Source organism: Camellia sinensis, chromosome 3, assembly GCF_055761805.1.
Source record: "Camellia sinensis isolate YWXY chromosome 3, ASM5576180v1, whole genome shotgun sequence".
Classification (NCBI taxonomy): Eukaryota; Viridiplantae; Streptophyta; class Magnoliopsida; order Ericales; family Theaceae; genus Camellia; species Camellia sinensis.
Window position 1 is genome coordinate 212048082 of NC_138963.1, and position 71863 is coordinate 212119944.

The 71863-nt window shown below is 37.1% G+C and overlaps 4 protein-coding genes and 3 long non-coding RNA genes across 17 annotated transcripts in view; 2 read left to right on the forward strand and 5 right to left on the reverse strand.

The window, feature by feature from the left end:
- Window positions 1-5164, forward strand: part of LOC114296641 (lysophospholipid acyltransferase LPEAT1) — a 13017-nt gene extending 7853 nt beyond the window's left edge. For 3 of the 8 annotated variants that reach the window (XR_014365203.1, XM_028240953.2, XM_028240956.2), the window contains 2 exons: window positions 4129-4192; window positions 4572-5164. Coding sequence is in view for 6 of the 8 variants with exons in the window: in XM_028240953.2 (XP_028096754.2) it covers window positions 4129-4192; window positions 4572-4591 (84 nt within the window). In the remaining 2 variants the exon portion in view is untranslated. Of the gene's footprint in view, window positions 1-4128; window positions 4421-4571 lie in introns of those variants that run through there. The other 5 variants (XR_014365202.1, XM_028240952.2, XM_028240955.2 and 2 more) reach the window with 2 other exon arrangements.
- Window positions 5165-21441: 16277 nt separating this feature from the next.
- Window positions 21442-26471, reverse strand: LOC114296645 (deSI-like protein At4g17486). Its single transcript, XM_028240961.2, has 4 exons — window positions 26153-26471; window positions 23152-23392; window positions 22206-22493; window positions 21442-21989 (listed from the first exon to the last, which is right to left on the reverse strand). Exons 2-4 carry the CDS (start codon window positions 23360-23362, stop codon window positions 21730-21732), a joined length of 759 nt encoding a protein of 252 aa, XP_028096762.1. The 5' UTR covers window positions 23363-23392; window positions 26153-26471; the 3' UTR covers window positions 21442-21729.
- Window positions 26472-28100: 1629 nt separating this feature from the next.
- Window positions 28101-31181, forward strand: LOC145823082 (uncharacterized). The gene is made up of 2 exons (XM_082922169.1): window positions 28101-29451; window positions 30025-31181. Exons 1-2 carry the CDS (start codon window positions 28362-28364, stop codon window positions 31074-31076), a joined length of 2142 nt encoding a protein of 713 aa, XP_082778295.1. The 5' UTR covers window positions 28101-28361; the 3' UTR covers window positions 31077-31181.
- An 814-nt stretch (window positions 31182-31995) lies between these two features.
- Window positions 31996-33034, reverse strand: LOC145821268 (uncharacterized). The gene is made up of 3 exons (XR_014363293.1): window positions 32679-33034; window positions 32423-32562; window positions 31996-32342 (listed from the first exon to the last, which is right to left on the reverse strand). It is a non-coding gene; the product is annotated as an uncharacterized LOC145821268 (long non-coding RNA).
- A 632-nt stretch (window positions 33035-33666) lies between these two features.
- Window positions 33667-34245, reverse strand: LOC145821269 (uncharacterized). Its single transcript, XR_014363294.1, has 3 exons — window positions 34114-34245; window positions 33814-33900; window positions 33667-33715 (listed from the first exon to the last, which is right to left on the reverse strand). It is a non-coding gene; the product is annotated as an uncharacterized LOC145821269 (long non-coding RNA).
- A 1316-nt stretch (window positions 34246-35561) lies between these two features.
- Window positions 35562-38655, reverse strand: LOC145821270 (uncharacterized). The gene is made up of 3 exons (XR_014363295.1): window positions 38253-38655; window positions 35728-36686; window positions 35562-35638 (listed from the first exon to the last, which is right to left on the reverse strand). It is a non-coding gene; the product is annotated as an uncharacterized LOC145821270 (long non-coding RNA).
- A 1972-nt stretch (window positions 38656-40627) lies between these two features.
- Window positions 40628-46399, reverse strand: LOC114319598 (J domain-containing protein required for chloroplast accumulation response 1). 4 transcript variants are annotated; one of them, XM_028266619.2, is made up of 10 exons: window positions 46035-46282; window positions 45330-45760; window positions 43671-44551; window positions 43165-43595; window positions 42870-42981; window positions 42466-42533; window positions 42052-42117; window positions 41886-41963; window positions 41165-41341; window positions 40628-40960 (listed from the first exon to the last, which is right to left on the reverse strand). In XM_028266619.2, exons 2-10 carry the CDS (start codon window positions 45659-45661, stop codon window positions 40922-40924), a joined length of 2184 nt encoding a protein of 727 aa, XP_028122420.2. In that variant the 5' UTR covers window positions 45662-45760; window positions 46035-46282; the 3' UTR covers window positions 40628-40921. The 4 variants fall into 4 exon arrangements, 3 of the variants coding, with proteins under 3 accessions (XP_028122420.2, XP_028122419.2, XP_028122418.2); XM_028266618.2 differs by having other exon boundaries at window positions 43165-43592; window positions 45330-46399; XM_028266617.2 differs by having other exon boundaries at window positions 45330-46283.
- Window positions 46400-71863: the final 25464 nt, after the last annotated feature.

Consider the following 71863-nt stretch of genomic DNA (forward strand, 5'->3'; position numbering starts at 1 on the left):
TAGACATGCTTAGAATGTTGGTGGGTTTTAACCGGGCTCTTTTAGGGAAATGGTTGCGGCGTTTTGCTATGGAGAGGGAGCGGTTATGGAGGAGGATGGTGGTGGCGAAGTATGGGGTGGCCAGAGGGGGGTGGTGCTCGAAGAGGGTGGTCCATCCTCATGGTCGTGGGTTGTGGAAAGGGATTTGGCTAGGGTGGACGGAGTTTTGGGATAGGACTCGGATTAAGGTGGGGGTAGGGGACAGGACTCGTTTTTCGCAGGATCGGTGGTGTAGCGAGGTGCCTTTGGCGAGTATGTTTCCTGTAACGCCCTCAAAATAAACCCATAAATCATACATTCAAGACATCCATAAACTTAAGAGAATAAAGCATAATTTTATTTATCAGAATATTCTTACAAGAGATACTACATGTTGACAATAAAAGTAAATGCCCTATAGGCTTACAACTTTCTAAGTCAATACTTGAGTTCAACAAAAATAGAGTTTTAACTCTTTACACAAAATAAGCCATTGGCTTGATATACATGTAATACAAAAAGATAATCACAAAAAGATAAGCCTTCAACTTCTACAACCTCCCAAGCTAAGACCTTGGAGGCGGCATATCACCTGCACCTGAAAATAATGTCCCATATAGGGTGAGCCAACGCCCAGTAGAGATATGCTAAACATAATACGAGTAACAACTAAAACATGAGCATTCGACAAATGTTAACACTAGCCAACCAACTTACAGCACAATCCAATTTCATGACAAATATGTCCATGTTTCATTTTACTTTCCTTTACTTAACCAATTCTCAATTCATAAACATGGCTCAGAACCTAGTCAAACAATTAAATGAGATTACAACTCATATCAACAATACTTCCATTTCAAATGAGATAACAACTCATATCAACAATACTTCCATACTTCACAAATGATACACATATTTGCTGTATCAAAGTCATATTAAAACACTTCCATACTTCACAATAGATACACATATTTGTTGAATCAATGGAGTCCATCCCCTATCTCCCCCCAAATAATATCCGGTTTAGGAGTCCATCTCCTATCTCCTCCCAAACCGTAGAGTACATCTCCTATTTCCTCCCACACAATACAATGTATATAAACAATTATCATATGCATGATCAATCAATACACATATTCAATGTATTATTCCAACCGTCATATTCAATGACATATTCAATCGATTAGTTTTAATTCACCTAATCATCATGCAGTGTCTACAACAATCAAGATTATCTTCCATCGATAGCCCAAAGCAATTATTTCTAAACAGATAATAAATGCATCAACAGATAAATTATCAACATTTTCAGAAGTGAGCGATTAATAAATCCAACTCCACCATTTGATCTTATCTTAAGCCAATTTCATCATTTCACAATGAAAGTCATTAATTACACTAATGACCCAACAAAACCCAAATATGGCATTTTTCCTATTTTTTTCAATATTGACCCAATGGTCCAAATATCATTAATAAACATTCATAACTTCATTTTAAAACCCACATATACAAGTTTATTTCAAAGGAAACAAAACCCTCCTTTATATATTTCAAAACTCAAATCCTAACTTTCCAAATCAAATCATTTATACAAAATGCTCAACATCTATGTTAAAGATCATAAAAATGAGTAGTTATCCGTACCTCAAATGGAGAGACCCAAAGGTGATGATGAAGAAATTCGAAATGTTCCAAAACCAAAGATTTTCGGATTAAAATGTAGCCTAAGCCAAGCTCTACACTTTTTGCAAAGAAACTAAGGGAGAAGATCACTCAAGCTAGATGATTTCTTAGAGAGGAGTTGAAGTTTAGAGTGAGAAGCTCTCAAATGGAGGTTTTAAAAAGGTAGAGAGAGAGAATGTCGAAAAAGTGATCCAAAAAACTATTTTTCGGACTGATAAACAAACAGGTACGCTTGAGCGTGGAACGCTCCGCTCGAGCGTTAGACACAGACTTACGCTCGAGCGTCAAAAGCGCCACTCGAGCGCCAGATGCACACTTCCAAAAGTTTTGCAGTCGATGGTCCCTGCTCGAGCGTCCGATGACCTGCAGAATAAAATACTGGGAGATGAATAATCACGCTCGAGCGTCAAAATGCCCGCTCGAGCGGAGAAGCAAAAACAAAAGGGTCTGCTCGAGCGTCAAAAGCCCCACTTGAGGGTGGAGGCCAAAATCTGGACATCAACTCTTGGTTTCCAAACACAATCAACCTGTTTCAAACCTGCCCAACACAATCCAAAACTCAAATACGAAGAGTAAAGGATGGAAATGAGAATATGACAACAATACATCCACGGAACCAAGTTCGAAATGCAATAAACTAAGAAGGGAAAACTGGGATCGCTATATTTCCTATGGTTTATGCTATTGCTGCGGATGGGGAGGAGTTGGTGGAGTCTGTTAGAGTTAGGCAGGGGCAGTTATTTGTTTGGAATGTTCACCTTCGTCGTAATGTGCAAGACTGAGAGTTGGATCAACTGGTGGACTTGCTGGGCGTTTTGTATGGTGTCAAGGATGGGGGGAATGGAGCGGACTCTTTGGTGTGGGATTGTTCGAGATCTAAAGGGGTGTTTTCAGTGTCTTCTTTTTATGGTATGCTTGAGGGGGGGAGTAGGGTAGTGTTTCCTTGGAAGAGCATTTGGGCAATGGGTTCACCTTCCAAGGTGGCTTTGTTTGTTTGGACTGCTGCTTTGGGGAAGATTTTGACTATTGATAACTTGCGTCGGCGGGAACAGGTTCTGATTAATTGGTATTGCATGTGCTGTAGGGATGGGAAAACGGTGGATCACTTGCTTTTACATTGCCCAGTTGCGTCTCAACTTTGAAATTCTATTGTGGCTTTGTTTGGGATGGTTTGGGTGCAACCGGGGTCGATATTGGGTGTGGTTCAAAGTTGGGGTGGGGCTAGGGTGGGGAAGCGGCATTGGAAGGCTTGGGTTTTTGCTTCTCATTGTTTGACATGGTTGTTGTGGTTGGAGCAAAATAGGCGTGTTTTTCAGAATGAGTGCCGTTCTGTTTCCTGGCTTGAGAGTCGGTTGTTGCTGGTTTTGCATAGTTGGGTTTCGGGTTCAGCTGATCCAAGTGTTTTGGTTTTTGTAGATTTTATGGAGGATTTACTTAGATAGTTTGGTTTGGCCCTTTGTGGGTGATTTTTGTATTCCTTGCATCATCTCGATGCTTTTCTAATAAAGTCCATTTATTTATCAAAAAAAAAAAAACATCTTTAGTTTATTTCGTTCTACAACATTATAACACACTTCAAGGTTTCATTGGAACCTTCATGGAGCCATGTGTCAAGGTGGGCTGTATTTATAATCCCAGTCATTTTAAAGTGTGGTGCTGGAGTTGCAGAAAGACCAAGGAAAAATTACAAAAGAAATATTTGGTTTGTGAGTGAGGACTGATTGTAATGGGATTTATTGTTCAGGTTTTTAGCCTATGAAATAAGTTGGTTTTCTATTTTAAGGGTTGTGAATAATAGGATCTCGTGACACAGCTAGGTATTATTCTGGATTTTATTAAAATTTGAGCTCTCAAGGATTGAAGTCCTGTACTGAGGGTAAATAGCACCCAAACATTGATGGAAAATCATATAATAGGAAAGTAAGGGTGAAAAAAGGATTTTGTATTCTGTGATTAGGAATTTAGGATATTAACTTTCTTGGCAGTACTGTGGGGACCTCCTTATTTCGCTATATTAGGCAAAAACAATAGTTACCAAACCTAGGAAAAGTACATAAATTTATTCTTAGAACATGATATGGAAAACCGTGGTTAGATGGGGTTGGAGCTGCTTGCTTTGCTTCTTAGTTGAACAGGATAAATGATGAAGAAATGCATGGAATTGTAAAAGTTACTCGAACATTATGTGCTGTGATGGTAAATACTCACTTTCATGGGCTAGATAGCTCACATGTTTCTGCAAATGGTTGAACTTGCCCAAAAATGAACTGGTCTAACATGTGATCAATAATTGTCAATTTAACTAAGGCAGACGTCACAAACTACTGTTTTGAGTTCTGGGTTCTGTACTTTAAAACATGCTGTTAAATTTGCTTATATATCATGGCAACTGGTTTGATTTGCTGTTTCTTTTGTTTGCAGGGTAATTTGATACTGTCAGATATTGGTTTGGCAGAGAAACGAATATATCATGCTGCTCTCAACGGTAATAATAGCCTGCCTAGCGTTTTGCATCAGAAAGACGATTGATAATTTTATGGCCTCGCTCTCAAAAGATATCTAGGCCCCAGTTGGGTTTCTTAGTCTCCATGGTATTTGATTTTTTGAATATAGATGGTGGTTATCTCTGCATACTGAGACAAAAACAAACATTGGTGTGCTATAGCACTCTTGTAATGTTCTAATTCATAGTAACATATGACCATTAAATCAAGTGCTATGATGTGCTTGTTGATCTTTTCTCCCCAATTAAGCGTCCAGTTTAAGGACGAACTTGGTTTTAATGTTTTTTGCATGCTCAATATAACCCATTTGGCAGGAATGCGCATCTGTTAATCTGAAATATCTCTTTCGTGTTCCTGCAGGTTCCTTTTGCCAACAGTAAATTTGGATTCGCCATCTGTATAGTCATTGTATTAGTCTATTATTTACGAACAGTGAAGTAGAAATTTATATCTAGAAAATTGTGATTGAACAAACTTTATTATTACCTTGTCCGGATGCAAATGAATCTGTCTGGACTTTGGATTGCTTTCGAGTTTGGTGCCATTTTTCAAAGCTGGCCTTTTTCTGATGTTTCTGCATTTGATTTTAGGTTAATAGAGATCCAGAAAGTTGATTTGTTTTGGTTAAAGTGGATCGGGCAACTCCAATATAGCTGTTTTCTGCTGTTGAACCATTGTTGTATTGTTCCCAAGGATCACTGCTTTCAGTTGTGATCTTTTCTCCTTTACTTGTATCTCATTATTTTTTTCTATTTCTTTTTTTTTTTAAAGTTTCCTCCGTGGGGAGCTGTAATTGTGGTTTGAAAATGAGTTTCTTGTGGTTGTTTGGACCTAGTTGTATTTGCCAAATCAAAAGCTCCTTATGGCGGAGTTGGGTTGGGGGATCATTGTCGGATTCAGTGTCATTCTCTTGATAACAGGCAACCCATGCACATTTTGCATGATTATTTGAAGTCGCATGCCCGTGATTAGGTTGTAATATTTTCTTTTTAAATTGTATTTTTGTAGATAATAAGACTATCTTCTGAAAATTATATTAATTTTTAATACTTTCTTGCAGTACTCAAAAGAGCAAGAGCACCCTCACATTGTAGACGACACATTCTTTAGGCACTCAAAAAATTCTTGAATAGACTACAAAAAACTCTTATTTGCAATGTATCCAAGGCTAAAGTCAACCTAGGCAAATGATGCAGGTAAATTGAGCAAAGGAAACTGCAAATTACATCTAAATTGCTATCCGTTTGTTTTGGCTTAAAACATTTTTCATTTTATCCCCAATTTCTTTGGTGTTTGGTACATAAAAAAAAAAAAAAAAAAAAAAAAAAAGAAAAAAAAAAAAAAAACAGAAAAAAGACGAGTTAGATCAATGAAAATGAAGGTGTTGGCTACATATTTTGTAAAAGCCAGTTACAGTTCGACACGTGGCAGAGTAAGGGTAATAAAGGAAGGTTATTCAAGCCTTTGATACCGATCGTACACGTGGCAATAAATATTGGTCCTCACATGATCTGAGTAACACTAGATCAATAACGGGATGCAAGATGACATATCTTCAACGGTTACTCATATTCAAATTCAAGTATAAGAGGGAAGCTTAACTGCCAGTAATGGCGTAATGGAGCTACTTGTAAGGAAGCATGATCAGCGATCATGGAGGAGCAGTTCGACGGTTCGAAGTGCAGTTCGAAGGTCATCACTGACGAGTATAAATAGCAGGGCAGCCCCCAGAAAAAAGGACGGACTTAGATCATACAAATCAGTCATTTACTTCATATATTTTCTTTTCCAGTCTTTTACATTTCCAGTCTTTAAATACCTGTTCTTTAAATACCTGCACTTTAAATACCCGCACTGCACTTTGATTCATAGGAGTAGCTTCAAGTAGATTCAAGTAGAGTGCTGTTGTAAACCTCTCTGAGGCTGAGTTCGGACCATTGTAAGTGTTCATTTTTATGAAATACTTCAATTGTTCTTCATATTACTGTTATTTCTATTAACTTCTCCTAAGTCAAGCCACCAGTAAAAGTCCTCTTCATTGAGGCTGAAAAGAACTAAAACACAATCGTCTGATAATTGGTTGGCAATCACAATTTCTGTAAGGACTGATTGATCCTTGCTGGCACGCTCACATTCACAAAAATACCCTTCGAAAAGTCAAAAAGCCAACATATATTTTTGGCACGCCCAGTGGGACTTAATTAAAAATGGCTAGAAGAAGACGACAAGGAGAAAATGAACGCTTGGAAGAAGGCGTGGAAGGAGAGGTAGAAATACCAAATCCAGAGGATAATGTGGTAACACATCCTGTGGAAACTCCTATATTGTCAGAACCTATGGTCGAACAGACCAGTACTTCTGGACAAGAACCATATGTTCATATTATTGGACAAAACCAAGGAATTGGACCGTCCACTGTGTCATTTATTCAACCAACAAATCCATGGGATGGTTTAGTAAATGCCATGGGACAACAATTAATGAACACAATGGAAAGGTGGGCAACATCCTTTTTGGATCGAATGAATAACCACCAACCAACAAACACAAGACACACGGAGGAAGTCGTAAATGTCCCCCAACAAAGATTGGCTAGAGAAAAACAGCCTATGCAAGTTAATGGACAGTATAATGGTCAAACTAGTAATCAGAACTATGAAAGACCATCACCTCAGTCTTGGTATGAACCCATTTCAAGGCCTATAGCAGGCCAAAATGCCTCAGTACTTAATAATCAAGCCACACAAGTTGGTGGATCTGGCCAAATACAAGAAACTGGCATAAGAATGGTTACAAACCCCATGTTCGAAGCCATACCTGGTACAAGGGGGTACACTAATCCCTTATTCGAATTTACACCCGGGGGGTTGGAGGGTCTTCCTACAAATGGCAGAAACACAACACCTGTTCCAACACCTTTTGCAGGTCCTTTCGCAGGTCATGCTCAAAGGGGTTACCTATACCCTCAACAGCAACCTGCACCGCAAGGACAACCAGCCCCAAATTTACCACCTTATGGACCAAGAGGACCACAAGCACAAGTTTGTCCACCAAATCCTGTGTTTGCCCCTCCAGTAGTGGTTCAGCAGGCACAAAATATGGTCCCTAGAGACCAGATTGCTGATATTGTTAGGGAGATATGTGGACCAATGGCTCGGGGGGTCTAGACTCCTATATACAGAAAACCATACCCAGAATGGGTAGATAGGGTACATGAATACCCAAGGGGATTCAGGATACCAGACTTTACCCTTTTTTATGGGACTGGAAATCAATCAACGATAGAACATATTGCTAGGTTTGCTGTTCAATGCGGTGAATTTACTAACCATGACTATATGAAACTGAGATTATTTCCAAATTCCCTAACGGGGGGAGCATTTGTATGGTACATCAACCTTACACCTGGCTCCATTCAAAATTGGCAACAAATGGAAGAGGCATTTCATGCCCAATTCTTCCAATCAGAGCCAGAAGTATCTATGGCAGATTTGGCTAGATTGAGTCAAAGGCCTGAAGAAAAGGCTACTCAATTTATTGCCAGATTTAAAAGGGCTCGAAATAAATGTAGAGTCATCCTGCCAGAGCCAGAATTCGTTAGATTGGCTCAAAATGGTTTAGAATTCAGGCTTCGAAAGAAGTTTGATTCAACTGAATTCAGAGATTTGGTCGAATTGACCTATAAGGTGTCTCGATATGAAGCATTATTAGAAGAGGAACAAGATCGAAATAATGCATCATATAAGACATATTATAGAGATCCTAATTATGAAATAGATGCAGCAGAGATTGTAGGCAAAGAACCTGTAATTTGTGAAGTATTAATTCATAAGGATACAACTATAGACCAATAGTTTAAAAAGAAAGACTTTCACAGAAAATACTCTTTCGATTTAACAAAAGCAGATGACATCTTTGATTATTTGCTCGCGGCCAATTTCCTTAAGTTACCAAAAGGAGTAAAACTACCATCTCCAGATGAACTGAAAGGAAAAGTATACTGTAAATGGCATAATTCTTGGTCTCACTCGACTAAAAACTGCATTGTTTTTCGAGACAGGATCCAAGAACAGATTCGGAAAGGAAGTTTGAAGTTCCCAGCTAAAACAGAAAAAGCCATGGGAATTGACAGTGATCCGTTTCCAGAAGTTGGAGAAGGCACAGCTAATGTGGTTGTACCAAACTTCCAGAATCTATCTCTGCAAGAGTTGGAAGAGGTCAACGTGCAAATGCATACTGCCAACCAGATAACTGCTAAGAAGGAGGCTAGAAACCCACCAGCTATTGGACAAGGTTTCTCACATCAGGAGGAGCAATCTGACGAAAAAACACTAGATGACAACTCCTTGGAAGCAGCGGTGATGCAGAGAATGTGCCCCAGGTGCAGACTCAGTTACAAGTGGTTGAAGGGGCTTCCAACTGATGGGAAGCAATACTATAGGGATGTTCAGAGACGTCCTAAGTCAACCAATGCTTACAACAAAAGGCCGTATCCGGCTAGTGATAGGCAGAGACCACTAGTGGTTGAACCTGTGGTGAACAGAATGCATGACAAAGGCAAGAAGCTCTTGCATGAATCCAGGCCACATAACTATTATAGAATGGAGAGTGGCCATTCTGAAAGAAAACTGGAGAGGGGTTCAGTTCATGGAGTCAAAACCAGAGATTGGCCCCCTAGACCAGTTTCACGCAGGACAGAAAATGGTCACCCTTATCGAAGGTCTGAATCAGATTCAAAACATGAGGACAAAACCAAGCACTTACCTTCACGGCCAGTTTCGAAGATGGCTTCGAAGGTGGAAAAGGGCAGTTCAGCATCTGAATCAGCAAGTTCATGGGTACCTGGAGTCCCAGACTGGTTTGTAATGCAAAACAAACCTAGAGAATTGCCTGTTCGAGGAGATGTTGTAAACCAAGGCAGGATGATCAGGCCTCCTATGGTGGCTCCGAATAACTGGGTGCTGCTTAAACACCCAAAGACAAGGGAACCAGACATGGTCCCAGTCATCTCAAGATCACAGAGAAGAAAAATTCAGCGCAGGTACACCCAGTACCAGAAAGATCTGAAGGAAAGTGGAGAAAATTCTTCACCAGTCAAAACGGAAGGAAGGAAGAACCCAAAGTCAGACCATGCTCCAAAGCCGGTTCCACAGAGCAAAGTGGTCTGCAGTCGAGAACAATTGGCTAAGGTTCATGCCGAACTAACAGCCAGAGAGAAGTCCAGTTTAGTTGGATTGGAGAAGACTCTGATGGAGAGTGATAGTGAAACGGAAGAAGAGATTGGCACAAGCCAAAAGAAAGAAATAATGGAAGAAGAGATGTTCGGAGCCTTCATGGCTGAACAAACGTTTCTGACTAAAGAGCCAGTTGAAAAAGATCCCTCGAAGGGATCAGTTAGCAATGAAATACCAGAATGCATCATGCAGGATGTTTCTGAGGGAGTCAACCAAAGTAACCAAGAGGGGGAACAAATACAGCCAGCCATCCAGTTTGGTTCGTTTCCCCCAGTATCAGTGAACATGGTACACATACTACCACAGGAATTCCAAGCGGGAGATGAAAATCAAGAAGGGCAGGAAGCTGATCCAGTTCAGATCTCTAGTGAAGACTTGCAAGCAAGTATGGTGCAAGATAATTTCGAAATGGTTACCCCGATGGAAGATGAATATGAAAGTGAGGAAGTGGTAAGCATCAATCTATCATATCCATTTGAGTACCCCTCGGATTCGATGACGCAGCACGTCAAGCCTTTGTACATCAAGGCTTTCTTTGATGGAATACAGCTGAACCAAGTCCTGATAGATAATGGGGCAGCAGTAAACCTACTCCCGAAATCTTCTTTGAAGAAACTAGGAAAAAAGAATCCCAGGTTGATACCAACCAGCACAACCATTGCTGGTTTTGCTGGAGATAAGCAAATGGCTCAGGGGATTCTACCCATTAATTTAAGTGTGGGAACCAGGGATTGTATGACAGCATTCTTCGTAATCGACAGTAATGCTAAATACAATGCTTTGCTTGGAAGGGATTGGATCCACACTAACAAATGTGTGCCTTCTTCTTTACATCAGAAAATCATGATGGCTTTAGGCAATGGAAAGACAGAGGAAATCGATGCAGATCCTCAACCCTTCATAGCCTGTGCAGACTTTGCGGAGGCTAAATTGTATATTGAGGGAGTGACACCACTCAGTATACTGATGAAAGATGACAGTTCAGCCGAAGTAACGGCTGATGAGGAGGTGACACACCTGAAGCACTTAGTCCAAGAAAGTGCTGATGAAGAGGTTGTCCTTAGAGATGACAATGACGCCTGGTTATAGGCAAAGAGAGGAACCACAAGAAGCCAAGTCCTTGGCTTTGATTAAATTTTCAGCATTGGACATAAAAGCAATAGTCCAGAAAGTTCAGGAGCAAGAGAGAGAGGCCATGATAATTGGCTGCAAACAGCAGAAGCAACAGGCTAGAGTCTTGACTCTTGGTAAGTACTGTGCCTTGGACATTGAAACAAAAGTCCAAGAGATACAGGAAGAGGAAGCCTTGTGGACAGATTTTGTCTATGAAGAGGAGGGCAGAGATATTGAGTTGAAGAACCTGGGGGCAGAACCAAGCTTGAAGATCACTTCAAAGGTAGAAGAAACCAGAGGGAGTTCTCATGCACAAGACCCTTTAGAAGAAGTGAATCTAGGGGAAGGTTCTGTACAACAACCCACTTATGTAAGTGCTTGTTTGAATGCTCTGGACAGAAACCAGCTTTTGGTTGTTCTGAAGAAATACAAAGATTGCTTTGCATGGTCTTATAATGAACTACCAGGATTGGACAGGTCATTAGTGGAACATAGGCTCCCTATGAAGCCTAACTTCAAGCCATATAAGCAGAAACCAAGGAGGATGAGTCCAGAAGTAATTCAGAAGGTCAAGGAAGAGATCCTCAGACTACTCAAGGCAGGTTTTATTAGGACAGCCAGGTATGTTGAATGGCTATCTAATATTGTGCCTGTAGTCAAGAAGAACGGTAAAATGAGGGTATGCATCGATTTTAGAAATTTGAATCTAGCAACTCCAAAAGATGAGTACCCTATTCCCATAGTAGATTTGCTAGTAGATAGTTCAGCAGTGCATCAAGTTTTATCAATGATGGATGGACACTCTGGTTATAATCAAATCTGCATTGCAGAGGAGGATGTCCATAAGACAGCATTCAGATGTCCTGGAAATATTAGCACCTTCGAATGGGTTAAGATGCCATTTGGCCTGAAGAATGCTGGAGCTACATACCAGAGGGCTATGAACACCATTTTTCATGACCTCATTGGAGGGTATTTAGAATGTTATATTGATGACATTGTAGTGAAATCCCAGTCCATGGAGGAACACCTGCTTCACTTAGAAGCAGCCTTTGAAAGGATGAGGAAGTTCAAGTTGAAGCTCAATCCTCTTAAATGTGCTTTTGGTGTATCATCTGGAAATTTCTTGGGCTATGTTGTTCACAAGAAGGGAATACAGATTGATCAGAATAAAGCCAAAGCAATCATTGAAGCCAAACCCCCCATCAAGTAAGAAAGAATTACAAAGGTTCCTTGGGCAGGTTAACTTTCTTCGAAGGTTCATTTCTAACACTGCAGGAAAAACTAAAGTATTTTCTTCCTTGTTAAAGCTGAAAGATGAAGAGGAATTTATGTGGACAGCAGAGCATCAAATTGCTTTCGAAGGTATCAAGGCCTACTTGGCCAACCCTCCAGTGCTGATGCCACCAAAGGGTAACAACCCCTTGAAGTTGTACATAGCTGCAGCAGAAGATTCATTAGGAGCTTTCTTGGCCCAAGACAATGTAGAAGGCAAGGAGCAAGCTGTTTATTACCTTAGTAGGTTTTTAAATTCTTGTGAATGTAAATACTCAGCTGTTGAAAAGCTGTGCCTTGCTTTGTATTTTGCTGCAATGAAATTGAGATACTATCTTTTATCTACAACTGTCTTGGTAATTGCAACCACAGATTTGGTTAAATATATGTTATCTAGACCAATGTTGAGGGGAAGAATTGGCAAATGGATGCTTGCCTTATCAGAATTTCATCTAGAATATGTCCCTCAAAGGGCAGTAAAAGAGCAGGTTTTAGCCAATTTCTTGGCAGATCATCCATCTCAAACAGAGAACCAGGAGATAATGGAACTTGGTATGGCCAGTGTTGAGTCATGGCAAATGTGGTTCGACGGGTCGAAAGCAAATGGGTTAATTGGAATTGGTATTGTAATCAAGTCTCCACAGGGGACAGAAACTACCCATGGTTTTAGAGTGGATGAAGCTACCTGTTCCAATAACCAGGCTGAATATGAAGCCTTAATTGTGGGACTAAAGATTCTTATTAGATTACAAGTACATGTAGTTGACATATTTGGAGATTCTCAATTGGTGGTTAACCAAGTGAAAGGAATTTTCAAGTGTCAAAGCATAAGTATCCTGCCATATTATGTTGTTGCATTACATTTGCTTTCTCAGTTTCAAATAGCAAATGTAACCCATGTTCCAAAATTCTTGAACAATAGAGCCAATGATGTGGCTCAAAAGGCTTCGAACTTCAAGAGAAGGGATAATACCCAAAGGGACATAAGCCAAACAACATATCAGAGATTAATACAACCTTTGAATAAAAGGAACGTGATCTTGGAAGTCAATCATAATGACTTACAAGAACAAGATTGGAGGCATCCAATAATGCAGTACTTGGCTGGTCCATCTTCGAAGGCCAGTAGAAAAGTTAAGTTGCAGTCCATGCAATATATGATATATGGTAATGCTCTCTACAAAAGGGGGGGAGATGGCTTATTGTTAGAATGTCTAGGCCCGAAAGAAGCATTAACAGCCATGGCTGAGGTTCATGAAGGCATCTGTGGTGCTCATCAACCTGGTGTAAAAATGAGATGGTTGCTTCGAAGGCATTCCTATTATTGGCCAACCATCCTTAAAGACTGCATAGAATATGCAAAGGGGTGTCAGGCATGTCAAAAGCATGGCACAATAAGGCACGTGCCCATAACTGACCTACATGCAGTAGTGAAGCCTTGGCCATTCAGAGGGTGGGCCATGGATATGATGGGAAAAATACACCCACTTTCTTCGAAGCATCATTGTTTCATTCTAGTGGCCACTGACTACTTCACTAAATGGGTCGAAGCTAAGCCATACAAGGCTATAGACCAAACAGAGGTTATTGGTTTTATTAAAGATTTGATCCATAGATTTGGCATCCCGCAAACCATAACAGTTGATAATGGAACTGTGTTTGATGGGAAGATGGTGAAGGCTTTTGTGGCAGAATTTGGAATTAGCCTTGTTAATTCCACACCCTATTATGCACAAGTTAATGGTCAAGCTGAGTCATCCAATAAGTCCTTGAAAAAAGGAATACAGAAGGTTGTGGATGACAATCCCAGGGATTGGCATAACCTATTATTGGATGTTTTGTGGGCATATAGAACCTCACCGAGGTCAAGCACAGGAGTCACTCCCTATGCCTTGGTGTATGGACATGATGCAGTCTTACCAGTAGAGATTAATGTTAAATCTTTGAGAGTAAGATGTCAAGATCAATTGAATCCTGAACAATACCATCAAAGTATGTACTTAGAATTAGAAGTCATAGATGAAGCCAGAATTTTGGCATTAAATAGCATTCTTTTCCAAAAGAAGAAAGCAGCCAAGAATTATAATAGGAAAGTCAAACACATTGGCTTTGATGAAGGTGATTTGGTATGGAAGACAATACTCCCAATTGGGATTAAAAGCCATAAGTTTGGCAAATGGTCACCTAACTGGGAAGGACCATATCAAATTCATAGGGTTCTGCCTTTTGGAGCATACCATTTAAGAAATTTGAATGGTTATGTACATCCCAAAAAGATTAATGGCAGATATTTAAAACCTTATTTTCCAACTATTTGGGAAACACAAGGGATAGAGTAAACATCATATGCAAGCATCATATGCAAAAACACAAGCTTGCTCAAATGATATACAAAATATTGTGCTTTCATAAAGAATCAAGTACATTGTGCCACAAATTGGCCCAAAAATCATTACAATGCTTTAGTTGTTTTTCTACAATAGCTTTCCTATTGCTAAGGGAAGGAAATAATTGGATAGCCACACCATGTCTTCTTTTCGATTAGCCAGCCCTTGATTGGTGATGTGCAGTTTCTTATCAGTTCGAACCAAGGCTTGGTTTACTACGGCTAACTCTTCTTCAAGCTGAGCTTTTTTCTCCAGAAGTTGGACTCGAAAGTGGGAGGCAGAAGAGTGTTGTTCTTTCAGAGTCGATACTTCAGTATGCACTTGAGAAACAAAACTCTGGTCCTTAGCCAGCTTCTCATCCACAGTCTTAGCAGCATGACAAATATTGAGATAAAAATCAATAGTAGCTGCAGCCTGAGATAGATGACTTGAGACACTCATGGCAGACTGCTCAGCAATGTTACAGCATTGAAGGAACCCATTCCTGATGATAGGCCTTTGTAGAGCCTCGAAAGGGATCCTTGAAAAAGAAGTCAACAGTTGCAAGCATGTGTCCAAATCTACTAAAGGTGCAAAAGGCTTGTTGCTGAAGGAAGGAGAACTCTTGAAGATTTCCAATAGGGAGTCAGCCAAGGCTAATGGCTCAGCTTCAGCGGTAGAGGTGGGAGAGGTAGAAGGTATGTCAAAGAGACTAGCTAGTCTTCCTTCAAAAATGTCTACCTCATCCCTTGACATGAAGGGCATAGAGAGTGTTGTGGTGGAAGACGCAAAGGGCTGCATATGGATGAGAGAAACAGATGGAGCATCTTTGGCAGCCTCTATGGTCTTGGCCACCAGCAAATCAAGAGAAGAGGGGCTGGAAGTGGGTATTGGTGATGAACCATGAATTGAAGGGCTACCAGTGTCTTCTGTGGAAGAATCAACTGCCATTGGGAATGGAGTGGCAGTTGGAGTTTCTATAAAGGACGGAGAAAGAGCAAGGCTTGAAGGAAAAGTAGACTGAGGTAGGTTACAAGCCAAAAAAGGGAGGTATGGCTTTAATCCAAGAAAAGGAGATGCAGGAATACTGGAGTTTAAAGAAGGTATGACAAATATAGGCTTTGGAAGTGGAAGTACGACTCGAACAGCCCTGACATTCTGCATTTGGTCAACCTCAACCGAAATTGAGGAAGGTCTCATTGGAAAGGTGAGTGCAGTAGTTGTCGCTGCAAAAGGAAGAAATGCAGAACAATGTTAAACTTCAATACCACAAGCTGACAAAGTAAAAAAAAACAGCAGAGGTATGAAAGAAATTACTTGTTCCAGAGACGCTAATACTGATGGGAGAACTGCGGAGAGAGTAATGTCCAGCAGTCTGCTGCCTTCTTACCATTTCCCCTTGTGTTGCATCGGCAGTAGCAGCTTCCTCTCTTTGCTCTTGCCATCTTTTCTTGGCCCTCTCAAATACAACGATTGCCTTGGAATGTTCTTGTTCGACTGCCTTGGCGGCTGCTTTATGAGTAGAGTCCTCAACATGGTCAGTGACAGGAACAGTCATTTTCTTTCTCTTCTCCCTTGGCAGAGATACAACCAATTCTTTTCCAACCTCCCCTTCTTCAGAACGGGGTTCAGACTCTCCAGAGATAAGTTCTTTCTCCGCTATTATGGTGGTTGCCTCGCTAATAGGATTTTCAATGGCATCAGATGAAGATACAGCTACCTTTTGTCTCTTTGTTCTTTGTAAGGGCACTTCCTTCTCTAGCTCAACCTCTCTTTCTTCTTCAAGAGATTCAGGTACTTCAGGAGGAAGGACTAGTCTCCTTTTTGTTTTTTGTTGTTGTTTCTTCTTGAGAATAGCTAAAGTCTCGGCTCTCTTGGGAGACTCTTCTTGTGGAGACCCTACACCAAAAGCATGAGTATAAGGAAACCAACAAAAGATTCAGAAATAAAATGGGAGGAGAAGAACTTGAAGACACTCACCTTTCTTCGAAGCAGCTCTAGTAACCCTGGCTGGAAGGGGTAAAGTGGCAGGAGTGGTGGTGACAACTTCAGGAGGGGGAGAAGTGTTCTGGGCTGTTGTTGACTTATCCTTCGAAGGCAATCCCAACCCCACCAACAAGTCATGAGGGTGTGCAGAGAGGCGCACTTCCATATTGGCTGTCCACCAGTTCTTAAACCTTTTTAAAACTGAGCCAAAGGGGCGAAAGGGGATAAATTGGAATTCACTCAATTCCTTCAGCAGTCTGAGTACTGCTGCCTCTGGCTTGGATTTAGGTATTCTCAAATCCCTGGCAGTGAGATGGACATTTGAAAGACTGCAAAGAGGAACAGGTATCCCTTGAGAGAGCCCAAATTGCCTTGCAAATTGAGAAGGACAGTATACCTCAGATATGCATTTATAGGCTCGAGGGTTCAGAGTGCCAATGAACAGCTCCCTTGGTAATAATATAGAGGCCCACATATCTTTGTGGGGAGAAGTGGAACATTCCTTATCAGCCAGAAAAGATTATAGCCAGGTTGGCCCTCTATTGGCTTCGAAAGGACAAAAGAAGGAAGCAGATGGAGAGATAGGAAGTTGATAAAAGAAGGTAAAGTAATAAGCAAAGGAAGCAGGGTAAAGGGCAATCCTGACATATTTTTCCCCGTAAGTACTGGGATCCTGAACAAGGAATCCTAAACACTTGGGATGTAGGTCAGTGAAATAAGCAAAGAGCCAGAGTTGGAGTACCCAGAGGGGACCTCCTTGGTTAGAATCGAGGGGTTTTTCGCAAAATTGGGAGCAGGTTCTGTAGACATGACCTAGAAGATAAGGAGCAAGAGCGATATGTTTCTTCAAGACGAGTGCCTTCGCAAGTGGAGCAAACTCAGGCATAATCCTCTGAGATGAGGTGCAAAAGAGGAATTTGCATAACCAGTATAATATGAAGGAGAAGAATTCTCTGTCCCGCACAGGACCTTCTCTCTTATTTTCAGCCTTTACGAAGTCACTATAAGAAGAGCTTAGGGCTGGAAGAGAAAATTTGACAGGAAGGTCTGGATAGTTGGGAGTAAAAGGAGAACCATGGGGTGAAAGCCCTAGGAGATGGCAAATATCAAGAACGGTGGGGGCCATCATACCGCACCGAAACTGGAAGAAATTGAAAGCCATATTCCAAAAACATAAGGCAGCAGGAATTAAAAAGGGGTCTTCAGGAATAATGAACCTGGAGAGTCGAAGGGCATCGAGGATATAAAGCTCTTGCAGGTCATCTTCTCTCGCAGGCACCACTCTGTCATACCATTCCTCCCATTCAGTCCTCAATGTCGGCCAGCAATGATGAAGACGGTTTACCCTCCAATTTCCCCAATCAAGTCTTCCTTCGTAGAGAAGGAAATGGTCCTCCAAACGAGGGTACAGAGCTGGGAGTTGAGCGGGAACCTCCCGGAAGATAGGACCTAGGACGTACTCCTGTTTGTTGCTATGGTGAGGAACGAAAAGACGACCATCGATGTTACTTGACTCACCAGATGTCAGCTTGCTGATTTCTTCATCGATACAATATTTCAAAGCCATGGTAGGACTGATATGGTCGCCAGCAAGTACTTTTAGAGAGGAGGGATCCATTGGTAGTAAGCAAAAGAAGAGCAAAGAAGGTCAGAAGAACCAGTAGAGAGAAGGGTTTGTAAAAGGCAAGAGATTTCGGAATACGAAACGAAAGGGTTTTAAAACCTTTGTGTCCGAAATTATACCCCGTAAGTCGTTAAGTACTAAAAGTACGAGTGCGAGGAATTTCTTCCAATATTGATAGTTTTGGAGGGAAAAGCTTATTCCGGGGATTGGGGCCAGCTTCGAAATGAAATATTTGGCTTCGAAAACAAGATGTTGGCGTCAAAAAATCAAATAACAACGGCTTCGAAATACATAAGTCGGCTTCGAAGCCTAGTATATGCTTAAAGGTGCCAAATTGCTTGATTATGGGTCTGTTTAGGGGTTATAAATCAAAGTAACGACCTTTGGAGCAAAACCTAGTATTCTCTGAGTATGAGAAACACTGTTCGGAGCATACTACATGCTTAAAAATGCTTGAATGCTCAAAGTATTGGTCTACTTCAAAAAATCTGAAGACCTGTTTGAAGGTTATCAGTCAAAATGACAACATTTGAAGCAAACCCTAGGACTCCTTAAGGAAGAGGGGCACTGTTCGAAACATCCAAGACCAATCATTGGTTTCTATATGAGCAAGAAGGAATTACCATAGGTTGCCCTTCGAAGCCAAAAGAAATCAGTTTAAAATTGATTGGTTTTATCAATCATGACCATATATTGGTTACAGTTAGTGTTGAAGAGTAAAGTCATTGAAATCGAAGTACTAAAATAATATCTGCCAGAATTGTCAATTTTACTCCATGAATTGGAAAAAGACATGATTGATTCTTTTAGTACTTCATTAAACAATTGATTCGAATGATGAGATTGTTCAAATTCGAAGTTACGAGTTAGCTGTTAAAGATAAAAGGAAACAGAGTCAAACAGTGTTAAGTACAGAAAGACTTTGTTTATATTAAAGCCAAGATGATTACATTAAGTAACCCTATATGGGTACAAATTGAAGCTCATAAAAATAAGGAATAGAATAAATAACAAGGTCATGAAATTTTGTCCAGCAATGGTCAATAAATTTCTGTTCTTTCTTTATTATTTCTTCTATCTCTTCTAAAGTTGGTTGCATAAGCTGATGAGCTCTCACTTCATAATAGAGTTCTTCAACCTTTGCTTCGGAAGCCTCTTCCCTCGATTTTTGTTCCAATTCATCTATGACCAAATCATCCCAGTATGCAGAATCTTTATTCCTGAAGTCATCGAACTCTTCGATAAAATTCTCTGCTTCATACTGGGCATGAATTCGGAGAGATAAAAGTTGATCCAGATTTTGGATGGTGATCTTAGAATTCTGATGCCAGTAGAGGAGCACTGGGAGTTGGTCCAAAAACAAATGAAGCTCTGCTTGGGCAATAGGGTTGAGGACATGACCCCTAGTCAGGACATCACAAGCCCATTGAAAGTTCTTAAGAGGAATGTCATCCTCAAGAACATTGAAGGGCAGGTGGGAGAAAGCCGCAAGCAAAAGTTGAGCTTGCTTTCGCTCGGCTGGAGAAGGGGGTGACGGAGGTTGGTAAGGTGGAAAAACTTTGTCCATTGGAAGGACAAGTCTTAGTTTCTCTGTCCAGGAAAGAATGGGAGAAGGAGAAGGAGAAGATGATCCTGCTTCGGAAGATGGGAAGAGAGTAGATGGCTCTGCTTCAGAAGACAAAGGGGAGGGAGTAGATGTTTCTATCTCAGAAGATGCAGAAGAGGGTGTGGATGCCTCTATTATGGGAGATGGCACGGGAGCAGAAGGAACAAAGGCATTAATGTAATCAAACCAATCAGAAGAACAAATCTTCGCCTTCTTGGCTAAGAATAAAGGGGTATACCCTTGTGCTTCTTCTGGACGCCGGGCAGGGTGCATTATCTTTGTGGGCATGGAAGAAGTATACCAAGCCACAAGCAGAGTCTCTTCCAAGCTACGTCGAAGGTCAATGGGCACGTAAGGGTAGACCACTGAGCTTCAAGCGTAGGAGGGAAACTCCAAGGGGTCAGTGAACTCAACAAAATGGTGATTGATTCGCTCCCTTAAATCATAAGTCTCAGGAGTTGACCAGCTTGTCCAGCCAGAAGCCCCAGAGGGTGAAGAGGTTACAGTTTCATCCCATGCAGAGGTCTGTGAAGAAGAGTTTCCTAAGTCCATATTTGCAACTTGTCGAAGCAAAGGCTTGAGAGTAGTTTGGTCAAAATACAAAGGGAGCTTAGGGGAAGAACTCTTTGTGTCTGTAAGTTTGTAAACCAAGGGATTAAAGGCAATGTGTTCGTAGTCCAAAGGTTTATAATCTGCAAAAGCCTCCATTACCTGAATAGAGAAGGGCGGGTAAAGGTGACTAATGAATGCGTGGAGATTCTTTCGAGGAGGAATAACATCACTCAAAGGCTCTTCATATGCTTGATCAGTAGTAAGGGAAGTTGATGCAGCCATAGCCTGTTCGAATACTAAGGTATTGGGATGTTCAACGAGTTAATGCAAATGATCACCAAATGGATGACGGTTGTACTTCCAGAATTTGGACTCCATACACGATCTAGAGGCGCGGGAAAACTGTAATCCACTAATATCACCAAGTATTGGGTATATTAGTGCGGGGGGTAATGTTGGCTACATATTTTGTAAAAGCCAGTTACAGTTCGACACGTGGCAGAGTAAGGGTAATAAAGGAAGGTTATTCAAGCCTTTGATCCCGATCGTACACGTGGCAATAAATATTGGTCCTCACATGATCTGAGTAACACTAGATCAATAACGGGATGCAAGATGACATATCTTCAACGGTTACTCATATTCAAATTCAAGTATAAGAGGGAAGCTTAACTGCCAGTAATGGCGTAATGGAGCTACTTGTAAGGAAGCATGATCAGCGATCATGGAGGAGCAGTTCGACGGTTCGAAGTGCAGTTCGAAGGTCATCACTGACGAGTATAAATAGCAGGGCAGCCCCCAGAAAAAAGGACGGACTCAGATCATACAAATCAGTCATTTACTTCATATATTTTCTTTTCCAGTCTTTTACATTTCCAGTCTTTAAATACCTGTTCTTTAAATACCTGCACTTTAAATACCCGCACTGCACTTTGATTCATAGGAGTAGCTTCAAGTAGATTCAAGTAGAATGCTGTTGTAAACCTCTCTGAGGCTGAGTTCGGACCATTGTAAGTGTTCATTTTTATGAAATACTTCAATTGTTCTTCATATTACTGTTATTTCTATTAACTTCTCCTAAGTCAAGCCACCAGTAAAAGTCCTCTTCATTGAGGCTGAAAAGAACTAAAACACAATCGTCTGATAATTGGTTGGCAATCACAATTTCTGTAAGGACTGATTGATCCTTGCTGGCACGCTCACATTCACAAAAATACCCTTCGAAAAGCCAAAAAGCCAACAGAAGGTTATTTTGTCAATAAAATATTTTTAAATTAAATTCTTCCCGCCCACTATATTATTACCACTTTCATCACATTACTACCCACCAACACACCATCACCACCACGATTGTTAGCACACTAGTTTCAAGGATGTTTAATTGTTAGCACACTAGTTTCTAGGATGAAACTAAACACGAGAAAACATTTCACAAGCTAAACAAACACGAGATAACGTTCCACAAAGAAATGTGTTCCGCTGAAACAAGTGAATTTTAACAAATTAGCGTAAGAGAATTTTAACATCAGAACATAATGTTACAAAGACGACAACAATTACCACACAACCTACAGAAAGTAAAAAGAAAATACATCATGATGGCAAGCTTCATTCTGCTGAGATAGGTAAAAACATCACAATGTTTACACACTTTGCCGCCAATACAGCCTGTGGAACTTGCTCATTGTATTTAAAATTACATAAAAGGTTAGAGAAACCTTCGAAACAAATCTTGTTCAAGAGATTTTGAAGAAAAGGGATTTTAAACAGTCATCTTCATTGTGCCTTTCCTTAGTGACCCGTTGTTAGACTTACTGAATTCCCATGGAGGTAAGCACCCTTTAAAGGGCAGTTGTAACGATGAAGATGTTGACAACTGCCTTTGCCTCGTTGAGATAGAAGATAAGCAACTGAAGGCACTTCTCAACCTTCTCTTCTCGCTATCACATGCTTCGCAACTTGGATCGTGTCGCACAGCAGAAATTTTAAGTGATTCGGGTAGTACACAGTTGAAGATTGAACCTAACAGGATAATAAACAGAATGAAGAAAGTCAAATAAAATACATGATTTAAAGGGGAAAAAAAATGTAGCACAATGGTAACATCGCTTGATAGGTCGCCCCACTAAGAGATTCATCTCTCATCCCAAGGGCTAAATGAAAGAAAAAAAAATTAGAAAATTCTCTTCATGTAAGCAAAAAATCAAATATTCAGTGGTTATGATGAGGAAAGTGTACCTGTTTTTGCCAGGCGATTTACCCATTTTGGAATTGGTTTCCCCGTCAGCTGGTAACAAATGTCCTTGCAAAAATGGTTACAGTTCTTGACAATCAAGTGATACGTGTCGCCATTGTAGTTTGCAGAGTGGCGCTCCATGAACTCCCGAAGCTGGATTGCATCCAAGCACGTAGTTCCGATGAGTATTGACTTCCTAAACTTGAATCCTGGGCATTGCCGAGGTTCAACCTCAAAGACACCACTCGATGGATAGTCATGAGCTCCAAAAGCATATTCTACTCCATGAACTGAAAAGTGCAAGCAGAGTAATTGAAGAATATTTACTTCATCTGAATAATTAGGAGCAATACATAAAAATAAACTGAACAATGAGAATTTTCTATTTGTGCACAGTTAATTGACTAATCTGCAATACAATGCATGTGAAAAGACATCGGAAAAGAAGACTTCCTATCCAATTTCAGCAAGAGGACAAGACTTCATATATCGTTCTAGATTTCTGGATGAATTATAATTTGATGCACAACTGCTCTACCACTTGATGACAGAAGGGTCGCAAGAGGCACCAGTGCACATGAACTAGAGAATAGATGAAAAGAAGCTATATATCTCTTTAAATCATCTTTTCTGATTATATATCGTGCATTGTTTCTAAAGCAACAAATATACAAATACAAGCCATCTTGGATTTGGGCAAGATTGCAGCATGGACAGGAAAGCATCAAAAACATCCCCCCAAGTCCCAAGTCCAAGATAGATACAACTTGTTCTCATCTCAGTACCAAATACAGCAAAACTAGGTGTACGGTCAAATAGAGAAATCTAAAAAAAAACTTAAAAAACAAAAAAAGAAGAAAAGAAACAAACAAACAAACAAAGCATGAAAACAAAGTATTTATCAAAAAGAAAAATAAAAAGAACAAAATATAAAGCAGATGACTTTACCTTCTACGCCAGAGTGAAAGATGCCAAAACCAGCCCAATAGACATAGCCATTCATGGGTGTCAAGTCATACACATTGAGATAAACTGGTGTATTGCCTGGACCATAAATAGCTGGTTTGATTCTGGGGAATATGCAAAAACGGATGGCTGATTTTCCTCTCAAACGGAAAGGAACTTTCGGTTTCCATCCTTTCTTTGATCCAAATTTCATGATGCTTTTAATCTCAAGGTCACTTGTAACCTGTAAACATGGACGAGTATAAAAACATAAGGCCTACAGTGTAAACTCTAAAGAAATCAATAGGAAGGGAGGAATCAGAGAAGCATATTTTTGTGAGAGAGAGAGAGAGAGAGAGAGATTTAATTCTTGTACATAATAATCAATGATATTGGATGCTATCAAATTGTAGATAAAAGTATTTTCCATGTGTTTCATAAAACCATAAAAATAAATAAATAAAAAGAACTGAAAATGTTGCACCAAACACATCAGCCTGGCATAATATACCAAAAAAAAACTCATGCAAGACTTGCTTTTCAAGTGAACAAAATATTAGGTGCTCACAATTATCTTAAGAAGAGAAGTCTCCCAACTGAGAAAGGGAGAATAATTTGGTGTATAAAAAATTTATAGCTGTCTAAACAAAATAATGATAAAACGTGCATGGGTGATGAAGTGTCTGAATCTACACCAGTCAACAGGAAAAACCATCAAATGAGCAGCATCCATGAAATCAAGCTTCCACATGAGTCAATGAAAAATAGGATGCCTCGGGAGAGTACAGAGAATCCTTTAAATTTTAACCTCATTATCAGGGGTGTAATGTGTTGCTCTATGGATTTGCCTAAAACAATTTATCAGATACCAAACATCATAAACTAAATTCACAGAAAGTTCATGCCCTATGATTTTTTTTTCTTTTCCATACTCAAGAACAGATTTATGATACATCTGTATCACAACCAGACAATATAACTAGATCAATCAGTTGGTTTTTTTGACATAGGCTGTCTCTGAAAAATGACACTTCCGTCAAACAACTACAAAAATTACAAAACCGTTTTACCATTATCCTCCTGATTGCAGTTAACATCCACTAAATCAATTATTATAATACACCTAAAGATTAACCAATTCCAACCACCTTCAAACATTAAAAAGCTAGAAGATATAATTAAGTTAATCAACTCCAGTAAGTTGACTTTGAATATTTCTAAAATATTGGATAAATGCCAGGAACTTTCTCCTAGCAAGAGAGTCAGCACAGAATCATAGGAAATAAAATATTTGAGAAACCTACTCCAGAGAATCTAATTGAAAAGTGGGAGGCCACTATTATAATTTATTACCCTAATTTTGATTTAGATACATATAGCCAGCATTTCAAGTTGGCTAATTTATTTAATTAGTTTCTGGTAGAAATATGATTGAAATCTTAACTTTCAATACTTTTAAGATGGAAAACCTGTAACAAACACTAGCTATGTTTTATTGAAGTTTAAATTTATGGTTTGAATGTTACATGGACTCGGGTACAGAGGTCGGGTGCGGGTATGCATCTACATGTCGGACTTATCAAACCATAAATTTAAGGGTATGCGGACTTAGCAAACAAATGTCATATTTTTATTATTTTTAATCAAGTATGTAAGATAAAATGGTGCTATATGTAACTTATAGCGTCAAAAAGATATTTACAACAATTATACAACAATATGTACATATAATAGTAGTGTTAAATACAATTATATAAGAAGTGTCTGATGAAAAGTATCCGACACATATTCCATACCCTAATCCGAGGGTTGGGTATCTGACATGAGTATTTGATTTATTTTGAAGAGTCTGTGTAACATAAGGTGGTGTTTGGGAAGTTTGTGTGCTGGGTTTTTTTTTATTTTTGATACTAAAAGACAAAATTTTGCAAAACCAAAAAAAAACAAATCCAAACAAAATATCACATCCAACCCCATAATCATTTCACTTTTTCTCTCACAAGCATCACATCCAACCACAAAAAAACCCACCTATCTTCCCAAACATCAAAAAAAATTTATCCAATAATATCCTGCAACTAAAAAAAATTACATAAAAAACCACTTCCTAGACACCCACTAAGTAACCAACAACGACTTCCATAGTCCAAAATTCCGAGCTCTATCGTCAAACTGTTGGCTATGTAAACTGACTATCCTTCTAACAAATCATTGAAGATAGGTCAAACAATAAATTTTAAAGCTACTGCAGAGATGACATGTATATATATATATATATAGAGAGAGAGAGAGAGAGAGATCTGAAACTCAAGTCAAGACATCAAAACAAATCCTAATTCCAACTACTTGGGGTTGGCAAACAGAGACATTTAGAACAACTCAGAGCCCAATTGAATATGAGAAAACCCAACAAGAGGTTTGACCCCTACACAAAAAGCACACCATATAGATTCTCCACAACACCATCTTTGTTTATTTGTTTGAGCCAAAGTACCATTAAATCAAAAAAAATAAGTCACCACAGTTCACCACAAACGTAACACAAAATTGTTAAATTTTAGCAAAATAGCTCCAAACCACCAACATTATTCAAGCCTGTTTACCTAAAACAATACCCTAACTCTCAACAGCTGCATTTCCACACAAAAAATACATGAATTAGCTTAGTTCATTCACCAACAAAACTAGGAATTTCACATTCTTACCATAAAATAAGAAAAACAAGTAGAGGATTACCTTAAAATTCTTAGAATGTGTAAAATTAAGGTACATCTTGCAAAATTATTCGAAACCCAAAAACACAAAACACAAAAACCGAACAGTAAAGTATCAAGCTATGCTTAAACTCACAGATCAGACAGACGATACACACATAAATTGTATACAGATTCGTAAAACCAAGAAAATGGGAGAGACCCAGATCACAGAGGAACAAGGAAAGTTTGTGCTATACATATATATATATATATATAGAGAGAGAGAGATAGAGAGCGAGAGGAGTTACAGATGTGGAGAGAGATTGCCATTGGAGAAGAGATGAGAAAAACCCAGATTCTCCACAATAAAACTGACTATGTTAGTGACCCAGAGACTGTAAATCTTGCTGATAAACACACAATAATAATGGTTTTCTGAGAAAACCCAGATAAGATAACAAACAATGCTAAATTTTGAAGGCAACGGGAGTGCTTTCTGTGCTTTATAGTAGCTTTGAGTTGAGCCAGAACAGAACAGAACAGAACAAATTAAAGCTGTGGAAAACAAATAAAGAAAAATAAACAGAGAATAAAGAAGAAGAAAAGACAAATACCCAAAACATGCGTAGTTATTGACCAAGGCATCCTAGTAGTCTTTTATTAACTAACTGTTTTTTTTTTTTACTTTTGAAATAGTATCGGTTTAATTTGTTACTAGGGTAAAATTCTCATTTTTATTTTTTTGTAATTTTTCTAACAAAAAAAAAAAAAAACTATTTAGCTCTAATGGTAAAGTCATATTAGCTTTGTTAAGGTTTTTTTTTTTTTTTTTTTGGCTTGTTATAGTGCAAAAAATAAAGTTTCAAATTAACCACTGCAATGCTCTCGTATTAATTTGACCATTGAATTTATTTTTAAAATAAAAAATATTATATACTTCAAATGTTTTATTAAATATTCTATCAAATGTTCTATATAAATGTCTCACACTCATATAAAATATTTAGTAAAATATTTAAAATTTCTAACATTACTCTTTTGAACTATTACCTAATGATATGTATGGCTTTTTAGGTGATAAATTTGACACAACACTTGACGACTTAAGACGTACTATTGGAAAGAATTTTTAATTTGGGTACAACCCAAAATAATACGTTATGTAGCGTTTGGTAATATTTATGCATTTTATTTATATTTATAAAAAATTTATAAATTAATTTTTATTTATTTTTAGAAAATATAAATTATAAAGGGAAAATTGGCCTAAGGTCCCTCCTCTACTTTTGATATGAGGAGAGGTCCTTTATAATATGTTTTGATGACTAAGGTCCCTCAAATTTATTTTAGGTTATAAAGTACCTAAATTACCCTTCCTTTATAACATAAATTTGTTTGAATATTATATGGTTGACTTAACTGATACATTTTGGAAACCGAATTTGAAGGGGAGATTTTGTCGGAGTTTTCGTCGGAGATTTCAGTGGAGATTTTATGGTGGAGAGTTCGTCGGAGATTTCAGTGGAGTTGACGAGAAAGATTGCTACGATCGTGTAGATTTTGTTGGAGATTTCGTCGGAGATTTCAGTGGTGTGATAGTGTATTGATCGCGTAGATTTTCAGTGGAGTTGAATCAGGTTTGTTTTCGATGGAGATAGCACATGCATTTTGATATTTGTTTTGAATTTTTGTGTAGAGAGAGGCCAGCTTGATAGAGTTGATTTTTATTTTTGGAATTAATTTTTTATTATTTGTTTTTTAATCAATTTGAAAGAGTGTTGACAGTGTGTTGATCGCGTAGGTTTTTGAGTTGAGTTGGATTAGGTTTGTTTTCGATTTAGATTCCAAATGTATTTTGATTTTTGTTTAGAGAGAGGCCAGCTTGATAGAGTTGATTTTTATTTTTGGAATTAATTTTTCATTCTTTGTTTTTTTGATCAATTTCAGATAGTGTTGACAGTGTAGGTGATTTTGATGTTTAGAGTTCATTTTTGGTGCTCTGTTTTTTATCAACATGCTGATGAATTATAGTTGTGTTCTATGTTTTTTCAAACCAGAGAAATTTCATTTTCTGCACTATTGTTTGTGTAGTCCAGAGGAAATTATAAGTGCATATGGACATATTATTAGAAGTTTGTAATGGAGATAGAATATGAGAAAGTCAATGTAAGTTCATAAATTTCTCTATACTTGTATTTGTAGTTCAGAGAAAATTGTAAGTTTGTTACTTACTTTCAGTTTGTAGTTCAGAGAAAAGTATTTCTCTGGACTTGTATTCTATGTGATTTTTTTTCTATAATTGTGTTTAATTGTTAGCAGTAAATTTCTCTGTGATTCATTAAGTTTCTGTGATTTTGTTTTTTATCATCTTGAAGGTGAATATCAGTTTGTAGATGTCTTTGGAGTTTTATTTTAAGTTCAGAGAAAATTATAATTTTTAGAAATTTCTCTGTACATTTATGTTGTTATTGTGAAGTGTTTCTGTGATTTTTTTTGTTGTTTTTTGTTTCAGTTTCAATGGACAGTGCAGTGTTGTTGCTGTGCAAATATGGGAATGATACTATTGTCATTAATGTTTCATGCGAATTGAATTTTGAGGAATTGGTTGGCATTTTGTGTAAAACATGGGAGAATTTGAAACCTGAGACTATGTGTATTTCATATTCTATTTTGGGCCATCCGAATTGTATGGTTCGAAATAATATTGATTTTCTGAATATGTTGAGGGTTGTTTGTGCACGCGGTGTTGATATAGTTGATGTTTCAGTTAGTAGATGTAGTACTTCTGATGAAGAGGATGAAGTGGGGTCTAATTGGGTAGATGTTGTGGATGGTGAGTGTGATAGGCTGGTGGATGTTGAAAGGAATTCACTCTCTAAGTTTTGTTCTCACCAAGAAAAGGTGTTATTGTCGGCTAGTTGGCGGAATAATATTACGAGTGTTGGACAAAAGTTTGAGGGTGGTGTGGTTGAGTTCCGTACTTTTTTATGCAAGTATGCTATTGAGGTTGGTTTTCAGTTTACGCATGTTAAAAATGACAAGCTGAGGGTTACGGCAGAATGTGCATATAAGGAATCAAGGGGATGTATGTGGCGTGTACATGCTTCTGTTGAAAAAACAAATGGGTTCTTCTACATAAGGACTTTGAACAATGAACATACGTGTGGTGTGGCGGTTCGTACGAGTAAACATTCGAGGATGACTTCCAGCTTGGTTTCTGGGCTGATACTTGAAGAGGTAAGTGCAAAACCTTTAACTCGTCCAGTGGATGTTGTGAAAGAAATGAAAGACAAGTATGGGGTCTCAATTAGTTATAACTGTGGTTGGTTGAGTGTTGAGAAAGCAAAATGTAGTACATATGGGGATTCTTGTTTGTCATTTGATCAATTACGGTGGTATTTTGATGAGGCATTGAAGAACAATCCAGGGAGTCGTTTTGAGTTAGATTTTGAAGATAACAAGCGTTTCAAAAGAGTGTTTGTGGCTTTTCATGCATGCATTGCTGGTTTCAAATATTGTCGGTCATTGCTTTTTCTTGATGGAACATTTTTGAAAGGACGATACAAAGGAGTTATGCTTGCTGCAACGGGGAAAGATGGGAATGAAGGTAATTGTAAATATATCTATTTTTATCTAAGTATGTGAATTTTCTATACATGTAGGAATTGAGTGAATGTGAATTTTCTCTGGTTTTGGCCACTGTGTGGATTTTCTATTGTTGTGGCCACTGTGAGAATTTTCAATGGATTTTTGTCAGTGTATGAATTTTCTCTGGATGTTGTCATTGTGTGAATTGTATCTGTAGGTGGTCACTAAGTGAATTTTCTCTGTATATTATGATTGTGTGAATTTTCTCTGTAGCTGGTCACTAAGTCAATTTTCTCTGGATGTTGCCAATGTGTGAATTTTCTCTGGATGTTGGCAGTGTCAAACTTCTCTGGTTGTTTTATTGTTCTATTTTTCTCTGTTGTTTTGTAGGTGGTCACTAAGTGAATTTTCTCTGTATATTATGATTGTGTGAATTTTCTCTGTAGCTGGTCACTTATTCAATTTTCTCTAGATGTTGCAAATGTGTGAATTTTCTCTGGATGTTGGCAGTGTCAAACTTCTCTGGTTGTTTATTGTTCTATTTTTCTCTGCATGTGTGTACCTAATATGCTTGTTCCTATTTGTTTTGTAGGTTTTTTTCCTGTAGCTTTTGCTGTTGTTGATGCTGAGAATAAAGACAATTGGTGTTGGTTTCTTGAACATTTATATGGAGTATTAGGATCAGAAAGGGTGATAAGTTTCATATCAGATCGACATTGTGGAATTGTGGAGGGAATTGCTAGGTTTTTCCCGAACTGCTTTCATGGATTTTGTCTGGAACATCTAAAGAGAAATTTGAGGGATAAGTTGTCATGTGGAAACACAAATTTGGTTAGGGAGACGATTGTGTCCAAGTTTTCAGAATGTGCATATGCTCCAACAAAGGCATCATTTCATTTCAAGTTAAATGAGTTAAAAAGTGAGGGAGGAGACATTGTGAGTGTTTTCTTGAGAAGTTTACCATATGAAAATTGGAGTGATGCATATTTTGCAGGGAAACGTTATGGTGAGATGTATTCAAATGTTGCTGAGTTATTCAATTCATGGATACGAGAAGCTCGGCACTTGCCAATAACAAATTTGGTGGACATGATATGGTTGCAAATCATGAATATGAGGTCTGATAGGAGGCTGCTCTCTAGTAAATGGAATAAAATTTTGTGTCCTCGTATGGATAGTGTGTTGGAGAAGTCTTTTTTGGACGGGAGGACATGGAATGTGAGTTTATCATCTGATAATGTCTTTGAAGTGCATTGTTTTCCTTCGGTTATGGTTGATCTTGGGTTGAGAACTTGTTCATGTCGAAAATGGGAAATAAATGGGTATCCATGTCAACATGCTGTTGCTGCAATTTTTAGGAGTGGAAAGAATTTGAATTCATTTGTTGAACCATTTTTTCATGCTGATATGTATCGTCAAGCATACTCCTTTTCGATTGGCCCAGTTCCAACTGTTGAAAAACCTGTGTGTAGCATTGAAGATGCTATGATTCTACCTCCATTGAGCAATAGACCTGCTGGGAGGCCGAAGAAGAACAGAATTGCTTCTACTGGAGAGTTTAAAAGGGTGATTAAGTGTAGTCGTTGTAAGAGTATTGGTCACCATAATAAGAGGACATGCAAGGAACCTTTGGTAAATAGTTGAGGATTATACATTTTATTGATGGAATAATACATTTGATGATTACTTTGTGTATTTTGTTTTGTGAAATTTATTTTTTGGACAGTGTATATAATAATATCAATCAAATTCATCCAGTGAAATTTTTCAATATCAGTTAAAGTGTGTTTGTTGATATATACTATAGGCAGTGGGTTTGTAGTACCTGTCAAATTCATCCAAAGAAATTTTCCTATGGCAGAGAAAATTCTGTGTGTTGTGTTTTGAAGTTTCATATTCATCCACATAAATTTGACAATGGCAGACTAAAGTACTGTGTGGATTGTGTTTTTTCAATTTGATAATTGTTTTGTACTAACACAGTGCATTAGAGATTGAATGATCATATAGGCACCTTCTTTGGTGAGATATGAGTTAAATTTATCTGTAAATTTCTGGTAGCTTCATATCAGTCATTTCAAGAAATGTGCACAGCAGACAGAGCATTCAAAAAATTATTCTACAACCGAGAAACAAAATCAAGCTCTTTTGGAATTTCTCTGAGTTGAGAATTTCTCTGAGTTGAGAATTTCTCTGGACCAGGGAAGAATTTCTCTGGACTCACTTGAACTCAGAAATTTGTGTCAAAGCCAGAGAAATTTTCATCCAGAGAAATTTTTCACCATCAGAGAAAACTATATGGGCATTGTGTTCTGAAATTTGAAATTCATGCAATGAAATTTTCCAGTGGCAGATAAAATTACTGTGTGCTTTGTGTTTTGTTGAGTTTGATGATTGTTTTGTAGCAACACAAAGTTTTACAGATTACATGATCATATAGGCATCCCCTTGGGACGATACAAGTTAAATTTCTCTGTGAATTTCTGGTAGTTTATACCAGAGAAATTTCTGCAGACAATTTTCTCTGGCAGACAATTGTTGAAATTTACATTAGTCGAAATAAAAAAAAAAATGAAATTTAGATTAGTCAAGAAAGGATATATACATATACGTCAAGGATCATCATTCCTTCAATGTATCAACAAGAAAGGATATATACATATATGTGAGACAATTTTCTCTGTGTGGATATGTACATTGTCTTCCTTTCACTAGTTTCACTATTACATTTGTGGTTCTTCTGGGGGTATTTCAATTGGTTCAGTCCATGACCGGCCAACTTCGGTCACAAATCTCTCTATGAGTTCTACCCTCATCAACCTTATCTCTTGTGTGGACAATTTGGATTTGATAGGTTCATGCTTGCTATATTGTTTCATTATATAGCAGACAAAGAGGCCACAATCCAGACTGCATACAAATTATAGGTATGGTTAGTTTTAAGAAACATGCAACTGAAATTATCTTATTTATAGATGTATGAAACTTACGAATCGCTTTCTTGTTGTGGAGCATTGTTGACATACTCAAAGTCATAACTTGTGTTTTGTGAGTTAATTAATTTGAAAGAGGGTTGTGATTGAGCGTCTCTTTCAAGACAAGCTTTCAAAAAATTCTCCACGTAATCTTGCTGCAAAAAAAATAATTTTTATATAACAGAGAAATTTACGGACAAGTCAATGGGATTCTATGAAAATTATCATCACATAAAGATGATGATGGATCAGAGAAATTTGCACTCGTTACCAATTGTTTTGCATCTTTGACATATTTGTCTTCTGCATCATCCCTCCTTGGCCTCAGTGAGTTGTAGAACCTCCATAAATTGTCTTGTTTGTCCAGGACAAGCAAGGTCCAGTGATTTCCATGTGTGGACTTCTCATTACCTCCAGTATTTATTGGGAAATGGAGGAACCTATAGTTCCTCCATGCTGTTTCAATATGCTTGTCAAATAAGGACACTCGAAAACTTTGATTTTCTGTCATGTTGATGAAATTCTGTGCTCAGAGAAAATCAAAAAATGGTTTTGTTAGTGACACAACTGACTTCAAGAAGTATATTAAGAAGAGAAAGTAGAAAGTAAATTCCAGAGAAAATCAAATAAAATAGTAGTAACATACTAAGCACATGGATATGAAAAAAAATGAGGTTGGTTGTTGTTTCTCTCTGATTTGGTCAGCCAAAAGGATCTCTCCATAGCCATCAATGACCTGAAAAATATGATTTATAATTGTAATATTGTTTTATAAAGGCTGATGGAACATTGCAGAGAAATGTTGATGAAAGGGAAAGACTTACATTGTTGGCAATTTCTTTTTGCTTTATGAGGTTTCCAATGTCTTTAAAGGTAATGATATTCAACTCACTTGTCCAAATTAAAGCTCTACAAGATGACAAAGAAGGGATTGAATTGTTGTTAATGCAACATAAGTTTGTAATTTGTTGTTTGTTATGTTCTATTTTGTTTGTTGTACTTACTCAAGCCCAGACACATTTGATATGTGCTGCAAGATGTCTTTTATATGATCTTTTATCAATCTTGAAATGGGAAGAGTTTGTGGAAAGACCCAAGATTTTGTGATGTTTATAGGTTGAGGCAAGACGTATGCATCAGCATCAAGCACTTCTTTGTCCTTCGTGCTTTGCTCAACTTGTTTTGCAGCTTGTTTTGAAGCTCTAGTCACTTTCGCAACTTTCGGATATTGGAATTCTGGATCATGCTGGCTTTCCTTCCTTTCTTTTGCCTTTAAATTTTTTATCATTGAGGTTGGATCTTTTTTGACTGTAGGCAGTGAAAATATTAGGAAAAGTGAAATTTCTCTGAAGCAACAGATGATATTTCAATATGTAAATTTATTTAATTCAATATTTTGCAGTTACCATAGAGTTTCTTCTTTTGTTTCGGTTGTTGTTTGTGTGGGATTTGCTCTTGTTGGGTTGTTGGTTGTTGTTCCAGTTGCATTCCAACTATACACAGTGAAAATCAAACAAGCACCAAAAATGGAATAAGAAAATATACAGAGAAATGAAATGAGCAGTAGAAATATAACTAATGTGTTGAGAGAGATATAACTTCCAGAGAAAATTACCAATGACAGAGAAAATTATAATAAATAGAAATTTCTCTGAGTTATGATGGCACAAGGACATAACTTTTTGTGGCTCAAGATTTTCACTGACCTTGTGGTTGAAGTTGTGTTGGTGTTCGATATGGTTGTGTTGCTAGTTGGACAGATAGTTCTTGAACTTGTTCATGCAATTTGGCATTTTCAGTTTCAAGCTCCGAATTTGAACACCTCAATTGTTGAATTGTTTTTGCATCGTCTGCTTTTTCAACCTCCAACATCCTTAGTTTCATTCGGATTGTGCTTTCTTTTTCTTGAAGTTCTGAGTTATGTGATGTCAGGATTCTTATTGAAATATCCTTTTCAGCAAGTAATTCCATCCAATTTCTGTCTTCTTCTTTTTTAGATTGAGACAGTGCCTTCAGTCTTTGACGTAGATCAGCAATTTGGGCATCCTTTGATTCCTCAAATTCTTCAGGCTGATGCATTGTTGAGCCACAAATGCCATCATGTTGTTGGTCCATCTGCTCATTATTTTCTTCTTCATCACTTTCATCCTTGTTCTCTTCTTCTTGTTCATCTTCATCTTCATCTTCTTGTTCACTGTCTTCTTCTTTCTGTTCATTTTGTTCTTTGTCTTCTGGTTCTATTTCTTCACTTTCTTTGGTGGTTTCTTCTTCTGTGCTGCTTGCTTGATGTTCTTGTCCATTGCTGGCTTCGTATTCTTCTGTGTTGCCTTCTTTTTGTTCATTCCCTCCATCTTCAGATGGATCTTGTAATGTCTCCTTGAATATGACAATTGCCTTTTTTAATTCTTTCTTCGTCTTTTTGCCAAGACAGAACTCCTCAGATGGGTTTTTAACTAGCTGCTTGTTATCAATCTGTAACAGGAGACTCTTTTATTAGAGAAATGTTACAAAATTGACTGAGAGAAAAAATTCAAATAAGGAAAATAAAATTTTTTCTAAATGATACTAATTGGAAACAAACTTCAGAGAAAATTAGAGACATGGAGTTAATTTTATGGGGCAGAGAAAATTATGAAACAGTGAAATAAGCAGTGTTTATAAGTTAATGTTTTACTATATTTGTGTCAGAGAAATTTGAATTCCAGTGAAAATTCATTAGAAAGGTAGAAATAAACAGTGTTTATCAAAGATGCAAGGCACACAAGTTATGGACAGAGAAAATTACACACAAGGAGATAAAATTTGATGGGCCAGAGAAAATTATGTAACAAAGAACATAATTCAGATATTAGAGAAAATGAATCAGGGCATATAAGTTAATGTGTTACAATTGTGGTCAGAGAAATTTGGATGGCAGAGAAAATTGATTACAATGGCAGAAATAGACCAGTGGTTAACAAAGAAGAAAACAGAAATTGATATTTCAGAGAAAATTAATCTTAATCAATCAATGCACAAGGAGGGAAACAAAGCAGTGGTCAGAGAAATTTTGAAATTTCACTGAGATTTCGGTAGCAATAGGAATCTAACCTGTCGAGGTGCAAGAGAGTGGACTGGTGTCTTCTGCAGCTGTTTCGTCAAGGTTTGAAGGTACCACTTGGCACATCTTGGGAAGTCTGTTGTGTTACTGTCTTCTGAGTCAATGATAGTTGCATGTTCACATAGCCAATACTGTGATGAAAATGAAAGTAAATAAAATTTTGTAAACGCACAAATTTGTAAGTATGATAACTGCAAATTTGAATGGATATTATACTTACCAGCAATGCAATGACACACCCCGTAACTTTTTCTGGAGTTCTATGCAATGCCATGATAGAATCAATCAATGTTGATGTGATTGCTTCCGGCCAATCATACTGTTTCATTGATTCAAGAGGTTCCACATACTTTATAAAAACCCAACCTATTGAATTCCCACTTGTTGCAAAAAATAGGGTGAGATACAAGTACAATGTAACAATGATTGCTACATCTTTGAAGTCAGTTGGTTGCTTGCCTTTCATTGCTTTGACCAAGGCATTTTTAAGAACAGGACCAGTGAGCCTTGTGTCCTTTTGGAATCTTCTCCTGAGGAATGCAGATTTTGGCTTTTTAGAGTATCTTAATGACATGGCTCCTTTACCTCATTCCAAACCAAAAATCAAGGTCATGTCATTTGTTGTAAAGGTCAGGTTCTTCTTCCCAACTGTGAATGCTTTTGTTTTTTCATTGTAACATTGGATTATGGCAACTACATCATCATCGGATTTCCTAGATTTCTTTGGATCCATCCTTCCAGTGGTTAGAGCTTGGATCAAATACCAGAATGGGGTCTTTTGAAGCTCTAGAAGATGTTTTGAACTGAATTTAAGTGTTTGAAAGAAGGAGACGACAGATGAGAGGTTGGATCGGAATTGAATGCTGTAGTGAGCTCTCTTTCTGTGGAGTTTAACAGGTTTTTTCCCCCTTGAGCTTGAGTCTTTTGAAGTTGGGGTACTCATCTGGATGCTAGTTGCTTCATCAGCTTGGACTTGTGTGTTTTGGGAAGGAGTTTGTGGTGTTTTAGTGCTGGTTTTTGATCTTAGATGATAAGAGGACTGAGAGAGTTGTTCTTGCTTCCTTGGTGTTTCTAGTGTTTTGCTGCTGGTTTTTGATCCTAGTCCATAAGAAGACTGAGACAGTTTCTGTTTTTTGCTTGTTGTTTCCGGTGTTTCGCTGCCTTTACGTTTTGCCATTTCTAGACAATGATTAAAGCATAGAGATGTCAACATTAAATCCCAGAGAAAAATAGAAATGTTAGAGAAAATTACAGATAAGGGAGAAAATTGGATATGCCAGAGAAAATTACAGATAAGGGAAAATTACAGAAAATTTGACATGTCAGAGAAAATCAACACAGCATCATAAACATGGGAGAGAAATTTTCAATAATTGTTTAAATTACAGATAGAAGTAAACATACCAGAGAAAATGAATGATAGAAAAAAGTAAACATGGCAAGTGAAAGAAAATTTGCATTCCACAATTAGCAAAGATAAAATAAACAAAGTAATGTAAACATGGCACTGAGAAGTACACCATATTGAAATCAAGAATTGAACAAAATAAACATACCAGAGAAAAATGTACATTCTGGAGAAAATTACACATTATTGAGGAAATTTCCATTCCAGAGAAAATTTCAATTCATAATATTAAAATGCAAGAAAAATTTACATACACAAGCAGAGAAAATTAACCATGATAGAGACACTCAATGGAGGAAAGTGGTGCGATGTGGTCAGAGAAAATTATAAATACCAGAGAAACTTAGACAGGGGCAAGAGTGTAATTGACATTGCAGAGAAGGATACATATTCCAGAGAAATTTACAAAGCAGAGAAATTCAGAGACAAAATGACAGAAACATATTCAAGAATAAGATTAAAATTCAGAGAAATAACTTTTTCTCAAAGTACATATGGCAGAGAAAATTCCAAGAAGAAACATTCATTCCAGTCCACAATATTAAAATTCCAGAGAAAATTTAAAATGACAAAGACACAAGGGAGGAAAGTGATGTGATGTGGTCAGAGAAAATTATAAATACCAGAGAAACTTAAGACAGAGGTAAGAGTGTAATTGACATTGCAGAGAAGGATACATATTCCAGAGAAATTTACAAAGCAGAGAAATTCAGAGACAAAATGACAGAAACATATTCAAGAATAAGATCAAAATTCAGAGAAATAACTTTTTCTCAAAGTACATATGGCAGAGAAAATTCCAAGAAGAAACATTCATTCCAGTCCACAATATTAAAATTCCAGAGAAAATTTAAAATGACAAAGACACAAGGGAGGAAAGTGATGTGATGTGGTCAGAGAAAATTATAAATACCAGAGAAACTTAAGACAGAGGCAAGAAAGCAATAGACATTCTAGATTAAGATAGACATTGCAATTAAAAATACATATTACAGAGAAATTTACGGAGCAGGAAAATTTATAGACAGAATTACAGAAACATGTTCAAGAATAAGATAAAAACACAAAAAATTGTTGTGAAAATAAACATGCCAGAGAAAATTGAAAGAAGAAAATTACATTAATAAAAAATCAGAGAAATTCAAATGCCAGAGAAATTTACAGATAAAATCACACAAATATGTTGAAGAATAATTTCAAAATACACAGAAATAAATTTTTTCAAATTCATGTAGCTTTTTATTACGAAATTGAAACCCTAATTTATGAAAGGTTATTATAAAATGCTATTAACTGTGTTTCCAGAGAAAATCTAGTTGTATTGTAGAAAAACTGACCAGAGTTAGGATGAAACTTGAATGATGAGCTGATATGGCCCGCGATGAAGATGCGACGTGACGAAGATGGACTGAGATGATGATGAGCCGTGAAAACGAAGCTTTAACCTAGGTCAGAGAAATTTGTGAGGAAGGAATGAGAATGATTTTTGGAGAAGATAACGAAGCTGTAATGTCGATGGTGCAGATGATGTTGAAACCCTAATTCTGCTGTTCTCCTGTTCGTGAAGATGCTGGATGTTTGGAATGTAACTGAGACGTCGGAATGAGTTTGGTTCTGTGTTGATTTTGGCGAGGGTATTTTGGTCCACAAAATAATTAAAAACGCGCGCCAAGTTGTTTCAGGGACGTGAGGCATCACTATCTTTTTGTGTGTCCTTTATCCTCTAAATTGTTATTATTAAGGACCTTAAAAAAAAATCCCCAATTATAAATGCGTTTGGTTTGAACAAAATGTTTGAAAAAATTTAAAAATATAAACTAAAAAATATGTTTGTTTAGGCCTAAAATAGTTATATTTATTATTTATGACAATGGAATCACACAGATTATAATTGAAAAAAAAATTAATTAGAAAAAAATATTTGAAAAAAAAAATTAATTGAACAAAAAAATTTGACTAACAAATTTTTTAAATTTCTGTTTAAAAACCGATGTAATCTCATTTTTTGAGTTTATTTTTTTTTCCTCAAATTTTTAAACTGAGACAACCATTTATATACCAAAAAAAATTATCATACAAAGTTTTATGACAGTTTTTAAAATTTTTATAAATATAAACTAAAAATTAAAAACGAAATGGTTACAAAGAGGACCATAAAGTACATAATTCAACAATTGAAATTAAAAATAAATAAAATACACAATGAAATTGTACTTTAAATTTTATAATAGACGGTTAGATTGTCAATTGGCACAGTAAGACCATTATAAAAAAAATTTATCGCAAAGAATCATCATCCATTAAATAAAAAAATTATTGCAAAGAATCATCATCCATTAAATATTAGAGTAATGATTCATCCCCCTTTTTCACTCACCCCCTTTGACCCCCTCTCTCTCTCTCATTGGTTATCTTTTCTTTTTCTTTTTCTTTTTCTTTTTTTTCCTGCTCCTCCAATCACCCCCTGCCACGTGGCAAAGGGGTGAGGGGTGACCCCCAAAAGGGGGTCCCAGCATTATTCTAAATATTATTTCTAATTTTGTCTAATCTATTAGCCTCAAGCAGCTTCCTTGTTTTGCACAGTACTTTTGTTTGTTCTTTGCTTTCTAGCTATGGCAAAACAAATCTATGTATGTCATTTGTCTTGTTTTTTCAAGTGAGAAATTGAATTTGATCTCTGCAAGGTTTGGCCCTTAGTAGTAGATGCCCTTGGTTTCAGACACCGTCTTGCTTTGAGCCTCATTCTGATCATTTTTTTAAACTTGTTTAGAGTATACAAATATTTTTAAAATAAAGGAAAATAAAAATAAAGAAATATGTTTAGTGATATGCTAGTCTCCAAAAGGTGGTCGGAGCTTGTTGGAGGTTAGCAGCAGTTGGCCAAAGGTCGTTGGTGGCCACGCAGCTGGAGGTGGTGGAGGTTAGTGGTGGACATGGGTGGTGGCCGACGTTGGTGAAAGAGGGAGAAGAGAGTGAACTTATTTTGAAACAAGTGAAAATAAAAGTTTTTAATCAATTTTACTCTTTTTTTTTTTTTTTGTGATCAGAATCAATTTTACGTTGTTGAAAACGAAAACAATGTGTTTTTTTTTTCAATTCAATTTCTATAAAATAAAAAAAAAAAAATGAGAGCAAAAACAGAAATTTTTTTTTAAAAAATAAATAAATAAAATTATTGATTTATACCAAAGATAGATTTATCATTTTTATGTTTTTTTTAACTAGTGAAATGATAATTAACGAATGATGAGGAACATTTTAACTTCAATAGATTTAATAAAAAAAATAATTAATTATTAAAATGTAAGAAAAAAGATACTTTTTAACTTTTAGAAACCGCAACAACAAACCTAACTAATGAAGATCACCAAACAGACCTAATGAAAGCAATGGAGTCTGTGGAAAATGGGTTTTCTTTTTGTGTGGGATGGTGGGGTTGGCAATGGTGATGGGATAGAAGAGGAAAGATAATGGGAAATTGATTTGACTCTAATTAGATCCTTGTCATTTTTTAATTAGTTGATCCTAAATATCAAAACACTTCATAAAATAAAAGAAGAAATGAAGAAAAATATATTATTAAAATTTTTTTTTGTCTCAAACCGTAACCACCTCTTAATGATGTGCAAAAGTTATAACCAATTGAACTAATTACCCAAGAAATAATGATCCAAGATGCCAAACACCTCCCCAATTCTCTCTCCAGAGAACATTAAAACAACCTATTTATTTACTTATTTTTGAAAGTGCATCAACTTCAGTTCATTTCATTGTGACCAAAGAGCATAACAAGAAATATGGTAGAAAAGTTTTTCTCACTCAACTTTTCTTGTAAGCACAACATGATGTATGTAAATGTCCTATACAAGAAACCATGCATATAATCTATATAAAATGTCAAAATGATATTTACATTTACATGCATATAGACTTGCCAAAAATATAGCACACACGATCGTTGTCCTCCACAAGTGTCCTATTGCCATCAGAGAATTCTACAGGTAAGTCATATCGCACCAAGTGAATTGAAATTATCCCATGAATCCTGTATGGAACACAGGAAAAAAATATTTGTAATTCAAACCTAAATATGTTTGAAAACGTCAAAATAGATTTACTTTGATATGATATATGCAGGCGAAAAATTATTTAGTAGTCCAGCAGCACAATTGTTAGGGTAGAACTCAACCTCAAAGTTGACTCTTGACCAATGAGGCCTAGGAAAAAATATGGATGAAGCTTTTTATACCTGCAAAATATCAAAAACTTTCTCTGCAATATATTTTTGTTGTGAAGCAGCACCCTTTTGCTGTAGCTTATCTGGGTGCAGACAGAGTAATGTTTTCTGATATACTCTCTTCACTGCACTTCCTTCAATTATATCAACAAGCGGCACAGGCTTCCAACCACTCCCAGGCCAAAGAACCTATTTATTAAGTGTAAACATCACTAGTCAGAGAGACAATGAAAGCATGGGCCTTACAGGAGATATTGTAACAATTAACAAATTTCTTAGTATCAATTTCCTATAAGAAGCACCAATCTTAGCATGCAGTTTCCTTTGCAATTTTGTCTTTAGTATTTCAGTATTTTATTTTTTTAGTTTTAGTTTAATTAGGCATTCCATGAATATTTGGTATCTATCTTAAGGGTTCAACAACATTTGTATAGTACTTCATCTCTGTGGATCCTGCTTTCTACTTATCACTTTCAGAAGGGCAGTCATGTAAGAATCTACCGAAAAGGTTTCCAGAGAACTGCAAATTAAAGATCAGTGTAATTTCTAAAAGAGACACAATAGTGTTGCAGGCCCTTTTCTAGTCATACAGTGAAGTGAATATGTCTGAAAAGTTCAAAGTCCTGAGCAAGCTTTTGTGTGGATTGCGGTCCACAGTTACAACATGAGGAAGAATTTTTTTTGCTACTAACAATTGATAGGAAGAAAAGAAAAAAAGAAGGAAAATGCTTACATATTGTAAAGTAGACAGCAATGAGTGAATGTTGCCTTCCTTCCCATTTGACCATTGCTGAATTTTAGCATCTGAAATCTGCATTGGATTTATAAGTAGGGTATAATTAATGCATTCTACTGAGATTGGAAGCAATGTTGCAATGAGGAAAAGATGTCAACATTACTTGGATATCATCGTAACCTTCCTCAGTCTGTAATAGCTTGTATTGGTCATGAGATAATTCTTTTATCTGTTCGTGCAGCAAGGATACTAGCTCATTAGTAAATTTAATTGCACTGAAAGAAACAAAAGAAACTACAGAGCTCTTAATGCTGTATAATCAGCTGTGCATGGTGCTATTAAGTGTTTTTAGTTTCCATTACATTATGACACATATGTCAACATGCAACTGGCATAAAAATTCTGCATAATTAATTATGAAATAAGGAACTATGTGCCACTAAGTGCCTTAGAAGACCAAACCCCCCACCCCCCCCCCCCCCCCCCCCCCCCCCCCCAAAAAAAAAAAAAAAAAAAAAAAAACGCACTGCAGCAAACGAGCAAATAGGAGGGGGGAAAAAACAAATACAACAATTACCACAAAGTCCTCTTGGAAGAGGTCATCTATATTCCCAACTGCAACCTTAGAACCATCAGGACGTGACTCTGAGAAGAAAGCACAAATAATTTGTGTGATGCATCTAGAAATGATCAAAGTACAATGATTTATAAACTGATCCACTTAAGAAAACTGAAATATAATATCAAATGCATAAAAAATTGAAGAGAATAGGCAGTTAGTTACTTAGAATTCTCTTGCTTCCCGTTGTGGTTCAATCATTTACATGTTCCTTAAGAAAGATGAAACTTTACACATTATTTTCATAATTGCTATTTCTGACTCATTAGTATTTCTAGTTTTCTTTTTTCTTTTTCTGGTTTTTTTTTTTTTTTGGTATGCAATGTGTAGTTCTCATCTGGTATGAAATTGAAGGAACTAACCAGAACTTGATGCTGAGGCATCTTTCTGACCAACTGAAATTTCACTCACACTAATGACTCTGGTCTTTGAGTGGGGCTGTTGTTGCTCTAACTCCTCAAAATTTTTGTCTACCTGAAGAATTAGCTGTATTTAAGTTAACAAAATCCAATAAAACCATTATGCAAAATGGATTACTTTGAACCTAGAATATTTCAAATGTATTCATTTATATCTGGTGCAGTGAAAACCATTATTTTGAACACAATGAGTGGAAACAAATTACCATATGTTAATAACATAGAAGAAAAAGACTACCTTGAAGGAAGCATTCGGTGGTGTTTTTGTCTTGTTCACGCTATGAAAATGATTTTTTCCATTTTTTTGGGTTATGTTAGCACTCCCTTCATTGTCTGCTCCAAAACTGCTTGTGCTTCTCCATCGAGAGCTCTGACTTCTGGTTTTGATATCATTTTTGGGTTGTGAAGTAGCTTCTTGGTTGAAAATCTTAACAAATTCTTTGACCTTTCCCTCAGCTCCATTTCTCCCAAGATTGTCTCCAGATGTTCTGCTTGAATCTTGCGAGTGAAGTTCATTCTCTTGAACCACTTCTTCTCTATTTGAATTAATTCTTTTGTCATCACATTCCTTTAAATTTTTACTGACATCAGCATTTGATTCAGATACTGTCATGTTTTTCACCATGCTATCTTTCCCTTCAGACTTTCTAATTAACTCATCATTACCTGCTGATAAGAAAATGGGTTTAGTGTTTAGAAACAGTGCAGATGTATTCACACACCTGACTTAAAACATGAAAGTACCTTGTCCCACATCTGTATCATAGAGCGGAGAACGCAGATGATTCAACTCAGGTTTCTGAGCTCCTTGCATACTTGTAGCAACCCCCTTTTCTGTAATTTCAACACCTGTTTCAGACACAGAATGAGATTTTATTTCTTCTCTTTTATCACTCAAGATGGCATCACCAGCTACAGTTTTGACGGTATTTGGAATCTTGTTGACAGAAATTGATCGTGGCATGGAAAGAACCGTGTCCTCAACAATATGGCAAGGTTCGACTCTGTCTTCAGTACTTGTTTCAAGAAGTGAGTCTCTATCTTGCTTCCTGCCTTCAGTGTAAGGGGACTCATTATTTGCTGATACACTATAGTTGAGAAAGTGAAGATCAGAATCATGCCCATTTGCTGCTTCCAAACCATTACTAGTTATAGTGTCACGTTCAATCCTTCCATTAGAGCTTGAACATCTCTTAGTTTTAACCCTTGCTTTTGATTTTGGACTGTTACCTAACCTAAGATGCATTGGTACCGCTTTGCTTGCCCATTTGTATATAGAGAAGTGAAACCGGCTGCTATTGCTTGGAGCTTCTGTGTTTTTCAAATCCTTTTTCAAGTTGCCTCTATCCATTGACTCCAATTCACCAGATTTGGTTATGCATGGTGGCTCCTTGTTGCTAAGAGAAAATTCATGGGACAAAGGGCTTGGGCGATAAGATTGATGAATTTCACTTCTCAACTCATCCTCTTCCTGGAAAGCTTCACTTAACTGTCTAGACAGAGGAGAGCTTGGTGTGTATACACAATTTATCCCATTTGAAGCGGGATCCTTGCCTCTGTATGAACTGCGATTGCTCGAAGCAAATGCAGGAAACTCCGTTGTTTTTGTCAATTTGGCAGGAAGGCTAGAAAATCAAAGCAATTCAAGTGAGGATTTTAAAATTGCATGATAATAAGGAGATAGATCACGGAACTAAATGTGCACCCGATTGTGTAGTGCTATGGAGAGTGATCAATGAGCAACAAATATAATTTAACGAGCAAAAAAATGTGAGAAATTTTATTTAATGGAGGGAACTTCAAAGAAAAAATATTAGATTACTTTCCATCTAAAAGTGAAAAAAAGTAAATGTGCAATTGTTATTGTATGGAACTGTGGAAACTGATAAGTAAGAAACAAGAAAATTCAAGGACAGTTGAGAAAAATATTAGATCTGGCACCGATACTTTTATGCTGTGTTTGGTTGGGAGATTTGGGGAGGGATTTGGAAAGGGAAATGGAAAAGGTAGGTGAAATGTGAATAAAATATGTATATATTTCACATAATTTCACACACCTTTTCTCTTTCCCTTTCCAAATCCCTCCACAAATCCCCCAACCAAACACACCATAAATAGTTTAATAACAAAAGTAATTCAAGGAATACTAAAAACATTGACATGCCCAATTCAAATTATGTAGAATTTATTGAGAACCCATCATTAGCAGTGGTAGCAATCAATATCAACAAAGAACATGAGCAACATCATATCAAGAAGCTCTAAAATATTGAATTGCGATACAAACTATTTTAGTATGCTGCAATATCACAACAATCCTGCATATAGTCTGCCATTATTTGAAAGATATACACATCATATCTGCAAAAAATTAATTTAAATACGATTGAGAGAAGCCAAAACCTTAATTGAAATTGAGCAGGAAGTGAATTGCCAAAAGGATCAGCTCTTGAACGAAGAGAATGGGAAGGGGTCGAGACCAGCGAACCAGGGGTCGAGCAAGAAGGGTATTGATTAGACCTTCTTGGTGAACTCAAAGACTCATCTACCCTGAAAATGTCATCAAAGAAGTCATCGCTCGTGTATCGCCGATGATTCACAGTTTCCTCGCCAAACACTGGCATTTCATTCAGGCCAGACCACGGATTTTGAGGCAAAACCCTATCATCCTCTCCCCTAGTTGTGTTTCCAGTAGAATTCATGCTTTTAGTGAAGCTATATCGCATCTCCTGCATCGAGAACCGCCTCGGTGGGCCGCCAAAGACGTCGTGAAAATCAATATCTGAGTCTTTCAAAGGTTTTTGAGGGCAATAACTCAGTAAAACGTTTTCTCTCTGAGCAAACCTCTCCATATTAATCGAACCAACCCAGCCAAAACCAATTATCAATAATCAACAACCAAAGAAACGGCTCTGATTAGCTGAGAATTCAAATTTTGAAAAAATGGAGGGAAAATCTACATCAACTTTTGAACTCCTTTACATAAAGCCATTTCAATAACATGAATCATAAGCGAACAGTTTCAAATTCAAGAAATTATGCGTTGTCCTGTGCTTAGACACCACAATCAGAGTCTACCTACAGAGAATTGAAGCTGATGACACATACCTTTTTGTTTAATGGTTGAGCATGGAATGAATTTCAGAGAGTGGAACTACATTTGAAATTGAGGAAGAGACAAGAAAAGAAGAAGAAGACATATGACAGAGTGGGGTTGAGGATTAGTGAGAATTAAAACCACAAGAGGTCGAGATGATCTCGGTGTATGGTACCTGTTTGGATAAGAAGAAAATTCCAAAAAAATGTCATTGGGCTGTCACGGCTAGCACGCCCTTTGAATTTTACTACTAATTTTCTTGGCGCCTGTTTCCCGGAATGTTTGTGACAGGGAAAAAAAGAACAACTTATAATTCCAACTTGAGAGGAAAGATGTCTTATCGGATCGGATCGGATCGGTTTTACAACAAATCAATAATTAAACCAGTACTTATGATTCTAAAAAAAAGTAAGAATTTTAAGAAAAAGTAAGAATTGTAATTGAATAATTAAATTTATAAAATTGGATTCGAATCAAATAATAGAAATCAGTTTGATTTGATTTGATTCTAATGGTTATAAAAATTTTATATAACAATAAATATAATATATATTTTACGTTAGTAAATAAATTAACAATAATTAATTTGATTAAATTGGTTTGAGTTTATCAATTTCACAATAAAAACTATTTATAAGAAATTTTTTATATTTTAATTTTTATATATAAAAGATATAAAATAATAATAAATAAATATGTCACGATTCGGTTTGATTCAGTTTGGAATCCTAACTAAAGCCTTAGAATCGAGACTCAAACCAATTTAAATGATTCTACTATTTCAAAATCACAATTATAATCAAAACTAATAAAAACTAGACTAATCGATAATTTGGACTGGATTAGGAAATACTTATAGGAAATCTCAAAATTTATAGGGAAATAATTTGGAGTTCTATTTTTTTGGGGGGGAAAAATTTCATATTAATGTACAACTTCAAAAGAAATTACAAGTGATAGTGTTTATAAATACTAATAATAAAAATTACAATTTTTTATTATAAATATCTAATAATTTTCTCAAATTAACACTAATTAGTAATTCTTCTTTTTTTTTTTTTTAAGTTGAAAAGATAATAATATTTTGAAATATTATATTATTCTTACTTATTTGTACATTTTTCATATATTTGTCTGAGCCATATATCTGTCCATATTATTTTTTTGTAATTTTTTTTCCTATGTCATTCACTTGATTTGTCTATTTATCCATATCACTATCATCAGCAATTGTCATCCACCGACAACTGTCCTACCCAACCGATTGGCGGTTGTCCAATGATCTATCTGCATTAGGTAAACAACAATGATTCATCCCACTAAAAATATCACTACTAATAGCACTAATGCATTAAAAAAGTAAAAAAAAAAAAAATACAACTCCAAGACCAAAATATCACATCATTAATAACGGGACCCACTGCCACCTAATTAGTGGGAGCACTAATTAGTGCTCTCAAGCATTTTTCTTAGACAAAACTAGAGAAGAAAAAAATAAAGAAAAAAAAAATATTCAAAACAATAATTTTGGATAGGAAAATGCATGAGACCCCAGTGGGGGTGCTGCGGTCCCTTTTGATTGGTCCAAATTTTTTTTTTTTTCTTCCATTGGCAGCCCCTACGTGAAGGTAGGGGTGCTGGGGTCCTCAACATTGCCGTTTTGGGTAAATTACAAACATATACCTGAGATTTACTTTAAGTTATAAATAATTACATTATGTCCCTGGGGTTTCTAACTTTATAACAAATATGTCATTTTATTAATAAATCATCAAGTTAATTAATAATTTTTAATAATGTTTTAATTTTATTTTAATTAATAATTCAGATAATTTTATTATTGTATAGGTGTACAAATAGAAATTTTATTTTTTCAATTAATTCTGTTAAATAAAAAATTATGACAATAAAGTATTTGTAATTTTTCAAACCATAAGAGGCAATTCGTATTTTAAGCAAATCTTAAAGGGTGTATTTGTAATTTACCCAATAATTTATTATTCTGATCGAACAATTTCATTAAATATATCTTTATAATGGTTCGTTTGAGATATGAGTTGGTTTTTTAACTTTTTAATTTTTTGACTATTTTATCTTGAGTTAAAAAATCTCGTTTGAGATAGCCTTTTTGATTTTTTTTTTTTTTACTTTTGTAACATAAAAAATTAAATAATTATGATTTTGATGTGACATTTTGTCTTAATAACTTTTTAACCTATTTTGTAAACCTAATGTCATATATATATATATATATATATATATTATATAAGGAAAATTGAGTTTTTAGGGACAACCCTTCTAGGAGCTCCAAACACTCATTCTAAAATTATTGAATTTTTTAAATTTTAAACAATTAAGAAAATTTCCATTAACTAGCTTCTATTTACCTTTTATTCTTTTATTTTATAATCTCACATCAGAAAAAGAAAGAATAAGTGAATTGTTTTACTTGTATAAAATGAATCTTATATTCTCATTTATATAAGCAAAAATGATATTTTTAGTTAGAAATCTTATGATTAATATCTCATACTAATTTTTTTTGATTTTTTTTTTAATTTTAACAATTAAAAAAATCCTCATTGGCTAGTTTCTATTTAACTTTTATTTTAGAATCCCATATAAAGATTTTGATTTTAAAAATAATTTTGTATGAGATATTGAAACTCTCATAATATCTTTGCTTAAAAATATTCTTTTGTAAAATATACAGATATATTGATAATCTTAACGTCTCTCTTACTAATTCAATGGCCCCGTTTGGTAGAGCTGTGAGAAAATGCTTATAGCTTATGCCTAAACAGCTTATAGCTTATAACTTTCAGCTTAAGCTGATTTTTAGCTTATTCTTAAAGCATCTCCTGCCCCACTCAAAGAATAAGCTGTTTTCTGACTTCCACAAAGCTATAAGCTATAAGCTATAAGCTAAACCAAACACATCAAAATAGCTTAAATTAAGCTGAAAGCTGAAATAAGCTGAAATTAAGCTGTACCAAACAGGGCCAATATCTCATACTAATTTAAGGGCTATTTTAGAAAGTAGGTTAAAAATTAACACACTTCCCTCTCTCACAAAAAAATTAAAAAATAACTTTTAATAATCTTTCCAAAACACACCTAAATTCTCTGTAAGTAGACTCTGATTATGCTTAGACGCCGCAATCAGAGCCTACTATAGGGAATTGAAGCTGATGACACATACCTTTTTGTTTAATGGGTGAGCTGGGAATGAATTTGAGAGGGTGGAACTAATTTTGAAACTGAGGAAAGAGACAAGAGAAGAAGAAGAAGAAGACAGATGAGAGAGTGGGGTTAGGGTTGAGGATTAGTGAGAATTAAAACCACAAGAGGTCGACATAAGGATCTCGGTGTATGGTACTTGTTTGGATAAGAAGAAAATTCCAAAGTGGTGTCATTGGGCTATCACGCTAGCATGGCCCTTTGACTTTTACTACTAGTTTTCGGAATTGGCGTCTGTTTCCCCGAATAATTGTGACAGGGAAAAAAACAAACAATTTATAATTTGAACTTGAGAGGAAAGATGTCTGATAACTAAGGCTGTATACCGATCGGATTGGTTTGGTTTTAAAACAAATCAGTAATTAAACCAGTTCTCATAATTTTTAAAAAATAAGAATTGAACAATTAAACTTATGAAATTTGATCAGACTCGAATAACAATAATCGGTTTGATTCAATTCGACTATGCAGTTCTAAAAAATTTATATAACAACAAATATAATATATATTTTACGTTAGTAAATAAACTAACAATAATTAATTTGGTTAAATTGGTTAGAATTTATCAATTTTACAATGAAAACTATTTATAAGAAATTTTTTATATTTTAATTTTTATATATAAAATAATAATAAATAAATATGTCACAGTTCGATTTGTTTCAGCTCGGAATCCTAACTAAAATCTTAGAATCAAGAATCAGACAAATTTAAATGATTCCACTATTTCAAAATCACAACCATAATCAAAACTAATAAAAACTAGATTAAACCGGTGATTTGGACCGGATTAAGAAATACTTATAGAGAATCTCAAAATTAGTAGGGAAGTAATTTCGAGTTCTATTTTTTCTTGGAAAAATTTCATATTAATGTACAACTCAAAAAGAAATTACAAGTGATAAAGTTTATAATTACTAATAATAAAAATCATAATTTTTTTTGGTTGTAAATATTTAATAATTTTCTCAAATTAACACTAATTTGTAATTCTTCTTTTTTTTTTTCTTCCTTTAGTTAAAAAAGATAACAGTACTTTGAAATATTATATTATTCTTACTTATTGTACATAATCCATATATTTGTCTAAGCCCCATATATGATATATGTCCACATTATTTTTTTATTTGATTTTTCACGTGTCATTCACTTAACTTGTCTATTTATCCATATCACTACCATCATCAAAGAAAATGTCTCGTACCTCAAATTTTGTGGCTCAAAAGTGACTCAAATGGTCGTTTTGGCCATTTTTATGTTGTTTTGTACTCAAAACGACGTCGTTTTGGCCATTTGAACCACTTTTGAGCCACAAAATTTGAGCTACGTAGCATTGTCGCATCATCAATTGTCATCATCAACCAACAACTGTCCTACCCAACCTGTTGGCGATTGTCGATCTATCTGCATTGGGTAAGAGAAGAAAAAAATATAAAAATAAAGTCATTCAAAATAATAATTTATTATTCTTATTGCAAAATTTCATTAAATATATCTTTATAATGGTTCGTTTGGAATGTAGGTTGTTTTTTTGACTTTTTAACTATTTTATCTTAGAGCTGAAAAGTCTCGTTTAGAATATATTTTTTATTTTTTACTTTTCTTGTAAAAAAATGAAATGATTATTATGGTTTCGATGTGACATTTTATTTTATTAAATTTTTAACTTATTTTGTGATTTTGTGGTTAAAATAACTTTTTAACGCCAAAATCTTCTATGCCAAATGAGTGCAAAATAAGGAAAAATTATTGATAAATCCTATTTAGAAGTGTTTTAACCTAAGAAATTCATGAAGAAAATTTTTAACCCATTTAGTCCCATATATGTATAATTTTATTCCATAAAGTCTTTTTTCTTAATTTACACTATTTTCTTGGACACTTATGCCCTTATATTTAATTTTGATACCCTTATAAATATTTTTTGAATGGTTAACAATTTTATGATGTGAAATTGGCTCGTGGGCGGCCCGAAACCCGCCCGCGAGCCGGGACGGGCCCGACCCATTGACAATGTGAATATTCACATTGACATGTTAACATTCACATTAATAGGAGTGTAAAATTGGCCCACATCCCGTGGTGGCGCGAAACCCGCCCGCGGCCCATGGGCGGCCCGGGGCGGGCCCAGTCCGATCCGTTGATAATGTGAATATTCACATTGACATATTAACATTCACATTGATAAGAGTATAAAATTGGCCCGTGGCCCATGGGCGACAAAAAGCCCGCCCGCCGCCCGGGACGGACCCGGCCCGTTGACAATGTGAATATTCGCATTGACATGTTAACATTCACATTGATAGGAGTGTAAAATTAACCCGCGCCTCGTGGCTGCCCGAAACCCGCCCACGGCCATGGGGGCCCGGGCAGGCCCGGCCCGCCCTGTTGACAATGTGAATATTCATATTGATATGTTAACATTCACATTGACAAGAGTATAAAATTGGCCAGCGGCCCAGGGCGGGCCCGACCCGGCCCGTTGATAATATAAATATTCACATTGACATATTAACATTCGCATTGATAGGAGTATAAAATTGGCCAGCGGCCCAAGGCAAGCCCGACCCGGCCCGTTGATAATGTGAATATTCACATTGACATGTTAACATTCACAAAGTGTAAAATTAGCCTGCGCCTCGTGGCTGCCCGAAACCCACCCACGGTCCATGGGCGGTCCCTGCCCGGCTTGTTGACAATGTGAATATTCACATTGACATGTTAACATTCACATTGATTAGAGTATAAAATTGGCCCGCAGCCCATAGATGGCCAAAGCCCGACCGCCGTCCGGGGCGGGCCCGGCCCGGCCCGTTGACAATGTGAATATTCACATTGACATGTTAACATTCACATTAATAGAAGTGTAAAATTAGCCCACGCCTAGTGGTTTCCCGAAACCCGCTCAAGGCCCATAGGCGGCCCGGGGCGAGCCCGGCCCGGCCGGCCTGTTGACAATGTGAATATTCACATTGACATGTTAACATTCACATTGATAAGAGTATAAAATTGGCCAGCGGCCCCAAGGCGGGCCCGACCCGGCCCGTTGACAATGTGAATATTCACATTGACATGTTAACATTCACATTGATAAAAGTGTAAAATTGGCCCGTAGTCCGTGGGCAGCCCGAAGCTCGACCGCAGCCCGAGGCAGGCTTGACCCGACCCGTGACAATGTGAATATTCACATTGACATGTTAACATTAACATTGATAGGAGTGTAAAATTGCCCGTTGCCCGAAGCTTGCCTGCGGCCCGGGATAGGCCTGGCCCGGCCCGTTGACAATGTGAATATTCACATTAACATGTTAAAATTCACATTGATAGGAATGTAGAATTGGCCCGCGGCCCGTGGGCTGCCCGAAGCCTGCCCACGGCCCGGGGCAGGCTCGTTTCAGTCCGGACCCGAACATGTCCGAGACCCTAGGTTAGGGCCTAGGTCATCACTTTGAAGCCCGACCCGGCCCATCGGCCCGCTTAAGGCCCATTCAAGACTCAGTCCGAGACCCAGCCCGGCCGAGGCGCAATGTATTTTTTTGTGAAAAATAATAAAATTTTGGTAGAAAAAATTAAATTTTTTTTTTAAAAAAATGGCCAGGCCCGCCCAAGCCCAACCTAAGCTCGAGGCTAGGCCTAGGCCCACCGGCCCGACCCGAGGCTCGATCCATCGGCACGTCCAAAGCCCAAATACCCTTGTGCCAGGGCAAGGGCCTAGGCCTAATTTTTTGGCCCGTGGGCCGGCCCGACCTAGCCCGAGAAAGGCTCGTTTGGGCCCAGGCTAGAGCCTAGTCCGAGACCCTAGGCTAGGGCCTGGGCCATCACTTTGAAGCCCGGCCCATCGGCCCGGTTAAGGCCCATTCAAGGCTCGGTCCGAGGCCCGTCCAGCGCCGAGGCCTAGTGTCTTTTTTTGTGAAAAATAATAAAATTTTGGTAGAAAAAATTAAAAAGAATTAAAAAAAAATGGCCAGGCCCGCCCACGGGCCGTGGGCGGGTTTTGGACAGCCACGAGACACGGGCTAATTTTACACTCCTATCAATGTGAATGTTAACATGTCAATGTGAATATTCACATTGTCAACGGGCCGGGCTAGGCCCCGCCCTGGGCCGCTGTCTAATTTTATACTCTTATCAATGCGAATGTTAACATGTCAATGTGAATATTCACATTGTCGACAGGCCGCCCACAGGCCGTGGGCCGGTTTCGGGCAGTCACGAGGCGCGGGCTAATTTTACACTCCTATCAATGTGAATGTTAACATGTCAATGTAAATATTCACATTGACAACGGGCCGGGCGGGCTTTTGGCCGCCCATGGGCCGCGGGCCAATTTTATACTCTTATCAATGTGAATGTTAACGTGTCAATGTGAATATTCACATTGTCAACAGGCCGGATCGGGGCCACCCATGGACCGCGGGCGGGTTTCAAGCCGCCACGGGACGCGAGCCAATTTTACACTCCTATTAATGTGGATGTTAACATGTCAATGTAATTATGCACTTTGTCAATGGGCCGGGCCCGCCCCGGCCCGACTCAAATTTTTTCAGGCACCCACGAGGATCGACATGGGCTGGGCCCCTGTAACGCCCCGACCCTTTACACGTCATCGATATTGTACGCTTTGGGTCATGCCCGCACGGATTTGTTCTTCCCAGTGCGTCACCCATCCTAGAACTACTCCAGCCTAAGCACGCTTAACTGGGGAGTTCTAATAGGGATTTCACCACTTGGGAAAAGGTCTCGATGCTATATAAGGGTCCAGGTTTTTACTTTTATAGCCTAGGAACTCCCCCTCCATTCCCAATGTGGGACACCGGGGCCTTACAATCCACCCCCCATAAGGCTGTACGTCCCCGTGTAGTAGTCTGCCTGCTCGCAAGCCCGCCCACATGCACCGAGAGACACCAGGGGCCCACACTCGGTACTCCGGAGAGTCGGCTCTGATACCATTTGTAACGCCCCGACCCTTTACACGTCATCGATATTGTACGCTTTGGGTCATGCCCGCACGGATTTGTTCTTTCTAGTACGTCACCCATCCTAGAACTACTCCAGCCTAAGCACGCTTAACTGGGGAGTTCTAATAGGGATTTCACCACTTGGGAAAAGGCCTCGATGCTATATAAGGGTCCAGGTTTTTATTTTTATAGCCCAGGAACTCCCCCTCCATTCCCAATGTGGGACACCGGGGCCTTACAGCCCCTGTACATTGACGATATGAACATTCACATTGACGGTGTGAACATTCACATTAGGGGTATTTTGGTAATTATGTCACCCATAGAACTTATTGAAACATAAGAAAATAATGTGAACTAAATGGAACATAAGTAGATGAAAAGAATATTTTGGTCTTCTTATCTCAAATAGGACCTAATGGAATAGTAAAAAATAATATGGATTGGATGGAATAAATCTCTTAGAAAGTGAATTTATCAAAAAAGCTCTTGCAAAATAATTCTTAGACCTAATGTCATATACCAAAAAAGAAAATTAAAATTTTACCATTTTTCTCTATTTTGAAAAGGGCATAAAGTAATAAATAGTATACCATGAGTTATGGACCATTTAGTTCCATAAATATTCTTATGAATCTATAAGATCTATATCATATTAAAGAGTAATGTTAGGAATATCAAAATTTTTATCAAATATCTTACATGGGGTAGGTCCCACATAAGTGTGGGGTCAACATTCATGTGTGACATTTGGTAAAAATTTTGAGACCTCCAGCATTTTCCCACATTAAATTCTTTCAAATGAAGCAAACCCACATTTGAAAATATAATAAGGTAATAGTACACACATTAGATAGATGTCTCATTGTCATATTTTAATAATGACACATTTTGCAAAAATTTAATAAACCAATAGTGCACAAATGTCCTATTGTCACATTTTAAGAAAGTGACACATTTGACAAAAAATTAATAAAACAACAGTACACACATTAAAATAATGTCTTATTGCCATATTTAAAAAATTACATATTTGGCAAAAAGTATAGTAAAATAATAGTGCACAAATGTCTCATTGCCTTATTTTAAGAAGAATGACACATTTGTCAAAAGATTAACGTGCACTTCAACTAATCTCGAGACCCGCGCAAAACATTCTTCCACGTGAGTCAGGCAAATCTCATATTTAGAATCTCCAAAAAATATAATGAAATGATCTTACAATGTATATTTTTGAATTCAATGGAATTTAATTATCTAAAAAAAAGAGATGACACTTATGAACAAATTTCCATTTGAAAAATTGATTGTTACTTTACTCCAATTTTCAACAACGGTAATGCTACGTCGCTCGAAAAAAGTCCCCCCGAATCCCCCTAATCCCAGAAACGACGTCGTTTCTGCATTTTTTTTTTTTTCCTGGTTCAATCAGAAACGAGGGAGAAGAAGAAGGAAGAAGGAGAAGAGAAGAGAAGAGAAGAGAAGGAAAAAGGAGGAGGAGAAGGAGGAGGAGGAAGGAGGAGGACTGGAGGGGGCCATAACCACGGGGAGGAGGAGGCGGAGGCGAGGCAGAGGCGGGGGCTACCGGACACGACGATCGGGCAGAGGCGGGGGCTACCGGACACGACGATCGGGCAGAGGACGACGATCGAGCTCCTCCTCTTCCCTCTCTTCCCTCTCTTCTGAACTCCTCCTCTTCCCTCTCTTCTCTTCTCTTCTCTCTCTCTCTCTCTCTCTCTTCTGAAATTAGGGGGATTCGGGGGAGGAAATTAGGGGGACAAATCGTTATCCTTTCAACAAAGCAATCTTAGTTCATTTATTTGCATCTTTACTTTTGTTCCGTCAACCCAATCTCTATTTTGAATGGATCGATGGGTCCACTCTTGACCTATGAGTATCCAAAACCGTCATATCGCCATATTTATTTTCAAGCTGTATTGGATCAGGTTACCCAAACAATTTTCTAAAATCTTTAAATAAAACTTTAACATTACAAACAATATTAGAATACATACATCACAAACCCATAAATTAAATTTGTGGGTTACTTACTTTTTAAAATTATATAAATATTTTTTTAAATATTTTTAATACACTCGGAACAAATTTAAGGTGTGTTACTCCCCAGATGGGCATTTGTTAAAATTATGTATATATTTAAAAAAAAAGTTTTTAAAATGATGTACTTTTTTACTCGAGTTATGCGAGGGACCCCAAATGAATTACCAAATATTTTACTAAATCTCTCACATGAGTGTGATATTCACACAAATCACATGTGTGTGGATCTCACACCATGTGAGAAGTTTAATAAAATATTTGGTAATTCATTTGGGTCATTTTCCTTTTTACTCAATGCATAATTTATGGCTAGTTTCCAAATATGACAATTATGACTAATGTACCTTTAATTAGTGTGAATTTAATAATTTTTGACAATCTTTTATAAGGGTAAGAATTTGTATACGACAAGATAACACGACTCGAATTATATACAAAGTTAGTGTTAGTATTTTTTTTTTTCATAATAATACCAAATATATATATATATATAATTAAATTAAATAAAATAGAAATGACAAAACAATCTTAGTTTTTTTATTATTATTAAATAATGAAATATGGAATAAACTACAAAACTAAAAATATAAGAATAAACTAGATTGCATCATGGAACTCACATAAACAAAATCACTAATAAAATAAATTAGTAACATGGATAAATAAATATTAGAACTCATTGAAGTAAAATTAATTCCGAAAGATTAAAGAACAAATGACAAGAGAAGCAAACCGAAACATGTGGTTTACATAGTTTTCTTAAAACAGAATTGTTGTCTCACTGAAGGGTGCTACAAAAACGTCGACGTCTGTCTCCCAAGGTACGAGGATCGATGTCAGCTACTACAGGAGCATGTCCTAGATAGCTTCAGTGAATTGACTAAGGACAACACTCTCTCCCTGACAATAACCAAAGAATGGGCTTGCAAAAAGAAGATATGAAAAAAAAAAGAAAAGCCTTTTAATTTTTCGTTTGGTGTAAACATATATCCAACTTTATTTAAAGAAAATTACAAATTTTCCGCATCTTAATGTCATACTTTTAAGTTGGAGGGGAAATGTCATTTTTATAGTTGTAGGGAAGAAGTCTTAGCCATGAAAACTATCATAAAATCTAGTATCAATGTTCATCAACTCTAGTAAATAAACTAACAATAATTAATTTGGTTAAATTGGTTAGAATTTATCAATTTCACAATGAAAACAATTTTTAAGAAATTTTTTATATTTTAATTTTTATATATAAAATAATAATAAATAAATATGTCACAGTTATGTTCGATTCAGTTTGGAACCCTAATTAAAGCATTAGAATTGAGAATCGGACCGATTTAAACGATTCTACTATTTCAAAATCACAACCATAATTAAAACTAATAAAAACTAGACTAAACATGATTTGGACCGGATTAGAAAATACTTACAGGGAATCTCAAAATTTATAGGGAAATAATTTGGAGTTCTATTTTTTCTTGGAAAAATTTCATATTAATGTACAACTTAAAAAGAAATTACAAGTGGTAAAGTTTATAAATACTTATAATAAAAATCAGAATTTTTTTTTGGTTGTAAATATTTAATAATTTTCTCAAATTAACACTAATTAGTAATTCTTCTTTTTTTTTCTTTTAGTTAAAAAGAAAATAATATTTTGAAATATTATATTATTCTTACTTATTTGTACATAATCTATATATTTGCCTGAGCCCCATATTTGTCCATATTATTTTTTTAATTTATTTTTTCACGTGTCATTCACTTAATTTGCCGATTTATCCACATCACTACCATCATCAATTGTCATCATCAACCGAGAACTGTCCTACCCAACCGGTTGGCAATTGTCGAGTGATTTATCTGCATTGGGTAAGAGAAGAAAAAAAAGTAAAAATAAAATCATTCAAAACAATAATTTATTATTCTCACCGAACAATTTCATTAAATATATCTTTATAATGATTTGTTTAGGATGTGGATTGATTTTTTGACTTTTTGACTATTTTACCTAGGAGCTAAAAAGTCTCGTTTAGAATAGATTTTTTAATTTTTTTTTTACTTTTGTGATAGAAAAAATGAAATGATTATAGTTTCGACGTGACATTTTGTCTTATTAACTTTTTAACTTATTTTGTCATTTTGTAGTTGAAATAGTCTTTTAACCCCAAAATCTTCTATGCCAAAAAAAGTACAAAATAATTCTTAGACCTAATCTCATATACCAAAAGAGAAAATTAAGTTTTTACCATTTTTCTCTATCTTGAAAAAAGGGCATAAAGTAATAAATAGTATATCCATGAGTTATGGACCATTTAGTCCCATAAATATTCTTATGAACCCATAAGATCTATATCACATTAAAGAGTAATGTTAGGAATATCAAAATTTTTAGTAAGTATTTTACCAAATGTCTCACATGGGGTAGGTCCCACATAAGTGTGGGGTCCACATCCATGTGTGACATTTGATAAAATATTTTGTAAAAATTTTGAAACCTCTAGCATTTTTGTAACGCCCCCAAAATAATACAATAAATACACCTCAAACATATATTAAAACAGTATGAATCAAAGTAAATAGTCATTTCATTACATGAAGTTAATAATACAAAAGGGTTTAACATAATTAAATGCCCTGTTGACTTACATCTTTTCCAAGCCTTGACTTCGTCACACAAAATGAGACTAGCTTATACACATTTAGTCCTAGGCTTTACAAAAATATACAATACAAATTAAAGAAGCTCTTGCGACCAAAATATCCCTCCAAGCTATTGCCTTGGTGGAGGTAAGTCACCAATACCTGAAAATGTTATTCCCAAATAGGGTGAGCCACAGCCCAGTAGAAATCATCTAGCACAATATATGAAACTTAGCAAAGATATAAGTACACTATGCATACACAATGCCAGTGATAGAGACATCCACACTTTATATAATCATAAGGTACCAATTTCCATTCATTTCAATATGTGAACCAGTTTCATTATCTCTTTAACTATCCAAATGAGACTTCAACTCATTAGTTCTACCATCATATCAACAATGCATGAACATTTCAAACTTTTCTTTCACGGAAATTTCGTCCGCGGGCAGCTGTCAAACGGGACCCATGTAAACGTAGGCTATACAAGTAATACAATTGCCATTTTACAGATATTTCGTTAGTGGGCTAGGCACCTATGTATAAATTTCGGGACTTTCACCCAAGACACTCCGGCCAACTTAATTATAATGGAGTCCAATCCCTTTCTCCTCTCAAACAATCATTCATACATATACAATGTATTTAAACACAACATCAAACAATGGAGTACATCCCCTTTCCACTCCCACATAATCATACATGTACAATCTATATAAGCATAGTTATATCCAATGTCAAACAACAAGAGATTATTTTTTATTCACCTAATCCTCATGCAATTTCTACAACAATCGTAGCTATCCTCTACTGATAGCTCAATACAGTTATTTCTAAATAGATATTCAATCTCATGACAGATAATTTATTCAAATTTCCAAAGAATGAGTTAATACATAACTTATCCCACCATTCATATCAATGCTCTCTCAATTTCACATTTCTACGGCAATTTCAATTATCTCTATAAAATAATCATGATAGTCATTTTAGGGCAAAACTTTCCCTTTCCTAATTATCAACCCCAAATATCATTTCTAACCATTGTAACTCAACACCATTTCATTTTCAAAACCCACATTCATGTATTTCATGTTTAACAACAATCCCTCTTTCCATATATACCCAAACCCTAGGTTTGCTTACAATACCCTCAAATCACATCATTGTTACACATGAATACACATAACTAAGCTAAATATCATATAGAGGTGTAGAAAAGATCCCTACCTCAAAGGAAGAAAATGAGTCAAACAAAGGAGAAATTCCAAGAACGCCGAAACTCACTTCTATTCGGATCAAAGTGTAGATCTTGACAAGCTCTACCTTTTCCTCAAAGGCACTAGGGTGAAAAGATCAATGGATCTAGATGAAATATAAGAGAGAATGTTAATTCTAGAGAGAGGGGCTCAAGAACAAGCTTTTTGAAAAGTTTTAGAGAGAGAGAGATATGAAAAAGTGACTCAAAATATCATCTTCTCGAACTGTTATATGCGCAGTTCGCTCGAGCGTCAAACACAAAGTTCCGCTCGAGCGTAAAAATTGGCGTTCGAGCGTAGAATGCACATTTCCAGAAATTTTGCAGACGAAAGTCCCCGCTCGAGCGTGGAACTAGACGCTCGAGCGTCCAATGCACTTTCTCAATATTTCAGAACTGCAAAAGAAATGCTGAGAATTGACAAATTCTGCTCAAGCGCAAGAATAGCCGCTCGAGCGGAGGAGCAAAATTTGTGAAGCCCGCTCGGGAGCAAAATTTGTGAAGCTCGCTCGAGCGCAAAATGCCCGCTCAAGCGGAGGAGCCAAAATCTGGGCAACAAAGGCTTGGAAAAACAAGCAACCAGTTTGTCCCAACCGCACAACTACAACCCGATAACCAAAATAAAAGGAAAGACAAAGGAAAGAGATATGAATAACTATTCAAAACCATACCAACCCGAGTCCGGAATTCAATAAGTAACGGGTTAAAATAAATATCGCTATAATTTTCCCACCTTAAAATCTCTCAAATGAAGCAAACCACATTTGAAAATATAATAAAGTAATAGTACACACATTAGAAAGATGTCTCATTGTCACATTTTAATAATGACACATTTTGTAAAAATTTAATAAAACAATAGTGCACGAATGTCCTATTGTCACATTTTAAGAAAACGACATAGTTGACAAAAAATTAATAAAACAACAGTATACACATTAAAATAATGTCTTATTGTCATATTTTAAGAATTACATATTTCTCAAAAAATTTAGTAAAATAATAGTGCACAAATGTCTCATTGCCATATTTTAAGAAGATTAACATATTTGTTAAAAGATTAACGTACACCTCAACTAATCTTGAGACCTACGCAAAGCACTCCTCCATGTGAATCGGGCAAATCTTATATTTAGAATCTCCAAAAAATATAATGAAATGATCTCACAACGTATATTTTTAAATTCAATGAAATTTAATTATCTAAAACAAAGTTCATAATATTTTTAAATACATACTTTTTTGGGATGACACTTATGAACAAATTTCCATTTGAAAAATTGATTATTACTTTATTTCAATTTTCAACAAAACAATCCTAGTTCATTTATTTGCATCTTTACTTTATTCCGTCAACCCAATCTCTATTTTGGATGGATCGATGAGTCTACTCTTGACCTATGAGTATCCAAAACTGTTATATCGCCATATTTGTTTTCAAGCTATATTGGATTAAGTTACCCAAATAATTTTCTAAAATCATTAAATAAAACTTCAACATTACAAACTGTGGGGACATACTTTTTGAATGATAACACGTGGCCGAGGTGGCATCGAAGTGTCAGCTGAGGTGCCACGTGTGCTAGTCCTGATGCCGAGGTAATCTCGGCAAGGCCGAGGTTATCTGCGAGAATACCGAAATTCGGGATAAGCGGATAAGGGACAAGAGCCCTAGAATTGAGGAGGACTTTAGTCTGGATAAAGATAAGACTCTTAGAGAGTTTATCCCAATCTAACTAGGAGTCCAAGATTAACATTGAGACAGAATCCATTGTAGCTAGGCTTCTATTGGGATTAGGTCAGTGTTGGCTATAAAAGAGAGGCACCCTTGTGGGTCTAAGGTACGCTTTTTATATTCTGAATAGTGGGTTAAGCACTTTTTCTATCTTTGAGAGATAACTGACTTGATCGTCAGAGTGCCCTCCTCGTGGACGAACCACCGCCGGAGTCTCTTCTTTCTGTTACAGGTCGTTCAGGCACAATCTATTCTGCCGGTGTTCATCAGCTGAGTACTAAGTTAGCAGTGTGGTCAGAAATTGACACACACAATTTGGCGCCGTCTGTGGAAAAGAAAGAGGAATAGATGGCCAACAACGGACAAAAAGAAAAAGGGATGGGGACGACATCCCTACTGGGAGCGGTAAGTACATTGACCTTGACGTTGAAGAAGACAACTGCAACGAAAAGACTCGTGATAAGAATCACGGGGATAAAGACGTCGGTCATGAGGGCGACGTACCAAAGAAATCAAACCGAAGCGGGTATTATAATGAGGACGACCTCCAGGTATGGAAAGATAGATGCTTGCGGAAGGACGAAGAGATGAAGGGAATGACAGACAAATTGGCGGACTTGCAAACGGTCGTCAATTTCATGATGCAGAACAACGTCATGCAGCCACCGTTCCCGTTACAAGACACGCCGATTCCAGCAGCCAAGAACAATGCCTGGAAGGAAGGGCAGAAAACAGTCCTGTAGCCCCCTAGCACGTCAGAACCAAAGAACACTCTCACCGGCCTTCAAGGAAGGTCGGGCGAGGAGAGTCAATAAAAGGAAATTCACGAAGGACGCATCGTACCAAAAAGGATGACCCCAAAGAACATCGGCATGTTCAAGAGAAGGAGTTCTGTTTCGACGCAACTAATGGAGAGAGGTCCAAGAGGACTCACAATGACACCACAAGTAGTGCATCAAAAAGACTAAAATCCGGAGATAGCCGAGCTCTTGGGTGAACCAAGGAGGATCTGAGGGATTACCTCCAAAGGAAGCAACACGATGCTGAGGTAACCTCCCCGGTTAAGCCGAGCACGCCGTTCTTGGTAGAGTTGGACAAATTTGAGGCCCTGAAAAGGTTCAGTATGCCGAGATTTTAGATATACGACGGTAAGTCAGACCCAAACTTTCACGTCGGCTTATACCCGAACTCGATGGCATTATATACCGGAAACGAGTCGTTGCTTTGCAAGGTGTTCCTCTCGTCCTTCGGGGAAATTGTATCGGACTGGTTTCATAAGTTGTCGAAAGGAACTGTGAAAACCTGGGAAGGCCTGGCCGAGATGTTGATGGCCAGGTTTGTGACAAACAAACTATAGCCATTAAGGGTGGACTCCCTGATGGCTCTGAGAATCAGCGAGGATGAAAGCCTTAGGGCCTATGCCAAGAGGTACTATGAGGTATTTAACCGGATACCAGGATGTAACCAAGAGGTGGCGGTCGTGTCTTTTAAGAACGGCTTGAAAGATGATTGTTTGCTTCAAAAATCATTAGCAAAGACACTGCCAAAAAATATGGAGGAACTAATGGCCAGAATTGAGAAGTATGCAAGGGCCAAGGAAAACATGATGGGGACAAAGGCATCGAAACAAGAGAAGGAAAACGGCTTGCCGAAGCGAGGCCGAGTGTCACGGTCCAAAATTCGGACAATTAAATATTAAATTAGGACTAATTCCAATAATATTTTATCATCCAAATCTTAGAGGTGAAACAAAAAAAACTAAACGCCAATCAAACCATCCATCATAATTTCATAATTAACCAATACCTTAACATTCAGGTAGCAACAACCAGTCAAAACAACTTAAATAAAGTACGGTTACAAACCATGCCAAATTATTCCAATACTAAAGTCATTAAAAAAAATAATAAATACATAAACTAATATCAACCTAAGCTCAAAAAAACAAAAGAGGTCCAAATGACAAGTCCAACACTATAGTAATTCCACGTCACCACCGTAGCCCCAATTAATCCTGCAAAGGAAGCTTGGCTGCGCTCAAACAGAACGCACCCGAGTTGCCAAGAGACAAAACAGATCAGTATACAAGTATACTGGTATGAGTACAAAATTTAACTCCCACATGTCCACCAGACACAAACAAAAATACAATTAATTCTTATTACGGGACAAGACAAGTAGTTCCAACCGCATCGAGACTTATGGGTAGTTTCCCGAGATACGGTGGCATTTAGTTTCTTTCTTCTAACTTCTAAACCTAATCCCTATTCTAATCTAATTTGACTATTATATTATATTATATAATACAACATAATTATAATATATATAAATATAAATATAAGATAATATATATATATATACATAACACCTCTTTCTTTTTTTTATATAACAAATATAAATATATAAATATTTGGATTAATTATATATAATTAAATAACACATTAAATTAATTAATCACCACATTAAATTCATTAAATATCACATTAAATCCTCATATGACCACACAATTAATAAAGTCAAAAATAATATAAGATAATAATAATCATAATAATAAATAAATGACTGAAGAAAATTAGGGTCGCTACAATATACACACCTCAAGAATCTCGTCCCAAGATTCGATAGAAAAGAGTACTAAACAAAAAGTTTTGGGTGCATACGCCAAACTTTCTTTTCTAACTCCCAGGTAATATCATTCTCATCCTCGCTCCACTGCACTTTCGCTAAGTTCACATTCTTGCGCCGCAACTGTTTTAAATCCCGATGTAGAATAGTAATCGGTCGCACCACATACGTTAGATCAATACTGATCTCCAACACCTTTGGTGATACTACTTAGGAAGGGTCTTGCATACACTTTCGCAATAAAGATACATGGAACACGTTGTGAATCATAGCTAAGGCAGGTGGTAGAGCTAATTTGTAAGCCACATTACCAATCCTCTCAGTGATCTCGTATGGTCCCACAAATCTAGATGCCAACTTTTCCTTCTTTCTGAATCACATGATACCCATCATCGGCGAGACCTTCAAAAACACAAAATCTCCAACATTCAACTCAAACCCCCTACATTTTCTATCAGCGTAACTCTTCTGACGACTCTGTGCAGTCTTAATACGTTCCCGAATAATGTTCACCTTCTCCGTGGTCTCTCTCACCAACTCTGGCCCTAACAACGGCACATCTCCTACCTCCATCCAACAAGCAAGTGATCGACATGGCCTTCCATACAAAGCCTCAAAAGGTGCCATCCTGATACTGGAGTGATAGCTATTATTATAATCAAACTCCACCAATAGCAAGTGTTCTTCCCAACTACCACCAAGATCGAGGACACAAGCTCTCAACATATCCTCCAAGATCTGATTTACCCGCTCAGTTTGCCTATCCGTCTGAGGATGATAAGTCGTGCTCAAGTCTAATCTAGCGCCTAAAGCATGCTGAAAACTCTCCCAAAACTCTGCCACAAACAACGAATCACGATCCGAAACTATAGAAACTGGTGCGCCATGAAGTCGCACCACCTCCCGAATATATAGCCCAGTTAGTTTATCCGTAGTTTAGTGAACACTGATAGGAATAAAATGAGCAAGCTTGGTGAGTCGATCCACTATCACCCAAATAGATTTGTTGCCTCGCTTAGACCGCAGCAATCCATCCACGAAGTCTATAGAGATGTACTCCTATTTCCAAGTAGGAATCTCAAGAGGCTGCAAAAGTCCAAACGGTCGTTGGTGTTCTGCCTTCACCTGTTGGCACACATAACATCGAGAAACATACTCTCCTATGTCTTTCTTCATACCTTCCCACCAAAACGTACTCTTCAGGTTATGATACATCTTAGTCCCACCGGGGTGAATGGTATATCGGGACTTATGGGCATCATCCATAATCTCTTTCCGCAATTCAACAATGTTAGGGACACACAACTTGTCTTTGAATCGCAATCCCCCATCTGAGTCCACAGACCAATTAGTAGGACAATCATCGATCAAATCCACTACAAGGTCATCGAGCTTGCTGACGAGAAACCCATCTAAAATCTGCATTTGATGAACTTTACCCAGTAACGTCAGTTGTACGGTCAAACTACCAATGTATGCCCTTTCAGCACTCTCTATTAGTTGTGTATGCAAGGCTTAGGGTTTTTATATGGATTTATTTTATGGTTGTAATCACACTAATGGATATATGAAATTAAAATTAATTAGGAATCCATAGATAAATTCCTTACACTCCACCATGACTCCATGGATTGTTGTTTTATTCGAGTGATAGTGAGAAAGAGTGTATAAAAAAAGTGAGGATTATGAGATTTATTTAAATGTCTTAGGCTTGACATTGTTATGTTGTTCTCATGAGTGAGATGTTTTGTATATGTATATTGTTGCCTCGTTCTCATGAGTAGACGAGTGCTTTGATTTGCGCGTGTACATATATGCTAACCATCCGAGGAGTGTGGGTCAAACTCGGGACGATATCCCCGTGCAAGTTTGGCTTCGGAGCTATGTTAGGTATACGGGAGGCACATGGGATATATGTGTAGGCCGGAAGTGGAGGGCTGAAGTGGTGGAGTTAAGGTACAAAGAATTTAATTATGAGTTTATTAGTATAGTGTGAATTGTATTGATTTGTACATCTTGAAAAAATAGTAAACGACCTCAATAAATTATGAAATTTGAGAAGAGGCATGTATACGTGATTCTAGACAAATTTTGGGTTTTAAATTTTATTAAAAAGATCGATTAGAACTTATAATCGGATGATCTTAGATATTATAGTTTTGATTCATTTTAGCAATGTAGATTTTAGAGGTTGTTTTAACCCACGAAACGAGCTCATTTTTATTGGTTTCGCGTAAACTGGAGTAAAACATTATTCTGCACATTTTTTGTGTTTTGAACTTTTTCGAAAAAAATCATCTTAGGGCATTTTTTATTCGTTTTTAGCTTCAGATTTTTCGATTGAATTCCGTCTAGGTTTTTCTATCAAGTTTTTCCCTCAACCTGTTCAGTTTTTGTTAAATTCGTTCGCGCTGTCTTTTAATAAATTTGATTTGTATAACTTTCGTTCTTTGAGTTTTGGTCAATTCGAATTATTTAAACATGAAACAGTGCATTTTCATACTTCTTCAGCAAGTTACTTATGATTAAATTATACTAACTATATTTTTTTTGCAGGATAGTGGGTCTTACTGACTTTTTTATGCAAGGTTGACCCACCATATTTTTATTTCTATTTTGTTTATTTTATAATCAATTTATATTTCGTTGTGTATGGACAAGAAACTAAATGCCACCGTATCTCGAGAAACTATCCATTTGTCTCGATGCGGTTAGAACTACTTGTCTTGTCCCGTAATAAGAATTAATTGTATTTTTGTTTGTGTCTGGTGGACACGTGGGAGTTAAATTTTGTACTCATACCAGTATACCTGTATACTTACCCGTTTTGTCTCTTGACAACTCGAGTGTGTTCTGTTTGAGTGCAGCCGAGCTTCCTTTGTAGGATTAGTTGGGGCTACGGTGGTGACGTGGAATTACTATAGTGTTGGACTTGTCGTTTAGACCTCTTTTGTTTTCTTGAGCTTAGGGTTGATATTAGTTATGTATTTATTATTTTTTTAATGACTTTAGTACTGGAATAATTTGGCATGGTTTGTAACCGTACTTTATTTAAGTTGTTTTGACTGATTGTTGCTACCTGAATGTTGAGGTATTGGTTAGTTATGAAATTATAATGGGTGGTTTGATTGGCGTTTAGTTTTTTTTGTTTCACCCTTAAGATTTGGATGATGGAATATTATTGGGGTTAGTCCTAATTTAATATTTAATTGTTCGAATTTTGGGGTGTGACAGTTTGGTATCAGAGCTCTAGGTTACCCTAGACTTGTGAGAGTTTAGGTGATCCTCGGACTGTGGAAACATGGGTTAGCTGGTTTAGGTTGATGGTTGAATTTATTCTAAGTAATTATAAACGAATTCTTCTTGTGTGTTTAACTTGAAGGTGATGGCTGGAAGGTATAATTTGAGAAGCACTGAGCCCAATGGCATAGAGGAAGAAACAACTGCTAATGTGGCGGCACCGGCAGTGGCAACGACGGCTGCTACCGAGGCAACGACGGTTGGTTCCGGGGCAACCAATACGGTGCAGGTTAATGTGGGGGAAATGATAGCTCAATTACTTCAGGTTGTTCAGAACAATAATCAAGGCCAGCAGGGAGATCCCTTTGCGAAGAGAAACAAAGACTTGGTTTCTTGGGAGGTCAAAAATTCTCTGGAGATGGAGGACCCATTACAGCTGACGCTTGGGTTCAGAAATGTGAGATGGTATTTGGTCGTATGCAGCTCACTGAGGTCCAAAAACAGGAGTTGGCGACACATCAGCTTGAGAGGGCAGCCGTATTTCGGTGGAACTCGTGGAAGGAGGGTCTAGATTTGACGACTTTGACTTGGGCAGATTTCAAGACTCGTTTTGACTGGAAGTTTGTTCCTGCTGCTATTCAGTCTCAACTGAGTGATAAATTTTTGAAGTTGACTCAAGAGAGTATAACAGTGATTGAGTATGTCACCAAGTTTAATGAGTTGTTTCGTTATGCCCCTTACTTGGTCGACACGCAGGAGAAGAAGAATGAGCAGTTTATTAAGGGATTGAATCATTACCTGTCTAAGTCCCTTATTCCCTTTGATGCTGAACCGTTTGACAGAGTTTTTAACTTGGCTATGATACCAAACTGTCACGCCCCAAAATTCGGACAATTAAATATTAAATTAGGACTAACCCCAACAATATTCCATCATCCAAATCTTAGGCATAAAACAAAAAAATTAAACGCCAATCAAACCATCCATCATAATTTCATAACTAACCCAATACCTCAACATTCAGGTAGCAACAACCAGTCAAAACAACTTAAATAAAGTACGGTTACAAACCATGCCAAATTATTCCAAAACTAAAGTCATTAAAAATAATAATAAATACATAAACTAATATCAACCCTAAGCTCAAGAAAATAAAAGAGGTCCAAACGACAAGTCCAACACTATAGTAATTCCACGTCACCACTATAGCCCCAACTAATCCTGCAAAGGAAGCTTGGCTGCGCTCAAGCAGAACGCACCCGAGTTGCTGTAGACACTCCATTTTTGACCATCTTCAAGACTTGGACGTCACCGCTTGAACACCCGGTGATCATTCTTGTTTGTGTTTGTCTTGAGTTCCCGGAGGTCTCGGCTACGCGCCTTGCCTCAGGACCTCTCGACTCGACTGTTTTGTGTTTGGTTTTGCACCAAACACTTGTGTTTTTGCTGTGGAGGGCAGGGAATGGCTTATTGGCCATCCCCACACATCACCGGCCATGGCTTGAGGCCACCGGCTGTGTTTTGTTGCCACCGGCCAAATGTTTGGCCGGCCGGCACTATAGATGGTCGACCGGCCATCTTCTTTGGCCAAATTGCATTTTTGGCCGGCCGACCACTGTACATCTGCTTTTGCAGATATTTTATGCTAGCTGGCATACACTTTGTTCCCCTCCATACACGTGTATGGAGGGATCTCCCTCTTGGCTAGCTTGTCTTGTAAGCTTGCAAGATTGAACCTTCTATAAGAGGAGGCCTCTTCTCCCTCTTTTAGGTTAGACAAGATTTTGATAGAGAGCTCTGGTTTTAGGGTTTGAGTTGTGTATCTATCCTATAGCTATATCTCTCTCTCTATTGCATTTGTGTGTGTTTTGTCTTACTTTTGTGCACAAACACCCACCATTACACCTTCCTTTAGCTACTAAGGTACTAAGAAGCTGTTCTTGAAGTTTTTAGACTGGTTTGGCGCCAAAGAAGCAACTGGAGTTCTGTTCTTGAAAGAGGTCTTCAAGGGTAAGGACTTTACCTTTAAATATCCCATTTTTGCATAGCTTTTTTACCTATCTTGCAACTGTTTTTAGGCTTTGCATATAATATATAAAAGTTCTATTTTTGAGTCCTTTAAATAGTTGGTTAAGGGTGTTTTGAGCCTTGAGGTTGTTTGACCCCTCTTAGGGCTTATTTGACCCTTTTTTTGTGCCATTTTGGTCAGCTCTGGGACCATTGTTTTTGGGCCTCCTCACCACTGAAATCCCTCAAGATTTCAGTGGTGAGGATGGTGCCTTGAGGTCCTAAGAAGGAGAGGGCCACCCCCTCTCCTTGTTGTTCTTGAAAAGGGCCATTTTTACCTCTTGAGGGAGCATCTAGTTTAGGTTCATGTTGATCATGCCTTAACTGATTTTTGTGCTTATATTGCCATGATATAGCATTGTGTTAAGTTGGTTTAGACATACATTGCATGCTTTGCATATATGTCTTGTAATGCCATGTTTTGGCCTTAACATGCTTTAGGTTTTGATCCTTGTTCTAGCATGATTTTGGCCAAGCTTTGTGAAGCTTTTGTGTTTGTTTTAGCATGCTTAAGTTCTGTTCTTGGTTGTTTTGGTCGACCATAGCATGCTTAGTATAGCCACCTTGCATTTTGGCTTGTTAGCCTTAGGTGTTTGAGTGTGTAACATGCATTATTTGCATTATTTCAATGATTTGGAACCACTTACCATGTTATTTCAGTCCTTATAACATGCTTGCATACTTGCATTTGATACTCCTTTGTTGCTTTAAAAGGTTGTTGCCTCATGCTCCATGAATGTGCTTCCTTGTATGCTTGCATGTTCAAGCCACTTAGATGCCATCTAGGTGTTTCCTTAGCATTGTCTAAGTCTGCCTTGAACCTGTTTTAAGTCCTCTTGGCCTTGTGAGGCTTTGTTGACTTAGCCATGGTTTAAGTCTCCTTGGCTTGCCTCAAGTACTTGGACCAATTGCATGCCATGTTTGTCTTCTTTAAATTGGTTTGACACCATTATTAACATGATTTCCAGAGTTTACATTGCATGTTAATTGTTCATATTTAAGCTCTCTTAAGTGTGCTTAAAGATTGCTTGTTTGATGCTTAAGTGTTGGCCCATCAACATGTACATGTGTGCGTGTGTGTGTAGGCCCTCATTTCCATAGCATTGGCCACTGTTTTAGGTTTGTTTGGGGGCTGCCTAAATTAGTCTAAGTCCACCCCTTGCATGTTGTTGCATGCTCACCTTGTGTGTTGTTGCATACTAGTGTGTTGTTACATGATTAAATGAAGTCACATGCTTGCTTGCATGCTTGAACATCTATATTGTGTCTTGCATGCTTGTAGGTTGCATTGCTTTATGCCTTACATGCTTCTTTACTTAGGTTGTGTGCCTAACCTACATTACGCATTACATTACCATGTTGCATACTAGCCTCCATACCTAGGATGCATTGCATTGGCATGCATGCTTCACCTCTTGAGTTGAGTATGATAGAGGTTGGGCTCCCTTTGCTTGATTATGTGCATTGCATTCCATATCAAAATGCATACTTGGTTCCTTGGGCCATCATGCATGGAAATGTGTGATTGGTGGTCCGAGAATAGAGAATCATATCCCTTTGAGTCATGAATATGATAAGGGGTGTGATTGGTGCATACATTGCTTGAAATGCATTGCCATGCTATGTTTTGCCCTCTGCAGCTGTCAAAAACAGATTCTGCAGGAAGATTTGGCCGGCCGGCCATCTGTAGTGCCGACCGGCCATCCATAAGTGGCCGATGGATTAATTTGTGGCCGGTGACCATTCTCCATGGCTGGTGACCAATTCCCTCAGCCGGTGGTGTTCCACAGCATTCAGGGAAGCAACCCTGAGATTTGTGCAGTCTTCAGAGAAGGATAACAGTCAAAGCATAGGCAATTTGTGCATGGCAGTGGCTTTTCGAGCGGAGCCAAGTGCGCATTGCATTGGGCCCTCTTCCCGAGGCTGTTTACTGCTTTCATTAGATTAGTCAATTTGTTAATTAATTAATTGGTCTGTAATATTTAATTAGCTTGTAGGTTAATTAATTTGTATTAT

Bases quoted from the DNA above. Each gene is read 5' to 3' on its own strand.
- LOC114319598 (XM_028266617.2), bottom strand. From the start codon at position 45,778: ATGGAGAGGTTTGCTCAGAGAGAAAACGTTTTACTGAGTTATTGCCCT. The intron at 42,982-43,164 runs GTAGTCTTTTTC...CTAATTCTTCAG, and splicing joins CACCGAATGCTTCCTTCAAG to GTAGACAAAAATTTTGAGGA. The intron at 42,534-42,869 runs GTTAGTTCCTTC...CTTTCTTCTCAG, and splicing joins TGCCTCAGCATCAAGTTCTG to AGTCACGTCCTGATGGTTCT.
- LOC114296645 (XM_028240961.2), bottom strand. From the start codon at position 23,362: ATGAAATTTGGATCAAAGAAAGGATGGAAACCGAAAGTTCCTTTCCGT. The intron at 22,494-23,151 runs GTAAAGTCATCT...TGCACTTTTCAG, and splicing joins CTTTCACTCTGGCGTAGAAG to TTCATGGAGTAGAATATGCT. The intron at 21,990-22,205 runs GTACACTTTCCT...TTATCCTGTTAG, and splicing joins AAATCGCCTGGCAAAAACAG to GTTCAATCTTCAACTGTGTA.
- LOC145823082 (XM_082922169.1), top strand. From the start codon at position 28,362: ATGGACAGTGCAGTGTTGTTGCTGTGCAAATATGGGAATGATACTATT. The intron at 29,452-30,024 runs GTAATTGTAAAT...TTTGTTTTGTAG, and splicing joins GGGGAAAGATGGGAATGAAG to GTTTTTTTCCTGTAGCTTTT.